General features: G+C 37.3%; 8 protein-coding genes and 1 long non-coding RNA gene across 10 annotated transcripts; 5 read left to right on the top strand and 4 right to left on the bottom strand.

Moving 5' to 3' along the window:
- Nucleotides 1-1435: 1435 nt before the first annotated feature.
- Nucleotides 1436-4058, top strand: LOC117780327. The gene is given in 6 exon segments (XM_034616799.1): nucleotides 1436-1534; nucleotides 1770-2051; nucleotides 2617-3017; nucleotides 3439-3624; nucleotides 3697-3707; nucleotides 3710-4058. Coding segments are annotated over 6 exon segments (1152 nt in total). The 3' UTR covers nucleotides 3883-4058.
- A 119-nt stretch (nucleotides 4059-4177) lies between these two features.
- Nucleotides 4178-5673, bottom strand: LOC117780328 (probable 39S ribosomal protein L24, mitochondrial). Its single transcript, XM_034616800.1, has 3 exons — nucleotides 5516-5673; nucleotides 5250-5403; nucleotides 4178-4760 (listed from the first exon to the last, which is right to left on the bottom strand). Exons 1-3 carry the CDS (start codon nucleotides 5597-5599, stop codon nucleotides 4255-4257), a joined length of 744 nt encoding a protein of 247 aa, XP_034472691.1. The 5' UTR covers nucleotides 5600-5673; the 3' UTR covers nucleotides 4178-4254.
- An 83-nt stretch (nucleotides 5674-5756) lies between these two features.
- On the top strand, nucleotides 5757-8587 carry LOC117780326 (geranylgeranyl transferase type-1 subunit beta). 2 transcript variants are annotated; one of them, XM_034616798.1, is made up of 4 exons: nucleotides 5757-5872; nucleotides 6076-6193; nucleotides 6264-6414; nucleotides 7573-8587. In XM_034616798.1, exons 2-4 carry the CDS (start codon nucleotides 6078-6080, stop codon nucleotides 8479-8481), a joined length of 1176 nt encoding a protein of 391 aa, XP_034472689.1. In that variant the 5' UTR covers nucleotides 5757-5872; nucleotides 6076-6077; the 3' UTR covers nucleotides 8482-8587. The 2 variants fall into 2 exon arrangements, with proteins under 2 accessions (XP_034472689.1, XP_034472688.1); XM_034616797.1 differs by lacking the exon at nucleotides 5757-5872 and having other exon boundaries at nucleotides 5901-6193.
- A 3196-nt stretch (nucleotides 8588-11783) lies between these two features.
- On the bottom strand, nucleotides 11784-13802 carry LOC117782053 (F-box/LRR-repeat protein 15). Its single transcript, XM_034618975.1, is given in 3 exon segments — nucleotides 11784-12054; nucleotides 12902-13193; nucleotides 13196-13802. Coding segments are annotated over 3 exon segments (942 nt in total). The 5' UTR covers nucleotides 13680-13802; the 3' UTR covers nucleotides 11784-11888.
- A 3043-nt stretch (nucleotides 13803-16845) lies between these two features.
- Nucleotides 16846-20646, top strand: LOC117780026 (SWI/SNF-related matrix-associated actin-dependent regulator of chromatin subfamily A-like protein 1). Its single transcript, XM_034616393.1, has 8 exons — nucleotides 16846-17662; nucleotides 17747-18237; nucleotides 18300-18450; nucleotides 19004-19168; nucleotides 19235-19517; nucleotides 19595-19789; nucleotides 19861-20161; nucleotides 20218-20646. Exons 1-7 carry the CDS (start codon nucleotides 16935-16937, stop codon nucleotides 20074-20076), a joined length of 2229 nt encoding a protein of 742 aa, XP_034472284.1. The 5' UTR covers nucleotides 16846-16934; the 3' UTR covers nucleotides 20077-20161; nucleotides 20218-20646.
- A 35-nt stretch (nucleotides 20647-20681) lies between these two features.
- On the top strand, nucleotides 20682-34798 carry LOC117780025 (cilia- and flagella-associated protein 44). The gene is made up of 8 exons (XM_034616392.1): nucleotides 20682-20809; nucleotides 20875-22863; nucleotides 23905-24549; nucleotides 24609-24716; nucleotides 25683-27303; nucleotides 30531-30953; nucleotides 31009-31233; nucleotides 33832-34798. The coding sequence occupies exons 1-8, from the start codon at nucleotides 20700-20702 to the stop codon at nucleotides 34726-34728; spliced, it is 6018 nt and encodes a 2005-aa protein (XP_034472283.1). The 5' UTR covers nucleotides 20682-20699; the 3' UTR covers nucleotides 34729-34798.
- Nucleotides 34730-36670, bottom strand: LOC117780027 (KIF-binding protein-like). The gene has a single exon (XM_034616394.1). The coding sequence runs from the start codon at nucleotides 36593-36595 to the stop codon at nucleotides 34796-34798; it is 1800 nt and encodes a 599-aa protein (XP_034472285.1). The 5' UTR covers nucleotides 36596-36670; the 3' UTR covers nucleotides 34730-34795.
- A 1284-nt stretch (nucleotides 36671-37954) lies between these two features.
- LOC117781524 lies at nucleotides 37955-38608 on the bottom strand. Its single transcript, XR_004617175.1, has 2 exons — nucleotides 38426-38608; nucleotides 37955-38365 (listed from the first exon to the last, which is right to left on the bottom strand). It is a non-coding gene; the product is annotated as an uncharacterized LOC117781524 (long non-coding RNA).
- A 5124-nt stretch (nucleotides 38609-43732) lies between these two features.
- LOC117782245 (protein lethal(2) giant larvae-like) lies at nucleotides 43733-56670 on the top strand. Its single transcript, XM_034619282.1, is given in 15 exon segments — nucleotides 43733-43870; nucleotides 44276-44307; nucleotides 46423-46551; nucleotides 50607-51385; nucleotides 51445-52457; nucleotides 52460-52569; nucleotides 52571-52633; nucleotides 53297-53327; nucleotides 53330-53381; nucleotides 53383-53399; nucleotides 53466-53925; nucleotides 53927-54097; nucleotides 54169-54623; nucleotides 55939-56047; nucleotides 56111-56670. Coding segments are annotated over 13 exon segments (3477 nt in total). The 5' UTR covers nucleotides 43733-43870; nucleotides 44276-44307; nucleotides 46423-46467; the 3' UTR covers nucleotides 56244-56670.
- Nucleotides 56671-71280: the final 14610 nt, after the last annotated feature.

Here is a 71280-nt window from a genome sequence, read left to right as displayed (position 1 = left end):
TGAATGTCTAAATAACAAATGGCTAACTGCTAAATTAACTGTACATAAGCATGCATGCTTTATTGTTACTCTCTCCCTTTCTTTCTTTTACACACACTTGCGCACTCTATCTCACTTTCTGGATGATAGATGTCTATAATTTGTTGGTAATTTATCAAAATCTAGATGCATATCCCGTTGATGGATTATGTTATGGCCAAATTGTGCCAGTTGGTCACTTAGTGGCCAATAGCTAATATCAATAGTTGCGGCTGTTGATTATTCTGTTATTGTTATTACTATTATTTAGAGCTCTACTTGTTTGTTATATTAACTAAATAAATCGCCGAGTCACAATAACAACAAACCAGAATTGACATGAAAGTGAACAAGAGTAAAAAAAAAAAACAAATATAAATTGTTTACACACACTGTGAAATGTGGTGCAGCCATGAGCCACCCACACCACCCCCCCTCCCCAGCTGCACTGCACCCACTCCCTTACCCTGCACACTTAAGAACCACACACACACCACACACCACAGCACACTAATAAGCATTAATGGCATTGGTTTGCTATGAATGGGCAAATGAATGAATGAATGGCAAGGTAAGTGGGTGAGTGGGATACACTGAAAAAAAGACCAAATTCTAAAATCAAGTAAATTCGAGTCCTCTAACATATTTTGTTCTTAAAATAGGACCATTTTAAAACTAAATTACTAATATTTAGAATATTAATCTAAAAAACAAAAAACTTATTCAGAAAATATTGATATGCCATTTTTTCATATAAAACTACATGGAGTCACCGCGGGATCGAATCCTACATTCGCCAAGGAAAAACATGTTAATGACCCTTGCCTTCTAAAAGTACCAAGCGAGAATTAAGTGTATAAATGTCAAAATAAAACAACAATAAAAGTATTATTATCTATTATAAAACCTGTCTAATTTTGTTTAATTATTGTCTTAAGTATTATAGATCATTTATTCTTATACTTAATTTTGTGATCTTATTAAAAAGAACTTGGTCTTATTTGAAATGTTCTGAAAACCAAGATGTGTTTTCTAACTTTTATAAAATTATGTTTTTCAGCTTAAAAATCTAGGCCAATATTCTTATAATAAGACCAAAATCCTGATTTTAGAATTTTTCTATCAGTGTGGGTGATACGGTGGGTTGTGGGTGGTTTTAGTGGGTGGCATTTTTGGCTCGTGCTTGACAAGTAACGCGCAAAATTTTTGTTGTTATTCCATAACTGGACAAAAACGCGGACACACGAGACGGACGGACAATGGCCTCTCATTCGACGTGTGGCAGGCGAGCGTAACGGACGTGAACGGACGTGTTTAAACGTGTACAAACGTGTTTTACTAAATTGGGGTTATATACCTTGCAATTGCAAGGTCTGACGAAAATGCCACTGCTATCCGCATACCAGATTTCTGTATGATGGGCTGCGGCTCGTCCATGGAGACACGGTCGAGTGCTAGGTCGAGCGAGCAGGTGCTAAATGCAGCGCTGCGCTTACAACAAAATGGCGGCGACAACGTAACGGTAATTTTGTCTAAACATCTATCTAATATTGACTAAATTGCCATTTTTAAGAAATTTCCTCAATCATAATGATTAAAATTAAGTTCAAAAAAACTGATAATTTTATTTTGGCAAAAAAAAGAATGTTAAATATTCATATTAATTTCTGACATATAATATTGTTGTGCGTCTTTATAAAAATAAAGAAATTAAAAAAAAATATATTTAATTAATGCTGATCCCTGATTAGAATATTGTGCGACAATATGTGCGTCTGGATGAGCAAATTAGTAAAATGGAGGGCGGATGTCCAGGTCCGAGACTGGCCACCGCCGAGGCATGGATCGAGCATTTGCAGGCCAAACGCGATGCCATGCTGGGCCTGGAAGGGATGCCTAGGACTCCTCTAACGGAAACCGAAACGAACTCTGGCCAGGCACGTGGCGAGTCGGAGGCACTTCCGTTGACCTTGAGGAGCGAACGCACGGGGAGTCAAATTGTCACCAACACGCCCACCAACGACCTGGCCCAGGTGAGTACAATTAACACCTTAACGGCCTCAATTTATGTGCTACTTAATGATTATTATACCCATTGGTCGTTGATAAGAAGGGTATATTGTAATTGTTGTAATGTAAATAACACTAAGAAGGATCAGGTCGGACCCAAAACATTATATATTTTCATGATCAGCATGTGCAGCTGTGTCGATCTTGTTTAGACTAAGGTTCAACATTTAAAAAAAAAACACATGTATTCGTATTTTTTTCAACACAAGAGCTAGAGACTCCATATTCATTGGACAGTCAGGTATTATCTTCACAAAAACTAAAGTGTTTTCAAAATGTACACCCGGGAAATAGGGTCTCGTTCGCAAAAACAGAAAAACTTTCCTATAACCAAATTTTACAAAATAAAACACATTTATTGATGGTGAATAATTCAAATATTTAATTTTTTTATTTTTGATATATATATTAAATATATCATATTATATTGAGTATCGAGTATACTTTATTCGGGGACTCGAATATATTTAACTGTGGTAATATGTGTACGTATGGGATATAATTATTAAATCGATCTGGGACTTATAGCTGGCTCACAATCTGGGCGTAATTGGGGATCCACGAAAGGCTTCCATGCACGAGGACTTCTTTGCCAATTTGAGCGAATCGGCGCTCTACTTACTAAGCATACGTTACTATGGTGAGCTCCTGGATCATACGAGGCAGCGGGTCAAGACCCTTGCCGCCAGCTATGCGGAGTTAAATGAGATGTATGTGAACCAGGATGGCATCATTGCCTACATTAGCGGGGGAACCTATATGACACGCCTCGAGGAGAGCATCGACGAGCAGCTGGAATCGGCGCGCGACACTCGCGACAAGCTGGGCAGCGCCTTGGAGCAGTGGCGCATCTGTGGCACCCTACTCCGTGCCGCCGCCAACTCATCCACGCAGGCACTGAAGCAGTGGCGACACCTGAACAGGATAATGTGAGTATCATGTTTCGTTTCGATCAGGGACACCCGAATCATAGATCATTAACTGATTGAAAAAACACTAAACAAGCAGCAGATTTAAATTGTTACTTTAAAAAAAAACATTATTATTCAAAACATAAACATAACATAAATTCAAACATTAAATTTAGGCACATTTAAAGATTTGCTAATTAATTATGAATTTAATTTTGAATTTGAATTCTGTTCTTATAAAATATAACTTCTATTTGAAATAAAAGAACATTTGTCTATAAATTAACATATTTTCAACATTTTAATAATTAAGTTTTTGTTTTTTGTGAACCAAAATCATACCGGTGTTTCAAATCCGATGTTCGTTTTTGATTCGATAATTAAAATTCTTTTTTTTCTGTTTGCTTACATCTGTCTTTCTTTCCCTTCCGTTCTCAAGCGATCCGAAGCAAAAGCTGCAATCGGCATTGGAGTGCCGCAGTTTGTTGCATGCATCACTGACGTCACTGGAGGCGGCTCAACTGGCGCTGCCGCACGTGGAACTCAGGTATATGAGTCATCGCCAGGTGCTGGCAGTCAATCACTGCAATACCTACTTAATCACAGACATTTCCAACGCAGCGCGGTAAGTAATGCAATTAATTTGAATTTATTTTTCATTTCGAATTCGCTTTTATAATTTCCACTTCTTTCGCAGCTACGAGCATACAGTCGTGTTTTTAACAGCTTCGAGGCCAGCATGTCCAAAACATGCAGTTGGCTCTATGATACATTCAACAAAACGCTACGCAGGGACTTTGATAAGGCCGAGGAGGCGGTACGACGTTTGGCCCAAACACTGAGGGAGCATCGCGAGGAAATTTTCAGTGCGGCACGCAAGTGAAGCATATTTCCTCGACCGTTACGAAGCCGTAAACAAAGATTTTGAGTAACCGAAATCCAAAGTACGAACATAACATAAACTCTTACTTAAACCGATATTCGATTCGGTTTGATACCCCGAATCTAACAATTAGTTTATCAATTACATTTTACAAAAATGAATGTGATCAACATATTTATCATAAAATAAAGTTAAATAAAATCAGTTTGATAAAAATTTTGGTTGCTTGGTTCTGCTTAGCAAAATAAAATAAAAAATTAATAAGTGCCTAGGAATGCTCGAAATAGACATTAACTATTGCTCCAGGTTTGTACAACTCTATTGTTTAATAGTATTTATATTGAATCATAAACAAAGCATTAATGTATGGTCCTAGTACCAATAGCTCTTAACGGGAGTACGTTCCTCCTTGATGCCCATTTCCTCCATAATGTCCATATCAAAGGTGGAAAGCTTTGGTTGGAAGGTAATCTCGCCCACCACAGCAGCGGGTGTATCCTTATCACGCTCAATGTACGCGTTTGGTGTCTTATAGTCGTGAGTTTGATTGTTGGTCTCCGGAATGGGAATGATGCGACCGGAACGCAAAGACACCCGCACCTTTTCACCCTCCTCGGTGAAACGCCACTCGAATTCAGTGCCCTGAAGGTCAGATGGATCTACCAGACGTATATCCTTGGTGACATGCAGCGGGGCTTCGGATTTTATGATAATCCCAGGGAATTCCTTCTCGGCGCCGACGCGCCTGTAATGCCAATTGATGCCCTCCACAATTACCCAATTTCGCTCGGGGATTACCTGTGTGACAATGCCCTGCTTGCCCTTATCCTTGCCGACTAACACTTCAATACGATCGCCGCGGAAGTAGCTCCAATCCTCTGAAAGAATCAGAAAAACAACTCCATATAAAAATATTGACAAATAATAATAAGATTAAGATTTTAATTATAAATTTAAAGCTTACATCTTAATCAGTTTTTTGTTGGAAATTTTAATAATTATTTTATGATTTTCAATAAAAATATAATAAATAAGCACAATTCTTAAATGTCTTTTGAAATTTGTTATTTTGCATAAAAATATAAATTTAATCTTTATTTTATAATTTTTTTTCTTTTCAAAAAAAAAAATTATTTGTAAATATTTTTACTAACATTTTTGATTTTAATAAATATTTTAAAGTAAGAGTTTTATTATGATTTTAAAATAAAATTAAATAAAAATTTATTTTACAACTTTTTTGTACGAAAACAAAAGGTACCAAGGTACCAAGAGGACCGTTAGGAATTTGTGCCCAGCAATAACATCACGATCATCTTCTTCTTCATATTTATCTTTATCTCACTTATCCGACTTGTATAACTTACCAATTGCCTCCACGAATACTTTGCGTCTCATTGTGCCCGGCATGTTCTGTTGCCGGAAGTGTCCGGTCCATGGCCGGTTTGTGGTGTAACGAAAGCGTTTGCGCTCTACGGTGCTGGGTATATAGTTAACTTCACGCGGTGTTTGCCAATAGACCTGTAAACATTTCACACATTAATACACAAATTAAAGCTTGAGCACTCGTTGCGACACTTGTTACGTGAGCGTCAAGAATTCTTATAATTAATTAAAAACACGATTTTCTTGCCTGCTTCTTACTGCGCTCAATGTATTCCTTTGGCAGATTAGAAAAGTTTTTTAATTTACTAGCCAAATACTGTGTTATGCGCATTTTAACTGTCTTTTCTCAATTTACAACGCAAAGCAAAATAAATTGACAAATGCGGTTTGGCAAACAGCTGTTATGCTTTTGTCAATCACAACGAAGCGGCGACAAGTTGACTAAACGTAACATCGATATTTTATTTTGCAATCGGTATTTTTGCTATCGATATTCCGCTTTTGTAAAGTACTCGAAGAAGAAGTATCTTTGACTTTTCTGCTGTTATTCTTGGTCTAAATTACGTGAGAGCGATGCAAAAAACCGGCTTATAATATCAAATAGGTAATGCTCGAGTATTTAACTATATGCACGTGCGAGTGCATGGCCATTAACTTGCGCGACGTTGCGACGACAGCAGTTAGAAGAGAAGAGAGCGCTTAGTCATAGTTGCACACACCCATACATATATACAAGCACTGACAAAAGATAAACAAACGAAAGTGACGGCAACAAAAAAAATTTAAAAATGTCCTACCACATTGTAGATATGACGAATGCCTCCGAGCCAGAGACAGAGCCCGTGCTGCTCTCAAAGCACGCCAAGAACCTGCTGCGCTTCCTGCACTTGTTGCCCGCCCGCATGTCCTCGCATGACAGCACCAGGTTAGGATAACAACGATAATAAATAACAAGGACTGCGACTCATTCTTTTTCTCTCTCTCCTTCTATGCAGGAGCACTATTGTGTTCTTCGCCATCTGTGGCCTAGATGTGCTCCACTCGCTGCATCTGGTATCCCCGCAACTGCGCCAGGACATCATCAACTGGACATACGGCGGATTGGTGGTGCCACGCGAGCAGGAAAAACGTTGCGGCGGTTTTATGGTGAGCATAAATCTACCTGATGGACAAACAAGAACAAAACAAAACAAACACAAAAAACAAACAATACTAACTTTATCTTGTTACGTGTCACTGCGACAGTCGCTCAGCTCGTCAGCTCCTCAGTTTCTCAATCCCATAAATGCCGTGCTATAAATTTGATGTCAACAGAGGTTGACACTCTTGCAGTAATTAAATAAATAATAAAATAATTAATTATCCAAATCAGAGTTACGCGCTTAGAAAAATCAAACCAGTATTGGCATGGAGAATTTTGGAAAGATTTCTTTTTAATTTTTAGGTATTTCTGAAATAAATTAGTTACATCTTTCTATTACTTTTATCTTCATAAAAAAAAAACTGAACATTTTAGATTAAAATCTTTTAATTTATTTGTTTTAGGGATAAGAAAATATTCAAAATACAAATTATTTCATGTTATTTTAAAATTTTCAAATTAGCTTTAATGTTAAATTATTAGTATTTTAAAGAAAAAATATTTTTAAACTTGCCTTTAAATGTCAACAAATTATTGATTTTTTATGTTTTTCCTTAATATGTATACATATGATTCAGTTCTCTTCATAAACGAATACTTAATTTAATATGCAATTAAAATCGTAACTGGTCTGATTAGTTACATCGCTCTCCGCTCCTTTTGTCCCTCACAAAGTGTGTTATGCATAATTACCTTGAGGTGTATTTGTATTTGTTGCCGTTTCTTATCAAGTCGAATTGTTATCAACGCTACATGCATAACCACTTTGAGGGAATACCTTTTACACATATATCTCGATACCGTCTTCATCTTTCCGTCCGTCATACAAAAGTATTATCAGCTAGAATTTTTTTCAACATTTTTCTATTTTCTTCCACCTTTTCTTTGTAACTAACTAAAATGTAAATACTTTTGACAGCTTAGTTTTGACTCTATGTATTAAATAAATAATCATTAACAAGGTAAATTCAAACGTTATTTGTTTGAACACTATCATTAGTTGATTATAAATAAATAAAAGAATCTAATTTAATCTAAAGCTCCAAAATATAAAATTAATGATTAATTAAATTTTTCTCAGATAGCATACTAATAATAGTAATTATAAATAAATAGATATTGCAATTTCTGAAATGAAATTTATTGTGTGTTTTCTGTTTTAGGGTTGCCGTGCGATGTTGCCGCAGACTGAGGATGCTCAGGTGCTGGAATGTATGAGGAAGTATCAGTGGGGTCATGTGGCAATGACGTACACCAGCATCGCAGTGTTGGTCACACTGGGCGACGATCTGTCCCGGCTGGACCGCAAGAGCATCGTCGACGGAGTGGCGGAGGTGCAGCGTCCGGATGGCAGCTTCAGTGCCTGCGTCGATGGCAGCGAGAATGACATGAGATTTGTGTATTGTGCTGCCACCATTTGTCACATGCTCGACTATTGGGGCAATGTAAACAAGGAGAGCATGTTTCAGTTTATAATTCGTAGTCTGCGCTATGATTATGGATTTAGTCAGGAACTGGAGGGCGAATCCCATGGTGGCACCACATTCTGTGCATTGGCTGCCCTCGAGTTGAGCGGTCAACTGGATCGTCTTGATGCAACGACTGTGGAACGCATTAAACGCTGGCTGGTCTTTCGTCAAATGGACGGGTTTCAGGGACGCCCAAATAAGCCAGTGGATACGTGTTATTCCTTTTGGATTGGCGCTGCGCTGCGTATGCTAAACACCTTTGAGCTTACCGACTATGCCCAGAATCGTGAATATATATTGAGTACACAGGATAAGATGATTGGTGGCTTTGCCAAATGGCCACAGTCCTCGCCAGATCCTTTTCACACGTACCTGGGCCTCTGTGGACTCGCCTTCACAGGTGAGCCGGGCCTAAACGCTGTTATGCCCAGTTTAAACATCTCCATGACGGCCTATTCCCATCTCAATGAATTGCATCAACGATGGCGGGCCAACAAAGGTCTTAGCCAAGACCTTGTGCAGTTGAAGTTGAATGGAGATGGAGTTGAAAGTGAAACAGCCAATGGAACTACCTCGAGTTCGCCTCTAGTATCAGCACAATGATGGGAAATGTTAATGCACACACTACTATATTTAATACGCTTATAATTAGCATTTATTGCTAATGAACAGACTTTTCATAAGTTAAAAGTTGGCAATTGTTGTTGAACTTGTGTTGGATTTTTTAATTTCAAATAATGTACGTGTATAAAAGCTGCTTTATATAATATACTATACAGCTTTGCCAGTTACTTATTTACATAAATTGTTTATAATTTTATGGAGTACATACAATTAAAAATAGTTGGACTTTAGCCAGAGTACATAAGTTTCAATAATATTGTAATATTGCCTCTTTATCATCACAAAGTTTATAAATATTTTTTCTTGCTTTACACATTTTTTTGTATTACCAAAATGAAAATGGTTTTAAATTTAGTAAAAACATAAATAATTTTGTATTTATAAATGCAAACAAAAAAAACTATACAAAAAATATATAAATTAAATAATGTCCAACTTTTCATGTACAAATTTAAACAAATGTACATTTTTAAAAAGAAATAAAATGTGTAAATCCGCCGAAAGATTTATATGAACTTTATAATACATGATTCTATTTTTTTTTATTACAAAAAATTAAAATTAAAAATTATTATATTAATTTAAATTACAAAAATAGAAAATAAATATAACATATAAATTTTTATATAAAAATTAAACCATATATCTGATTTTCAATTTTTATTTTAAAATCAATAATAAGTTATTTTTACTATGGTTATTTATGTCTTTTTAAAACATGTGGCTATATCATATGAAATGTATTGAGCCAAACATCGTAAATATTTTTAAATTATAAAAGTACACCACTTGGTCTGTAAATTAAATTTATATTTTTTAAGTAATTTTTAATTTTTATTACAACAATTTAATCATTATCTTTTGTTTTAAATTTTAAGATTAAAAAAATAAAAATTATATTTCGGGTTGCGACAGAAATCAAGAAATTTTCGAGATGTTTCGATTTCTGTGGCACCCCGAATTAAAAAAAAAATTATATTTGGTTTTTGAATTTGAATGTTTTCTAATTTAATCGAAAAAGAGAGTTAAAATTAATTGCAATAATAAAAATAATAACTATTTGCCTATTTCCCTGGTGAAAAGAGTACATAAGATTAGCCTAAATCACTGCGTTTGGCAGTTCGCGCTAGTGACGAAAGCAGCTCGAAGTCCTAACTTACAAAATGGCATACTAAAACTTGTTCTAACTCACCTGGTTCGTACGGGGGTGTAAGTGGGAGGGTCATAATTAAAACGATCGCAGCTAATGGGGCCTTTTGTAAATATTTTTATTTTTTAAAAATTCTTATCAAAATTACGCGTCATTGATACCTCGATCACCCAAGTCAGGCAACTGGTTCAAAAGATAATAGATAGTGGCCTTCTCAAAATTAGATGAAAAGTCAGTTTGTCTGTTTGTCCGTATCAAAGCGCTAAAAAAGCTTAGATTTTATGATGGAAATTTATTCCTTTTTGAAAATTTAGAAATGTTTGTTATGTAATGTTTATATATGAAGTTTACCTTGAATTAAAAGATGTCAGCAGCAAAACGATATTATGTAGCAGATAGCTTTTTCGTTGCACTAACAGCCAGTGTTGCCAGAAAGTTTTTTTGTAGCATTGCGGGCAATTATTTGTTAAAAGAACTTAAATGTTGGGGTCTTCCTACAAGTTTTTTTTTATTAGATTTTGATTTGTATTTAAAATTTGAAAAATGCAGTTTAATAACCTTCTAGCAAAATAATAATGTCACATGCAAATTATTTTCTTTTGCGTTGCAGAAATTAGCAGTGCTGAGAGACCGTTTTTATGACAATGCAAGCTCTAATTTATTCAAATAAATTAAATTGTTGTAAATTGTTAAAAATGCTTTTAATTTAACTTAACAATTAAAGAATGACAATAAATAATACAATTTAATTAATTTAAAAATGTGAAAACATGATATTTTACATATATGATAAAGTTACAATGTCAAAAGCAAAAGCAATTGCAAAAATTTCTGATATCCCACAAAAAAAACATTATCAATTTCTAGCCCCAAAATTTAGTTTAATATAAAAATTTTAAATAGAAAATTGGCATTCGGCATGCGCTAAAAGTAGTTTTTATGTACAAATAAGCTCACACTTTTTGCGAACAGTGCATAATGTCAATTTTCTTTTTTTTCGTCTATCCCTATTCCAAGCTTTACCCAACCTCACCACATACCACCTCACCCGAATAAATAAATTTAATTAATCATTTCCATATAACATTATAAATTTTAATTATAAGTAATATTATAATTATTCCCTAACATTTTAAACATTATTATTATTTAAATTGTATCCGATACTCCGTGCGTTTGACATTTAACATCTAATATAAATGAACGGAATACCCTAAACAGAACTTATAAACAAACTAACAAAACCAACTTTCTGGCAGCCCCGTTTGATCTGAGCGCGGTTAAATATAAACAAACGCCGAACGCAGATAAATATAGTGCTAAATAATATAGTGCAAATAATAATAGTATGTTAATTATATATGTTTATGTGCGTGTAAATTAGTTTAAGAATTAAATAAATATAATAATAAACATGTGTGGATCTATTGTTAAGGGCCTCGCTTCCCTAACCGAGAAGAGAGCAACACAGTAATGAACGCACCTAAGTATGTATATATACAATACAATTATTTGCAGAAATTAACATAACTAAATTCTAGCTATCTAATTAGCACCGGAGGATGGCTTGGAGGCAACACGGAGGCGTCTACTGCTCCTGACTGGGTTTCTTTTTTTTAGATTTTAAACTTGTCGATTTTATGTTTGTCTTTTCCGCGCCTCAAAAATCTCTCTTTCGTCAGCCATCACGCGAACCAGACTTTTCCTATTCTTTCCCTAACCTCATCAACCTCTGTCAAATCCCCGATTCCTTCTTCTCCTAGATTCATCTTTATTCCTCCTATTATAAAGGATAGAGCTTTTATGTTTTGGTCGACGCTGATTGGCTAAATGCCATAGGTGGCGCTAGCAACAGCTGGTTGCCTATCGATAGCTCAGCGCCGACCATAACATAATATAAAAATTTTAAATAACATAAATTAACAAAAAAAAAAAGAAAATTGGCATTCGGCACTGCGTAAAAAGTAGTTTTTATGTACAAAGAAGGTCACTCTTTTTGCCCACAGTGCACAATGCCAATTTTCGTTAAACTTAATTTTGTTCGACACAAAATTGGATATCAGAAATTTTGGGACTAGAAATTGCTTTCGTCACTAGACTTTAACCTCATGTAGAGTATTTTTTTGTGGGATTAGTTAATTAATTGTATTAAGCTATTCCGCTGACTGTACAGTAAGCATATTTATAGATGAATTGCCGCCAGTTGGAGAATTTTATTTGAAGCTGGATCTTCTCTTCACACCTGCAGGTAGAGACGATGCTGGGTGGCAGGGAGGTTATAGCTAGAGATGGGTCGATCAATGTGCAGGCGTCCACGCAGAGGAGCCAGTACGCGTTCCGTGATTAGAGGACAACGTTGGATCATCAGGGACTGCAGTTGTGGGCAGCTTTTGGTCAAGGCGCTGTAGTTGAACCGTCGGTAAGTAGAGATAAAGCGGAAGTGCGAGAGCAAGTGAGCAAGGCAGGAAGACAAAGAGAAAGAGAAAGTAAGGGAATGCGTTGATGGGACTAATAAACAAGAAAATCACTGGGATAGAAATCGTTTATGTTATAGGCGGCATTGTGGGCAATGTCCTGTTCCTGGCGCGGACATGGTCGATCAATCCGCACTCGTGGACGCAGCGGCGCCAAGGAGCGTTCCGTGATCCGATGACAGCGTTGAATGAGCAGCGACTGCAGCCGTTTACACTGTACGCTGAGTGCGCTGTAAGAGATGTGTGCAGTTGAGTCGCAACCCTACGGAACTGAACTTCAAGGAAAACGTTTAGGAAACCTCGGGAAATGTTCTCTATTCTCTATTGAGCAAACTTTGAGGATATTGTATGCAAAAGAACATAGAGGAATTTGGAATTTACCTTTGTGTGTTTCTACGAATATGGAATGAGGAAGCTTCCCTATACATTTCTAAACGTTTTATTTTTAGCCATATTCTCATAAAAGTGAAAAAAAATTATTTCAAAAATATGGTTTTTTTTTTAGATGCATATTCTATCAGTTTGGTTTAAATATCTCAAAAAACAAAAATCTATTGAGTCCAGAATTTCAAACTGAAAAAGTTCTGTTTGTCGAGCATATTTCTGGTCTAACAATAATGTACCAATTGGCGCCAATTTTTAAATTAAAACTAATAACAAATTGACGACAACATGGGAAAGGAAACGGCAGGAAAAGTTAAGGAACAGGAGTTCTGAGAGCTGCAAGGCAGAGACACAAATACACACCCACAAAGACGGACAAAGGGGTACTTACTGAACGCCATAGTCGGTAATGGAGGAGCAGCCAATGAGATTAATATGCTCGAGTTCGCGACAATAGTTGCCAATCTGTATGAGCACCTGATCCGTCACACTGGGCGTATTGGCCAACGACAGAATTGTCAGTTTGTTGAGCTTCCTGAAGAAGATGATGAGACAACGTTCGCCAATGGCACCACAATGAGAAATATCGAATTCCAACAGTTTGCTCTGATGCAGCGTCAGAGCATCGACAGCTCCAGTTGTCAACCATTGGCATTTGGATAGCTTCAGGATACGCAGCTCTTGCACTGCACGATGATCGGCTGCAGGGAGAGAGCGGTGATATTGATGCATTCATTCAAATTGACGGCGCTCAGACTCTGCTTGTTGTTCTCCAACAGTGGCAACAGAAGCTCATCCGTTAGCCACATGCATCTGGCCAAATGCAAATGTTGCAGGCGGCGACAACAACGCGCCAAGACCTTAAAGCCCAGCTGGATATTTCTTGTGTTATTCCCGGATAAGTGCAACTCCTGGCGCTTCTCCAGCGCCGATTCCGCAAAGCGTAATCCAGTGCGCGAGCAGCTGCGCATATTGAACAAGTCCTTGAGCGACAGGTAGATGGACAATTGTGGTATGAGCACATCATCCCAGCTAATGTCAAATAATGTGAGTTCTCCATTTCCATCGCTTTGTGGTCTTCGCATCCACATTGGACTCGGTGTGCGTGCTGGCGTTCTGCTGCCCATGGCAGCCAAATGTGTCTCCTCTTCAATGTGCAGCGTACACATGTTTTCAACGTAATATTACGTAATTTCTCACAGTTCACGATTTAATGTTATTCTACGCAATAAGCAAACCAGCCAATGGCCAAAGAATGTTGTTTACAAATGAACAGCTGATTTACGCAGGCGCTACACGAACCATTGTTATGAACCGACTTATCAATCGCAGCCAAATATCGATTTGCCGGCTAACTATCGGTATACTCAGGGATGAGTACGACCATCGATACTTGGCGAGTCGGGTAACAATTATTTATATTTTTACTAATCGGAATAATACTCAGACTTTGGTCTCATAACACCTTCACGGACAACTGCTGGCAAGGATTAGGTGAACAGATGTTGTTATCCACCTCAACGATCGCCCTCCCAACCTATAGTCGGCTTTTAATAGTTCGTGCCGACTCCCACTCCAAACTTTACCCAACCTCACCACATACCCATCTCACCCGAATAAATAAATTTAATTAAACATTTTTTTAAACGTTATAAAATTTAATTAATGTTATTAATTATAATTATCTTTAACATTTTATTATTTAAATTGTACCCGATATTTCGTGTTAACTATTTAACATTTAACACCTAACAAAATTCACGGAATACCCTTAACAAGAAATGTAAACAAACAACAAAACCCAACTATCTGGCAACCCCCATTCGCTGGTGGCGCGAGCAATATAAATAAGTTAAATGTGGGAAAAATATACAAAGTGCGTAATTGTGGATAAATGTACAAGTAAGTGTTAATATCTAAGTGTTATTAATATACATGTGATCGTGTTTTGTATAAATGTAATAAATATGCATGTAAATTAAGTGTTTGTATAATATTATGGCCTTCCCTAACCAAAAGAGCTCTTGTGGGTCAGAGGCATCGACAACAATTCAAACGTAACTAGTTGTGACAATGTGTGATTCTAATTAAGCTAATGGCATAAATATTTGCAGGCGGAGACTCCTGGACTTCTGTGCGTGTCTGGCGTAAACAGCGGCAAGCCTATAGCCGATGAACAGCTGCTGGACCGCCTGGTTGCAACGAGGATGATGTCTGGACCCAAGGCTTCCAACAAAGGGACGTGGCACTTGACGCTCACAAGGGCATATGCGTCAAGATGCCTTCAGGGACGGACTCACCGCGCTCCGATGTCTGGTGTGCACACTCCGTGTCTCTGTGTGTGCCTGCCTGCGTCGACTCAAAGTGTGTGTTGCTGCGCGGTGAGTGGCTGCGCTTGCGTGTTGTGCGTGTTGTGCTTGTAGCTTGCTGTCCGTGTGAATTACGGCTGTGGCTTCTGCGGCTGAAGTGTATTGCGTGTCGATGTTTGTCACCATTCGTTTCTACTTTTATATTTTATTATTTGTTCAAAATTCCGCACTCAGAAAGAAACTCTGCCTTGCAGCAGCCACCACGCGAACCAGACTAACTTCCTCTCTAATTTTTTCCTAACCTCCAACCTATCTGTCAAATCCCTGATTCCTACTTCTCCTAGATTTATCATTTATTCCTCCTATTAAAAGCATAAAGCTTTTATGTTGTGGTCGACGCTGATTGGCTAGTTCTCGCCACATGCCATAGGTGGCGCTAGCAACAGCTGTTTGTCTATCGATAGCTCAGCGCCGACCATAACATCTCCCCGCCACCGGTAGAGAAGTGGAGATCCTGAGTCCCAGGCGCCAACGCAGGCCACCGCCCACACCCTGAGATTAAGAGTCTCATGCTCTACCGATAGTTAGCCGGCAAATCGATATTTGGCTGCGATTGATAGTCGGTTCATAACATATGCATTTAATTTTACAAGAACATTTGAAACTTTCATTTAATAAATATTGCCAGCTGAAAGCTAACATAAAAAACGTCAGCTTTCTTGACATATTAAAATTATCAGAATTTTTATATTTAAAGCAAGTTCATATCAATCAACATTTGCTGCAACTTTCATCAATTTCTATCAGACAATGCCTATACTCCCACATAGCGTGCATATTCGATTAAATAGTTAGCAACGATTTTAAGCCACTCTTTAATTTATAAAGAACTGCCATTTTTTGTATTTGTAATAATCTCAGCTAAAATGGCAAATATCACTAAAATGCAACTTTCTCAAAACTGTTGATATTGATGAAAGTTGCAGCAAAAATGTTTAAATTAAGGTGCATCCCGATTTAAATAGTTAGCAAATTTTTTGAAGCGGTGCCACTTTTAATATTTATGAGCTGCCATTTTATGTATTTGATTTCAGCTAAAATGGCAAATTTACTAAAATGCAAATTTTCAAAACTGTCTGATAGAAATTGATGAAAGTTGCAGCAAAATGTTAGTAAAATTAATGCCTATACTCCACATACCGTGCATCTGGGGCCGCGACCTTTAAATAGTTAGCAACGATTTTTGAAGCGCATATATATCCGACCCATATCAATCAGCTTTCTGTTGCGTAGTAGTTCGGTTCACGTTGGAGCTACTAGTTCGATAGGACTTGCTCATGAACTTTTGGGTTAATTTACAATTAATTAATTTTCTCAAAACTGTCTGATAACTTTCTTTAAATTAAATTAAAATAGCTTCTCCAAACTTGTAGCTTTAATTTGATATATGCCGCTTTTTGGGCCGTTCCTCCTGAGAAAGGATATTAAGGTTTGAGAACCAGGCATTGATTTTGGCGGTCATTTTGTATGGGGCTTTTTCTGAGGTAGCTTCGTTCTTTCCAAAATATCTCAAAAACGTTCTGATAACTTTTTCTAAATATGGTCCCATTAGAAAGGTGAAACTTTGGGCTTTAATCGTGCATTAGCGGTTTTCGGGGCCGTTCGCCCTGAGCTTAGATATTTAAGAAATGGTGGAAATGTAAACTTTTTCACTTTTTATGTTTACTTGTTTCACCCAAATCAAGGGCTGAAACTGCCAAAATATTGCTTAAGACTATAAATAAAACAATTATCTACAATTCTGCATCATTACTTTATTGTTTTAACGTCGAAAAACATTAAAAAATGAGGAAATTCATAACTGGTTCCGACTCGTGAACCAAGTTCCGTTTTTCGTTGCTGGCGAACCGTTGCTAACTTGACGCGCATATTAGAATCTAGTTCGATCGTTCACTTTAGTGATGCGTTCAACTGAACTAAATGAACGATTTGATACAACTCTAATAAATATCGAGCAAACCGATAACAAGATAATCGTTGACAATGCCGCTCATTGCTATTTAGTGTATTTTATTGTGGTAAATAATTTATAATAACTGACAATTGTCCACAGTAATGTCCGTTTGCACATCCGCTGAAATAGCCGAAAAGCGGCGCATTGCAATGGCCAAGCTGCAGGCGAAAAAGGCGCACGTACAGTCCGCCAACTCAAGTACAACAACAGCAGCAACAAGTGCAATTGAACAATTGAGCGCCAAGACAGCAGCGTCCAAGTTTTACAATTCGCCGCCACAAAACAACAACAGCTCCAACTTTAATAACAACAACAAAAACAGCAATAAGAGCTCCGCCTTTCTGAATGCCCTCAAAGCCATCAAGTCCACAAGTTCCCGGGAACTAAGTCGTGCTGCAGCTCATCCTTATCAGCGTCCCAATGGAGCAAGCAAACCCATATTAACGCTCTGTCCAGTGACACAAAATCCATCTGCTACCTTGGCACCGGTAATTGTCAAATCCATCACCTGCCGAGTATACTTGATAAGTGCCAAGAGATTTGCCGTAGACGCCTCGGGTTACCATGAGAAGCTCATTGAAGTGTTTAAGCGAATGCCAACGAAGTCCTATGATAGTCAAACACGCATCTGGAATTTTGACTTGACGGATTACCATTCGCTGCAGCAGCATGTGGGCGATCTTAAGCCACATGTTGTCATTGGCACGATACCAAAGAAAATCATTGAGATGTGTCAACAGACTCCCAAGCGGATGGATTACAGCGTGTTGGCTTCCATTAACGCCACGTTGGCCGACAAGTTGATGCCCTTTCAGCAGGAGGGCGTATGGTGAGTGCAGACTCTCCCTGTGCCTGTACCTGTTTCTCTGTTCCAACTGTTATGCTATAACTATATCCTTTATTATAATTACAGCTTTGCCATAAGTCAACATGGACGTGTTATGATCTGTGATGAAATGGGCTTGGGCAAGACATATCAAGCTCTGGCTATTGCCGACTTTTTCAAGGAGGATTGGCCACTGCTCATCTGCACCACGGCCAGCACACGCGACTCTTGGGCCCGGCACATTGCCGATCTTTTGCCATCGGTGCCGGTACACTATGTCCAAGTGCTGGCCAACAATCAGACTTATGTGGCGGATGCCAAAGTATTGATTGCCAGCTACAACATGATGGAGCGCAACATGGACAAGCTGCTGCAGCGTGCATTTGGCATTGTCATTTACGATGAATCCCATACACTCAAGAACGGCAAAGCCAAGTGCACCGTGGTGGCGAAGCGTCTCGCCGAGAAAGCCAAGCGTGTAATCCTGCTGTCCGGCACGCCAGCCTTATCACGTCCCCTTGAGCTCTTCACCCAACTGCACTTGGTCGACAGTCGCTTTATGAATTTCATGGAATTCAGTAAGTTTCAATCGATTGAACTTAAGTAATTGCATTGAAATTGGCTTTGTTTTAAAAATTAGCCTCTCGTTATTGTGATGGCAAGCAGACAACTTTCGGTTGGGATGCCAATGGCCAATCAAATCTGGAAGAACTGAAGGTCATTTTGATGCTTAAATATATGCTAAGGCGCACCAAGGTTGAGGTGTTACCGCAGCTAGCCGAAAAGAATCGGTAAGTAGCTAAAATCTGCTAAAACTTAATTAAATAAATCATTGCCATATTTTATTCAAAAGTTACAATTTACGTGTTCACTCCGAAATCCTCAAACAAAAAACAAATATATTAATAATTTCCCCAATATACATTTTTATTTAAGAAAACTAAAGTGGTAGTTTAACTTTAATCTAAATCTTAATAAACAATTTGTAATTTAACTTTAATCTTTTATTTGTTACATAATTTTTGAAAAAATTTTATATAAAAGTAACAAATAATAGATATTCCCTTTCTTTTGTTTTACATATTAAAAATATAAATTATTACAAAAAATTAATAATTCTGAAGCCTGTACTGGATCCGTTAACCAAAACTAAACTAAAGGAATCAATATTAAGAATCTTATCTTTGGTCAAATTATAAAGAATTCTACAAATGTGGCCACATGTAGTGAACATATTAATGAGTATTTTTAGATTTTTGCATTACACTACTTAGTTCAGAGATGTAAAAAATTAAATTGCAATATTTATTTCAAAACTCATTAAACATATGACTTCATTAATAGAGAAACAGTTGTGCTGGATCCAGTGCTGGTGTGGACTAATGATGATGCCAAAACAAGTATAAATGATCTAAATACGGAGCTTCAATCAGCCAAGGGTCGATCTAGAGAGGAGGTCTTACTGCGCTTCTATGCTCGAACTGCAGAGGTCAAAACAAGAGCAGTGTGGTAAGTTAATAAATCAATTCTATATAAGTCTAGGTTTTTGTTAATATGTATTTGCTTTATTTATAGCTCCTATCTCAAGACATTAATTAAGGAGAACATTAAGCTTATTATCTTTGCACATCATCGAGTAATGCTGGATGCCATTAGTGATTGTCTGACTGCACTTAGAGTGAATTACATTCGGATCGATGGACAAACCCGGAGTGATCTCAGAGCTGACTATGTAGACACCTTTCAAAAGAAGAGCAACTGCAAGGTCGCGGTGCTTTCACTAAAAGCCTGCAATTCTGGCATTACGTTGACCGCAGCCGAAATGATTGTATTTGCCGAGTTGGACTGGAATCCCAGTGTATGTTTGAATTTAATAAAATTTTATAAATATAATTAAAATTATTATAATATGTATGATATAATTGAATTTCCTAGACTTTGGCGCAGGCAGAAAGTCGGGCTCATCGTATTGGTCAAACAAAACCAGTGGTGTGTCGTTATTTGATGGCCACTCAAACTGCAGATGATACCATCTGGAATATGCTGAAGAGCAAGCAAGAGGTGCTCAGCAAAGTGGGCATCTTTGCGGAGAATCTTCAGCAGGCAACGCACACAGCAGCACCGACAACGGTGAGAAAGAAACTATAGATTGTTTGAAAGCTATCTTAATACTTATAAGCATACTTATCATTTCTTTTTAGTCCCAAAGAATTGATCAATTTTTCTCACCCGCCAAATCAGCAGATGTACAGGCTAAAACTAGCACAATGCAAAAATACTTTTCCCCACAGCCGGCAACTTCGACGACAAGTGAAGCAAACCATAATGCTAAGAACCATAAGACAGATTCGGGTCAGGATATAGCTTCATTTTTCACTGAAGATGATGATGATACATTTAAGGATTTGATTTTCTAATTAATTATACGAACATAGAAAATTCCATCTGCAAATGTAAAAATGTGGATACGGATCAATGAAGATACACGTATAAAGTCAATCTGTAAGTAAACCTATCAAAACTAAGCTGTATTTTTAAATCAATGTGATGCTTTTCAGGTTTTGATTTTCTGATTGATTTTTGTTAATGATATTAATTGTAAAGATAATGGATACGAATCAGGAAATGCTTTCTAAGATTATATAATAAGTTAAATTCAATCTCTAAATATGAAGAACGTGGGTACGATTCAGGATACAGCAGCATTTTTTGATTTTCTGGTAGTTTAGTTTTCTTAATGTAATTATACAAATGCACAAAATGCAATCTGTAAATGTGAAGAATATGTCTTTCAGTTTGTCTTTCATTTGAACAGATAAGACAAAAGTAATTATTGGATGATCTATGCATCCATTCCATTTGTTAGGCATTGTTTATCTTGTATTCTCGAGTTATTTCCACGCATGCTCTTTAGCGAGTGAGGTAAATATAGCTTGGGAGTCGTCCCTGGCAACAACTCAAATAAATAAATATATAAATTGTCTGGATAACTTTTGGAATTGACTCAAAACGCACAAGCTAAATATAAATAAATAAAGACATGGACTCCTCACAGGGCGACAATGTTGAACTTATAGGCCAGGAGGAGGAGGAGGATTTGGGTGACGATGAGTTTGGCATATCGTTTCTGCAAGACATCATAGAGTTGGAGTAAGTGTATCCAACTTATCCAACTGATGGAGGTTACACGTAATAATCTGTGATATATTCTACAGACACTCCTTTGGCTATGACTGCAAGCGACTCTTCAACCTGGTCATGTTGGATGATGACACACTGATCTTTGTTTCTGGCAATTTCTTGCATTACTTTAGCATATCCCGGCGTGAGGTGACCTTTCGTGAGACGGTGTTCGGCTGTGGCATTGGCTTCATAACGAAAAACGAACGGCCGGAATTTAAGGATTTGTTTACTGTGGGCGAGAATGGACCGCGTCCGACAATCTTCATCTATGAATATCCATCGCATGATGTACGAATCAAGCTGACGGGTGCGGCCAAGACTTGCCTTACGGCGGGTTCCTACAATGCCAGTGGCGAGTTGTTTGCCTCACAGGCGGGCTATCCTGATTTCATCATAACCATCTGGCGTTGGGAGCGTGCTGAAGTTGTGCTCCGTGCCAAATCCTTTCAGAGTAACATTCTCTTTGTTCACTTCTCCGAATACAATCCCATATTGTTGTGCTCCTCTGGCCTGAGTCACATTAAGTTCTGGAAGATGGCCAACACTTTCACGGGCCTGAAACTGAAGGGGGATTTGGGTAGATTTGGCAAGACGGACTTCAGTGACATCCACGCGATGTATATGCTGCCCGATGAGAATGTCATCTCCGGGTGCGACTGGGGAAACATGTTGCTGTGGGAGGCGGGTCTCATCAAGTTCGAGATTTGCCGGAAGGGAAGGAAACCGTGTCATTTGAAGCCCATTACACGGATTACCATGAAGAATGGCGAGGTGACCACGGTGGGCATGGATGGCTATGTTCGTGTCTGGTATTGGGAGACTGTTGATCTTGCTGATCCTCCCGAGGATGATTTGTTTGTCGAAATCGATCCGATTTATGAGTTTAAGATCTCCGATGTCGAGATCCGTGCAATGCAAAAGATTAAACCCTTCGAGGAGATGGACTTTGGCTATTATGCTCAGGATGGCAACGGAGGCATCTGGTTTTGTGACATAAATACCTACGATGTGCCACGCCCACCACGTCAGCTTTATTCCTGCGTGGGTGGGCGTGTCCTTGCCGCCCAAATGTCGCCCATCTCCCCGCACATGCTGACCCTCTCCGAGTCGGGGAAGATCTTTGTGTACGACTTTGAGGCACAGCGTCTGCTCCTCGAGAAACAGTTTGCGGGTAATGGTGTGGATATACTGTGGATCGATACACAAATCTCTAGCCTGGGCACTGAACTGGTTGCCGGCTTTGAGGATGGCATACTGCGTCATATCTTTCTGGATCTCAGCAATCCGGCGAAGGCTTCCATGCATCTGGTGACGGCTTTCAAGGCACACACAGCTTCCATCACTTGGCTGACCATCAATCGGAGCAGCACATTGCTCGTAAGTGGCTCTGCCGACAGGAGCATGTTTATTTACGCCCTGAGCAACGATTCGTCAACTGGCCAGCAACTGGTGCAACTGCGTCCACTGGGATTTGTTGAGTTCAAGGCTGTGCCCAGTTGCTTCTATTGGCATCCGGAGGAACAGTCTGTTGTCTTGATTGGCTGCAGGTCTGGCGAGGTCTATGAGTACAATATACGCACCAATGTTACCCAACAGGAGACCTATCTCTCCTACAACATCACGGATCCCGCCCGGCTGCGCAGCACCCGCTTCGTCTCCGTCAAGAGTCGCATCCGCCGAGAACTGTGGCGTGAGAAGATCAAGAAGCGCAAGGAGAAGAAACGCGACCGTAAAATGCGTGAGATTGAGAAGCTGAAGAAAGCGAATCCTGGCCTGCAAATCGATATGGAGAGCGCCCTGGCTGATTCGGAGCCAGATGAGGAGGAGGAACCGTTGCATATACCCATCATTCCCAACCGCATTATCTGGTTGCGCTACACTGAACGCAACACCATCTGGGTCTCCATGGCGGGCTACGATGCCGGCTACGTCTATGAGCTGGAGTTTGATGCTCCGGAACCCACGATATGTACTTTGATCACGGATGCTGACGACGTTGAAATCCATTCCTACCACATCGTGTAAGTTCGAGAATGAGAATGCAACTCCTTTCACTAAGCCCACTGTAGATACTCTACTGATCTCATTATTTATCCCACGGCCTTTTGTAATGATCTCTCTCTCTCTCTTTGATTGCACTGATTGCAAACTTTAAGATATTTTATATTCGATTCCCTATTAATTCCATCTATCTTCACTTGTTCTAGCTCCGGTCTTAGAGATTTTATATCCGATTCCTTAACGAGTCCATCTATCCATTTTCCCTGTTCGGCTCTAAAAATTCGTTTAGCTTAAGAAAAATTTTATATTCAGGATCTTACCTTATCTCGGTTAATTGAGAGTTTACTGATGGAAGTAAATTCGTCAAATTTGGATCGGAAATACGAGTTGCATTTGAGAAAAAAAGTAATGTATTTTTATTAAAATAAAGCACATTGTTTTCAGTAACATATTGCAACAGATCTTAGAAAAATATAATACGTTTTTTGTAGTAATTGACGTTATCTGTTAGAATTATCTATTATCCCCCTGAATCGCATCAAGATCGGACAAGTTAAAGGGCAGTCAGGGCGATTTAATGTTTTCAAAGTAATACAAGTAATTTCTTTAATGTACTTTTATATATATTGAATTAAGTCACGGGTATCCTATAGTCGGGATCTCGACTACAGCCTCTCCGACCAATGTTAATTCAGTTTTGATTTGCTTAAACTCACAACTTTTATTGGCTGTTTTTTAAGCTTTGTCCCAACGAAGCACTTGAAGTGTCCCTCTTCTGCCTCTTCTTCTTCCTCCTTCATTGTGTCTCACATATAATTATAAACATTCATTAGTTTGGTTTTTTTCTTAACTCAATTTCCTAATTTATAATTCCTTTTTTCTCGTCATTCATCGATCTATCCACTGATCTCTCCATTGTACCATTTTCTTCATGGATATCTCTTGTTTTTACTCTCTTTGATCTCTACCCTTTTTCCCTGATCTCTTTTTCTTTTGTTCTCTACTGATATCTTCATTTATTTTTATTTTTTTTCTAAATTTTCCACTGATATCTTCCTTAGTGACGAGTACATCTTATTTGGGATGATGAATGGCAGTCTGCGAATCAATCGATTTAATGCGGAGAACTTTGCAGACCTCGCTGATTATCGGAATTATCCGATGCACGATGCTCTCAAAGGCATTATTCCTTGCATCATGAGTAGCTATGATGGCCAGCGTCTCGTATCTGTTGGCTACGATGGCAATGTGTTTCTTTACAAATGGAATGGTCCAAAGGTTGCGAGGAATTTTTTGAAGAAACCTTTGCCGTCGATGCCGAGCATAGGCCCAGTTGTAGACATATTTGACCCGGAGACGCCTTCATTGGAGCAGGAGAAGATCAATGCGGAATTAAAGCGTCAACAGGAGGCAGCCGAGGCACACGATCGCGATGTTCTGGTCAAGATTGGACAACTACAAAGTGTTTACTTTGAGATTGTGCGACGAAATGATGAACTTCCGCCTGGTCTACGTTTTCCCGATAAGGATCTCCTTCTCGATCCACGAATCACTCGACAAATCCGTGACGAGCTTCAAGCCGAGCTGGACGATGTGCGCGAGGATCTGGCCTATGATCTGGAGTTTGCCCAAGTCGGCCACGCAAAGCTATACAATCATTTTCTAAAGAAGTTGGATCATGTGCCCTTTACAATTACTCCACTTTGGTGAGTTGAATTTAAATTAAAAGGGAAATTTCTGGCTCACTGTTCCGTACACCTGGTAGTGCCAATGTGGAACCCGTGTCCACGTTTCGCTTGGAGACGCTAGGCGAGGAGTTCAATCAAATTAAGCTTGACATTGAGGAGCGTATCAAAAGGGAGCAGGATATGCGGTAAGTTAGCTCCCTCAATTCCAACACCTGCCAGCTTTTTAAGTGTTACAATCCAATAAACCACAAATACCAAATCTTTTATCATAAACAAGCAGCAGACGCATTGAGGAGCGTGTGCCAGAGCAGCCAGAAGTGTAAGAGTAGAGAAATCGTTTTATTTATGTACATATATATGTAGAGCCTTCACATTTCTTTTTCCAAATGAAAGCATCAAATCTTAGATCAAGCCGAACCCTAACATTATTTTTAAGTACTTTCTGTATTTTCTAATAAAACATTTATCCTTTGGAAAGTTATAATTTCCTTTTTTACATTTGTTTTAAAATATCATAGCTCTTTTACTTTTTTTTTTTTAATACTTTCTGTACTTTTTATCAAAACATTTTTTCTTAAGACAGTTATAATTCCATTTTTTACCCTTGTTTTTAAATATCATACCTTTTTTGCTTTTAGAATTATATATATTAAACGTCCTTTATTTATTGAACTAAAACTGTTTGGTGTACAAAAAAGAGTTTTCGGTTGATCTTTAATTTCATTTTCGTTTTTCGAGATTAATAAGTTTGTTTTTAATAATTAAAAACTAATACTTTTCTAGCTATTTGGTTTGAGGAGTTAATAGATGATTCCTCTCCTAACTTTTCTTTTCAAGAATTATTAGCTGTTTTCGGAAGATAATATCACTTATTATTAAAAATCCTCAGATTTACTTTCATTCATGTAAGCATATTAAATTTTTTCTACTAAATTCTATTTTATTTCTGTTTAAATTCCAAATTTCTAAGCTTTTCGAAATATTTTTCGTTTCCATTCTTTAAGGACATTTAATTTAGATAGATGATTGAATTCCCCTAATTTCGTAAACTTATTTATAAATTTTTGTAAATACTTTTAGGTTTCTATAACTAATTCGTTATGATTAGTAATTTTTATTCTCCATCTTTATTAAATAAATGTTAATCGCAGTTTAACCGAAGTGATTGCCTACGAGGAGAAGGAAGATTCTATAACTGGGCCCTCACCAGAAAGCTTCTTCTTCGGTCGTGATCCGAAGAACATAACGCCTAGATTTAGTAGGAAAATGATGAGACTCCTACATCGTTATCGCAGTCGACAACTTTACGAGGTGCGACGCATCTTCGATTGGGACAAGTTGGAAAGGCAGAAACCTGATCCGAATCGTAATCATCCCGATGATGACGCAAAGATTGCGGAAGCACAACGCAATTTGGGAGATTATAAACTGAAGATCAATTCGGATTACGAGCCCAAATCTACGGAGACATTGACTGCAAAGTATATAGAGATTGTTGAGTGTCGGGCGAGATACTTCGATATGATAGATTCATTTAATCAGCGAGTGATCGCGTTGCGCGATCATAAGAAGGAATTGATGGAGTTTATACAGAAAAGACGCGATCGTTTGGAGCGCATTCATGAATATCTGCCCGAAGTAAATCGCATACAGTTGAAGAAGATCAATGCGATCGACATGGAAATGGAGTATCCAGAGTTGAATCTCATCGAGCACTTTTCGCCCGGCTGTGGAGTGAATGTGGATGATATACTCGAGTTGAGTAACACTGTGGAGGAGATTATCAGATTAAGAAAACCACAGCGCACGCTAGACAATGTTAGTATTTATGAGATGGCCGCATTGGATAATTCAGATCTGCAGGAGGTGACCAAGTTCAAGGCCTTGCAAATCTCCAAATTGAGGAGCACATTGCCAGCGGAAGAGTTAAGGGAATATATACAGAATCTGCCAGCGGCAAGTGATCTCGCTTACTATGAACCGGATGAGGAGGGGAATTCCCCGATGATGCAGGAAATGCAACATCGTTGGTTGCGTCTGTTGACCGTTGAGCAGATCCATATCATTGGCCAGGTCGATGAGCAAATTCGGTTGTTCGACTTACAAATGGAAAAGATTCATGTGGATCGCTTTTACACTAAATTGGACTCGGAATTTCTCACCTCCTTTATGATCAGCCTGAACCAGGAGTTGTATATTTTACGGGATAGCGAAGAGATCGAGACGCAGCTGCTCCAGAATGCCAAGCATGCGATGGGCACTCGCAACGAGCTCCAGGTTGTGATCAATGCCACCAACCGGCAATTGGATGAGCTTCGTAAAACCATTGAGAAAATCAATGAACAAATCTCTGGTCTGCAAGTTCTCTTTATGAACACGATCAAGGGACACAAGTTCTATGACTTTTTGCGTCGCATTTTTAAAAAAAAATGGCGTCCACCAAAGCGTGTCCATGGTGATGACGATGAGTCATCGTCCTCCTCATCATCATCGTCATCCAGCGAAGATGAGGGTGCTGATGCCCAGAGCGTTGACTCCTTGGATATGACCACCATACGGCTCGACGAGAACACTTGTCCCACCGGCCTCGATCGTGTCCTCTACGAATGGTCCTTCACCATGCGCTCCGATCGTCATGCCCTGGAACGCACCCTCCTTGAAAGCCACCGTGATGTGGATCGCAAACGACGAGAAATTGCCGAGATGCAGACCAAGATGAAGTACCACGAGGAGGTCTATCAACGCGAGAAGAACACTCTGCTGGAATTTAGGGTAAGCACTGGGTTAACTTGAACCTAAAAGTCGACTATCATTTACATTCTTTTAATACAACAAAGCGTGGAGACTTTAATGTTAAGTTTATCTAAATCTGGACATTTCCATTTATCTGTTTTTTGGGTATCCGCGAAAAAAAGTGCCAATATCAAAACTTTAATTAACTTCAAGCTTTCGTTTCTTTGCCAAATGTGAACCAATTTTATCAAACGGAATGTCATGATCAAGGTTTGGTCATTAGAATTATTCTGAATTAAAATTTTATTACATTCTAAAAAAAAATTCCCTTTGGATTGTGGTTTTGAGTTTATTGCAAAGGGTCCCCCCCATTGAAATTGTGGAAAATACCAAATATAATTATGAACAAATAAATTGCAATTTCAATCGCCAAAAAAAATATATTGACTTAGTGATTTATAGAAAAATAAAAATACGAAAATACAACTAGAAGTATTCTTAAAAAGCTAAAAACTGAAGACCGTCTGTAGACTGTCTTGTCGGTTTGATCGGAAAAAAATATGGCCGTTCGCTTGCATAACAAGGGAAGAACGTACGCGACTTTTGACGATAAGTATTGTAATTTCTCGCTTCTAAAGTACTTTTTGAGTTGGTTATCACTAATATAACTATAAATATGCAATTTACTTAAATTTAAGTGTCTATTATTTAAAAAAAATTTTCATTGTGCAATGTGAGCAAAAAGGGTAAGCTTCTTTGTACATAAAAATAGGTTTTTACGCAGTGCCTAATGCCAATTTTCGCTTTTTTTTTTTATTAATTTATATTTTTATTTAACATTTTTAGATTAAACTGAATTTTGTTCGTCACAAAATTGGATATCAGAAATTTTGGTGCTAGAAATTGCTTTCGTCACTAGAATTTTACCTCGTGTAACTTTGTCATTAATGCCGGCAAATAGAAAAATATATAAATTTAGTTGTTGAACGTATTTCATATTTCATATTTTCATATTTTTTTCTTTAATTATAAAGAAAAACTAGGGGGCTCCGCCCCCTGCTCGCTTTTCTCGCGTTGCTACTTACTGTGAAAGAAAAAAGTTTTTCATATTAAGACTTGAATTTCGCCCTATCGGTGCTATGACAGCTATATGATATAGTGGTTCGATTAGAACAAACTTTGGTCAGGATATATAAGTCTAACTTAAATGCATATTAAAATATTTTATTAAACAAAAAAGTTTTTCATACTAACACTTAATATTGAACCGATCGGTCCTATGACAGCTATATGATATAGTGGTCCGATTTGAACCAACTTTGGTCAGGATATATAAAATTAATCTAAATGCATATTGTAATATTTGCCACGTTTGCTCACATTTGAATGTGGCTCATATTTGGCTTTCCACGACCAAATGTGAGGCTGTTAAGACATTTGATATTCACCCAAAGAAAAGTATGCCATTTTGTAAGTTAGGACTAAACCTTTCGATCGGTATATAACTCGATCGGATCGGACAGTCGTAGCAAATTTTTCAACTTAGCTGTATATATTGTTAGTCGCCTTTCGCACCCTTCGTGATGCTTTTGTCACTAACGCGAACTGCCGTCCGCAGTGATAAGACTCCGATTATGTTGTCGACAACATTTGATCTAGAAGCACATACTATTCCAATACCATTAGAAAATTGGAAAATTATTGAAAATTATAATTCCAATGCATTTCTTCAAGATTTAAGCCTTTCATTCAATGCTTCCCAAGACACTCAGGCAACAGTTTAATCTGAAGTGTTGGTCGTATACCCATCGATATAGAAGAACTATCCTCATCAACAACTGCATGCTTCAAGCCTTTCTAAAGCATTCCATCTTCATTGCCCATACTTGAACCAACTAGTCCCCAAATTCAGTCTACTTCCCGCCCAGTTCTGCTCCAAGATTCAAGGAGTTATCGTAAATTCGGTATTGTGGGAAGATAACAAGTGCGGTAGGCTGGCATCTATATATTTTGGAATAGCACCACTCCTCAGAGCCAATTCCAATAAGGAAAGAGCTATATATAGAAATCAGTTGCCTGCAAATAAATGAGAAATACAATAATCACATTTGAAGGAGTCCCTTTGATGGACGGCCCTCTGGGCAGTTGCAATCCAAGGACGAAGATTGGAAACATAAAGAAAGTTATTCTACTATATGATGAGTGGCTTTTCTATCATTTCGTGAACATGAATACCACTAATGCAAAACTGCTTATAAATTGATATATCTTATAATAATTATTTAAATTTAAGTAAATTGCATATTATTATAATTATATTAGTGATTACTAACTTAAAAAAAACTTTAGAAGCAATGAAGAGCAAAAGTTATCGCTACCTTCTACAGACGGTCTTCAGTATTTTGCACCTGACGGTCGTTCCAACTAACGGAAAATATGAAGTTTTAAACTTAAGCTTATTTAATATATCTACTTATAAAATGAATATCAACTTGATTGAATGACTATTTCGATTTTTTCTGTTAGAGGGTTAAAGCTTGATTCTGGGACCTTTCATTTTCTTGTCAAAAATCATGCTTAATTCAACAAAAAATTTTGACTTGTAAAGTGGTCAAAACTTTCATAACTTGGTCAAAATTTCTCTAATTTCGAACTGCAATTAAATTTTATTAAATTAACTTGTTAGGTTGCTAGGTCAGAGGCTTGAGCAACTTTGAACTGTCATAACTTAGGAAAAACTTAACCGATTTTCAAAGGGAATGTCATTTTAATCAAGGTATGGCTTCTAAATTAATTCTGCATTTAAATTTTGTTTATTTAGCAAATTTTATATCTTTCGATCATAGTCAATTTTAAAAATTAAAAGTTTTTAATCTCAAGTTTTCACTTTTAATCAACTCCTTATATCATATTTAGTATGAAACAACACTTTAAACTTGATTCTGAGACGTTTTATTTTCCTTTTTAAAAATAATGTTAAAAATTTTGACTTGTAAGGTGGCTATCTCAAAAGTTTGACCAACTTTAATTTCTTTGGCAATACTAAACCGATTTTCAAGCGGAATGTCATTTTAAACATGATTTGGTCTCCAAAGTTATTCTGCAGTAAAATTTTATTAATCTCTTAATAAAATTATATATTTGCTAGAATTTGATTGTGATGGTAAGGGTCCCTTTGAGACTTTGAAAATTAAAAATTTTAAATCTCCAGTTTTCGCAATTTTGTAATCGATGTGACATATTTCTTCAATTTTTCATCCTTACAGCGTAACAGACAACAGGAGATAAACAAGGTGCAGGTGAACACGATTCTGCGCATGGATCAACTGCAGCATTTCTATGAGGGCAACGATTATCGAGATGTCTCCAATGCGATACTTTTTGATGCCGACATGTTGGTCGATCTACGACGTCGAGCCGAGAAGCTGCACGAGGAAACGTTGGCCACACGACGATGGCATCGCATTAATTTCGTGCATTTGCGTCGCATGAATCGGGATATCAAGTTTATGAGATTTGAAATAACACGCCTCGAGGAGGAAATCAAACAGGCGCAGATGAAGCGCTTTGGATTGATTGTCAATCTCGATGAACTGGAGGAGGAAGTGCTGCGACGTTACGTCTTTGAGTTGGAATCAACAGCAGAGGAGGAGATGTCTGCCCTCGAGAAAGAGCTGCAGGAACGAAAGGTAGGCCTTCATAAAGAACTGTAGGGTAACTAACTCCCAAAGTGTCTTTCTTTAGATTGAATTGTCGCGCTGCGAGGAGCAGCTGGTGCAAGAGACACAAACCAACACGGAGAAGCTCAACATACAGACGGTGCTCTTGGAGCAGCAAAATGTCCTGGACTCGCTCCTGGACGTGCAGGAGCGCAATTATGCCAAGTGGTCAAATCCTCAGGTGCTCAATCTAAGCTACGACATTGAGAAGCTGATGGGAATTGAGAGCGCGCTGCTCCAACAGATTGAGGTGCGTTATGAAATCTAATCTATGACCCTTTTAACCCTTTATTTAAATTGTTTGTCTGTCTGTATGTTCATGCTTATGAACATCTAGACCGACTCTAAGAGGTTGACAACGAATTCGTATTCCAGAAATCATTCATTTGCCCGACAAAACATTTAAAAGAAAATACGAAAATTAAAATACATTGTTTTTAACAAATTTTTATTTATTTTTTTTTCGTATTTTTGCATGTGCATTTAGTTTTTAATTATTTTTAAATTATACAAAAACTTATTTTTTTTGTTTTAAAATTTTTTGTAATTTATTTATTCGGATAAAAATGTTTATTCTTAAATTTTTTATATACATTATATAATATGAGTCTTTAAGCGTTTAACTTTCTTAATTTCAAATTTTCATTGAATTGCCATTGAAAATGGGCAGAATGTATGTAACAGGCAGAAGGAGGCGTGGCAGACCGCATAAAGTATATATATTCTTGTCCGTCTGTCTGTCCGTCTGTTTGAACGCGTCTGTTTTAACGCGATCTCAGAGCCTATAAGAGCTAGAAGCTTCAAATTTTTTATGTAAGTTCCTGGATACCATACGCAGGTCAAGTTTGTTTCCAACTTTGGATGCAACGCCCCCTACGCCCACAAATCGCATAAAGTGATTTACAGGCGAAATTTGTAAGATATCACTCCTTAACTGAACAATCAGGTGGGAAGTAAGTCTATTAAGCGACCCTGAAAATTTCAAAGCGATTGACCCATAAATAGAGAAGATATTTCGGAATTACATTTAATTCAATAATCACATTTGCATTGCAAGTTGAACGTGCGAGCGAGACAGCATGATACGTTTATATGCAAGGCGCGAACAAAGACAGTACGAAGTAGTACCCATTTTTTGGGTATCGAGTAAGAATCGAGCGATAAGCAAAAGTATTATCGATATCATGTAATGAAATTGTTGGTGTATAATTTATGTATTTACAAATATACAATTAGATTAATATATAAATAAGTATTTTTGCATGGCAAAATTCCTTATGACGTCACAATTTTCAATATAGTCGGGCAGAAGCTGATTGGTATGCATGAAATTGCATGAGAGGAAAAGCGATCATTTTGCAGCACTACTATTGAGCAACACATCGCGAATGTTATTAGATTTTCAATTCAATTACATTTTTATTTTTTAAGTCATTTTAAATTTAGTCACAAAAATCTAAAAGTAAATTTATATATTTTATTTTTTTTAAATTTTTTTACTCATGATTTTTAAATAAAAACTAGTCGGACGGTGCTACAGTCGAGTATACTCGACTGTCGGAGACGCCGTACTTATTATGGCAAAAACTAACAATGGAAAAAATAAAAAATTTAGTTAACTTAAATTCATTTTGTATCATATTAGTTACAATGTTTCATAAAACATAAAAGACATGACAGCTATATGAGATAGTGCTCCGATTTGAACCAACTTTGGACAGAATATATAAAGCCAAGTTTTATTTATTTTCTATCAGTTTGGTTACCATATCTCATAAAACAAAAAAGTTTTTATACTAAGACTTAATTTTTGCCCGATTGGTCCTATGACAGCTATCTGATATAGTAGTCCGATTTGAACCAACTTTGGACAGGTTATATAAAACTAAGTTTTATATATATTCCATTAGTTTGGTTACCATATCTCATAAAACAAAAAAGTTTTTATACTAAGACTTAATTTTCGCCCAATCGGTCCTATGACAGCTATATGATATAGTAGTCCGATTTGAACCAACTTTGGACAGGTTATATAAAACCATTTTTTATATATGTTCCATTAGTTTGGTTACCATATCTCATAAAAAAAAAAAGTTTTTATACTAAGACTTAATTTTCGCCCGATCGGTCCTATGACAGCTATATGATATAGTGGACCGATTTGAACCAGCTTTGAACAGGATATAAAAAATCAAGTTTTATGTATATCCTATCAGTTTGGTTACGATATCTCAAAAATCAAAAAAGTGGTTCATACTAAGACTTGATTTTCACCCGATCGGTCCTATGACAGCTATTTGATATAGTGGTCCGATTTGAACCAACTTTGGACAGAATATATAAAACCAAGTCATGCTTATTGTATCAGTTTGCTTTAGATATCTCGTAAAACAAAAAAGTTTTTCATACTAAAACTTGATATTCGACCGATTGTTCCTATTGGCGCTTTATGATACAGTGGTCCGAATCAAAAAAGAAACAAACTTGACCTGCCTGCAAGATAGAGGAATCTATATACCAAATTTGGTGTCACTAGCTTTTAAATTGTTCTTATAATTTGGATATGAAAGACGGACGGAAAGACAGACAGACGGACATTGCTATATCAACTCGGCTATTGATGCTGATCAAGAATATATATATTTTATAGGGTCTGCCACGCCTCCTTCTGCCTGTTACGCACATATTCGTTAAAACAAACCCAATAGACCCCTGTACTTTTTATAAGTACGGGGTCTAATAAATTGTTTCATAATTTTATCGAAAAGAAAGTTTGAATTAAATTAAATAACTAAATGTAATATTATTTGCTATGTCTGATTTAAATGCATTTAAATCTATATTGCAGTGCCTGGAGCGAGAGATCTGCACACTTCGGCTGAAGGCAAAGCCGCTCCAGATCAACGAGTTGCTTCCATCTCAACCGCAAGCTGTGCTCAACGAACTCACGCCCATGGAGCCGGAGGTGGAGCTGTGTCCGGCCATACTGAACGTGGAGGCGTACATGCTACCTCCCATGCCGGATGACTTCATCATGGATCGGGTGCATACTATTGTCCAAAAGAGTTTCAATCAGTTCTTTGGTCGTCACACGAGCGCCGATAATGTGCGCAAATTCTCGCAGAGATCATCGTTGTATTTGTGCCAGGCGGCCTACAGTTTCCAAGGCAGATACACGGATCGCATTGCCGAGTGCATCACGGAGCATCTGGAGACGATTGTGCCCAAGAAGTATTTCATTCATATAAGCGCGGAGGAGCTGAGAAAGCTCTTCAATGAGGTCGTTGCTGTCTTCGACTACGAACACTCCGATGTCAATACGGAGGAGCTAATCTCTGGCATATTCGAACATGCGAAGGATTCACTGTGTGCCCGTGGCATCTGTGAGGTGGTCAATCGCACCCAGTTCATTGTGATGCACATGTTCAAGGAGCTGTCCGAGGTGTTGCCCCTGGAGGAGTTTCAATCGGAGGAAACGTTGCGCATTATTGTCGATGTGCTGGAACGTGAACCGATGGCAGATCCTCGTGCCATCAATGTGGAGGAGCTGGTCGCCAGCACCCTAAAGCACGCCCAGGACAATTTGCTGGACAACATAACGGCTCTGCCACTGCGCCAGGTGGGCAACAACATACAGAAGGCACTGATAAAGCGACGTCAGTACAAATCCCCCAACTGCCAGTCGCCATTGTCCGTGCGGATTGCCAGCAGGAAGCCCACATCCAGCACAGGATTACCCTTCTGAATTTACATGTTTCCATTTGTTTTTATTGATTTTTGGGATTAGTATAACATAAATAAAGCTTGGAAATTCACTCCAATCTGCGTTTAACTGTGACAATCTTCAGTGGCAGCAGCTCTAGCATCTCACGGACTACGCTAATCTCGCCGTGCATCGGCTTGGAGGCATCCATGTGCTCGCCACATGCCTCAGTGAAGCGCTTATAATAGCGCAGACATTGCTGCAGTTGCTCCAGCTGTTGCTGTGGCTGTCCACTGATCAGTTTGTAGTAGAGTCTTCCAATATGAAAGTGTGCATAGAGCATGAGACGCACTTCCTCCATGTCCATGTTGCTCTTCCATTGCTCGCCGTCGTTGACGGTCGGTGACGCCAGATACGATTTTACAAAACTCTCGAAGTGCTTGATGGCCTTCAGTGCTGCCTGATTGATCCGCTTGACTTGCTCCGGCGTTGGCGACTGTTGCGCCTTCATGGAGTCCAGACGTACGTCCAGGACAGCAGCGTGTGCCGTGCCAGCCACATACCAGCATTCGCGACAGATCTTTAAATAGAACATGGGATCGAGTAAGTCAAGCAGATCCTCTAGAAATTTGGCCCGACGTTTCTGCATCTTGGCCTGATTCTCGGGCTGTTCCTCAAAGAAAGCAATATGCTCGTATGCCTCGGCATAGTCCTGTATAATCTTGGCATACTCAGTGGCCTCTGTTTCTGCTTTGTAGTAGTCCTTGGCCACGTCTAGCCACTCGTTGACAAAGTGGAACACCAGCTTGGCATCGTCAAAGGTCAGACAATAATCACAGCTGACTCGACTCTCGCAGGCCGTCAAATCCAGATCCGCAAAGCGATAATCCTCGTGAGCAGCCAAAGTGAGCTGCTTGGTCGCATGTGTGGCCTGAGTTACCTGCTCCTGCTGCTCCTCGTCGTCATCCTGCAGCAAACGCTCTTTAGAGGATTGCAACAGATGCAGCCCGTATTTGGCCCAACATCTGGCAACATCTGCATAACGATGCCGAAATGTCTCCGTATAATCTGACCGCTGTTGTTCGTTCATCTCCGGCTGTAACATGTTCAACTCGTGCTCGGACATAATGATGGTGGCAGCGGCCAAATGATGACGTGCCTCCTTAAAGCGCTCCTTGCCCAGATAATACTGCGACAATGTTGCCGTATTCAGGGCAAAATCAATGGCATCATAGGATTTAAACTGCAGCTGTCGATGCAGGGTGCGATGACAGCATTGTGCCGACTTTTCCGGCTCGCCAATGTGTCCATACATCTGGGCCAGATAGAAGCAGCATAGCGTGTAGAGATTCTCCAGCTCCTTGGCGCCTGCAGCCGTTGCCAGCTCATCTGGCGGACTATACAGATCGACAACAGCCAGAGCAACATTTCCACTCTCCTTAAACTCAATATAACTAATCTCTGCCTTTAGCAGCAGCTCCGCAGCGGCTTTGTATTCCTGCCTGGAGCCGAGCACAATGCTCAGCTCGTTGACAGCACCGATGTAAGGTATAATACCCTCGACTAGCTTCTTGTGCGGCTCCATTAATTCCAGGCATCGATTGAGAAACTTTTCGCCCTCAGACGACTCCTCGGTGTAAATGTATATGCGACCCAGGTCACGGCAAACGAAGCCCAGCATGGACTTGAACACCAGTTCCTCGTCACAGCCCTCAACCTCCTCACTGGCTCGCATCGAGATCAGCTGATCATCGAGCTGCTTCTTCAGGTCCAACAACACATCGCGCGCCTTGTAATGGGATCGATACGGATCCGTTGGTGGATCAGAGCTGCTCTCCTCCTCGACCAGTTTGTTGGCTTTCTCGAAGAGCTCCTTGTAGTCACTCAGCACTTCCTTGGGAATGACCATAGTTTTTTCAATTGCTTAAGGCTACTTAATTTGGAAATATATTATAAATAACTATTGCCTTTAATTTGTCGTTTTTCGTAGCTTAATAAAAATGTGGAGGTCGGTCGATAATTTACTGCACCTTGTATCGAATCGCTTAGAATAAGTTCAACTGAACTACTCACGAGATGGAGTACCGTGCTGCCATAATTCGATAAGAAAAACTTGATAGACGGATCGCAAAAAAAGGACAAAACCAGGACAAAAATGTTTAAAAAGGGACGGAAAAACCGAACAAATCATAAAATTGAAATTTTCTTTAAGTTTTTATGTGCAGAACAGAACAAATACATAGTTATGTATTATTTAGACAATAATTTTAAGGCCAATAAGACAATAAACAAGGCCAATGCGGCCTCATGTTCAGTAACTTCAACATTTTGTTCCGTTGGAAAATTAATTTTATTTTTTTGGGCAAGCAGTGCGGCATTTTGCATATGTTTTTTGGTCTCCGCATGAGAAAAATTATGATCTATTTTCGTATTAGTGCTGGTTTTGCAGTATTAGCAATAAGCCAATTGCAATTACGTCAGTATTCAAGCCTATTGAAACTTTCCTATACTGGCGCCAAATGAATTAAAACAACGCCGATTGCTCTAACCGATATATTTAATTTAACACGTTTACAAGTGAATTTCCATTACGCAATCGAAATTGTTCCTAGACCAAAGAGCTGCAAAATATGGTTTTAATTTTGTATGTAACAGGCAGAAGGGGGCGTGGTAGACCCCCCAAAGTATATATATTCTTGATCAAAATCAATAGCCGAGTCGCTTGAGCCATGTCCGTCGGTTTGAACGCGTCGATTTCAGAGACCATAAGAGCTAGAGATTTCAAACTTGGCATGTAGGTTCCTGGATACCATAGGCAGATCAAGTTTGTTTTTATTTTTTGATCGGACCACTATATCATATAGCTGCCATAAAAACGAAACATCGAAAATGAAGCTTTAGTATGAAAAAGTTTTTTGTTTGTTGAGATTTCAGAACCAACTGATAGAATATGCATCTGGGCTGGTATTATACATCCTGACCAAATTTGATTAAAATCGGTCCGCTATATCATATAGCTGCAATAGAGACGCTCAATCAAAAAATAAGTCTTAGTATGAAAAAGTTTTTTGTTTTTTGAAATATCTTAACCAAACTGATAGAATATGCAATTAACTTGGTTCTGTCCCTCATGGCCGAAGTTCGTTCAAATCTGGCGACTATATCGTATAGCTGTCATAGAACCGATCGGTCAAAAATCAACTTTTAGTATGAAAAAGTTTTTTTTTTTTGAGATATCTTATCCAAACTGTTAGAATATGCATTTAAGTTTGTTTTTTACATTCTGACCAAATTTGGTATAATTTGGTTCCATTTATCATGTAATTGCCATAGAAACAGTTGGTCGAAAACCAACTTTTATAAAAGAGTACATGGGATCCTACTGTCGAGCGTCCTCGACTGTAGGCGGACCTCTCCGCAAGCGAAGCGAGCAGGGGGCGGAGCGCTCTTGTTTTTTTTTTTACAATATACACAATAGCGTCTTGCCACACCATCGATTGGCAAGTTATTTAAAATCCGTTGCCGAATTTTTGTTTACAATGCTAAGGAACCTGTTAAAAGAATATAAGAATTATTACAATGTTGTTATAGATTTAGAAATGTAACATTTAAAATGAATATTATGTCCAGCTAAGTTTTTTGTAGAGGGGAAGGGGAAACGTCATGTCCAACTCAGGCCCTATTTGGACATATAGTTGGATTAGTATGTTTTTTTTGTTGTTTCGTAAGTTTTACTTACCTGCCAATTTTATTGTTGCAGTTTTTCTTCGTTGTAGTGTTGGGTTGCTTATGAGTTGCTCACTGAAGTGAGCAAGTGAACATGTTCCTTTTAAGTTATTCTTTATGGCTCACTTGCTCTTTCTTGCTCAGTTGTTCTATGTTGCTCAGTTGTTGCTAAGAGCAGTGAACAACTGAGCAACTGAGCAATCTGAGTGAGTTGACTCCGCCAAAGAGAAAAGAACAAGTGAACATGTTCACCTAAATGAGCAGAGTTTACCCAACACTACTTCGTTGTCGTCATGTTTGCGCTGTTTGTTTTTTTCTTTTCCGATAGCGAAGGTAGTTCCAGGAGAGCTGCAGCTGTTTGCAGTAAGCGATGATTTATCGATTGTATGAACTGCGGGCCAGGAATGGAAACACACCCATGAGGAGTTCCGATGAGCTAGTCGGCGAGGCTCCCCTGATAGGTTTTATTGTTTTTATTATTATTTTAGTAATGAGGCATTTGTAGATCTCAGCATAGCCATAAACCCCCATAACCACACCTGTAAAGGTGTAGCAGCTATAGCTGAAATTCTTAATTGAGGCATCCAGGACTCTCACGGTTTTTGTGAAAAAAATTGTCAAAAAATGTGAAACCCTTTGCCAGTGATGGAAAAGTGTTGTAAAAATAGTAACGTAGTTTGCAAAGATAGTTAGTAGTTTACTGGTATTATTGCAACAACTATCGATTAAAAGTGATACCGTGCTTAGATATTTCGATATGTTGACAGAAGTTTTGTATATCCAAAAAAATTGCAACTTTCAATGAAGCTAGAATTCCCGTCACCCGCTAGATCACAATTTTTCCCGCTTTTGGCATTCAAAAAAAGTAAGATCTGACGGGAAAAAGCTGACTTGGCAGCACTGCCACAGAGTCACATGCAGTGCGTTACACACCCAGAAACAGCTATAGTTTCCTAAAATCTTGGCATCACTGGTGTAGAAAGTTTGTTTGGTCCAATCGTTGCCACCCTGTTACATTTTACGATCTGGCAATATGTACAATTTTGGGTCAAGTATCAAAATTGGTGGTAAACGTCCATTTGTCCGGTGCCACCTTAAGGTAGGTACTCTTATCGGAAAAATTCCGTTCGCTAAGCCATTGTCCAAATAAAAAAAAAACAGTGGCGGAACGTAAGATTAATTATCTCGCTTCAGTTCCGCTGGTGCGGTACTCACAAAATATATGAAAAAAGATTTGCCAGATAAGATGCGGCTATAGGCAACAGCTGATATTTCTCAGTCGACTGACCATATATATGTGTTGCTCAATATAAGGACAGTCATTAGAGAAATGTCAGCTATTTGTTGTGCACACAAGAGATAATACATTGAATTAAAAATGGCAAAATTTAAAGTAAAAAGAAGAGGCTTGCACTTCTTTAAATCAGACGATAGGATAAAGTGGATAAAAGAAGTGGAGAAATACACCATCCTATATGACTTGAATAAAAAAAAGTATTTCGATGCAATTTTTATATATTGAACCAATATGCGCGTAGATTGCGTTCCTCCTTCTCTTTTACCTTCAGCTAAGGGCAATAGGCCAACAATCCCTTCTCTATATCTTAAAAACTATTCTTTTTATTTATTTTTCAAGCTTGCGACGCTAGGCGTCCAAGTATATCACTTTTTTTTGCTCCTCACAAATTTAAGTGAGTTCCTAATTAAAAAAAAAAAAAATTTTCAAAAACTCCAAATAGGGGGTGATTTATTATGAATTTAGCCGTAAAAATTAGTTTGGGGACTCATCTAGTTTTTTTAAACAAATTTTCGAAGTTTCCTTACAAAATTTCCTTTGGTGTTGTTGTTTTGTGCAACTGGTAACTTGTATGGCCCGTTTACCAACACTACTTTTCTTTGACTTGTCCATTTTTTGGCCTATTTGCCAAGTACATCATGGGCACTAGACTTTTACGTGTAGGGGTTTTTTTGTGGGATATCAGAAATTTTTGCAATTGCTTTTGATTTTCACATTGCAACTTTATCATTAATGCAGGCAGATAGTAAAATTTATAAATTTAGTTGTTGAGATTCTTTCATATTTAAAAAAATTATGTTTTTTTATTATAAAGAAAAATAGGGGGCTCTGCCCCCTGCTCGCGTTGCTACAGCGATCATACTTATCTGTCGGAGACCCCGTATTTACTATGAAAAAAAAAATTTTTTCATACTAAGACTTGAACTTCGCCCGATCGGATCTATGACAGCTATATGATATAGTGGTCCGATTTGAACCAACTTTGGTCAGGATATATAAAACTAACTTAAATATATATTCTATCAATTTGGTTAAAATATTTCATTATTTCATTTTCATACTAAAACCTATTTTTGCCCGGATCGGTCCTATGACAGCTATAAGATTCAGTGGTCCGATTTGAAACAATTTTGGTCAGAATATATATAACACTAAATTGTATGCATATTGTATCAGTTTGGTTAAGATATCCCATAAAACCAAAAAGTTTTTCGTATTAAAACGTGATTTTCGACCGATAGAAAAATGTATATATTCACTTAACAGGTAATATCTTCCAAACCACTCAACCTAAATTTACGTTTCAAATACTAAAAATTTACGTTTTACAACATACTAAAATTTAATAAAAATCGTTAGAGCCGTTTAGTCACAAATCGCCAAAATGTAAGCTAAAAAAACCTTATTTCACCTGTAAAATATAAAATGATATACAAGACATATCTGTAGCTTCTATGGCTTGGAAACTGTTGAGGTTTTTAATTTTAGAGGGACTTAGCGTTTTCCCGCTAAACAAGCGGTTTTTTCAAAAAGTCGTAGAACAGACATTTCTAGATTTTCGAAATGAAATAGAGTCCCATCATTACATCTAAGATTTTTTAACGCTTTGATACAAACAAACAAACTGACTTTTTATTTCATTTTGAGAAGTCCACTAAAAATTTCAAAATTATTTATCTTTTGAACCATTTATCGGATTTGGGAGATCGAGGTATCAATCGCGTATTTTTCATTAAAATTTAAAAAAAATAAAAAATTTTACCAAAAGGTTCCAACAGCCCCATTAGCTGCAATCAATGAAATTTTTCCTCTCCCACTTACACCCCCGTATCTCATGACCCAGGTGCGTTAGAAAAAGTTTTTGTATGGCATTTTGTAAGTTAGGGCTAAACCTTTGATCGGTATATAACTCGATCTGATCGGACAGTCACAGCATATTTTCCAAATTGGCTGTATTTATTGCTAGTCGCCTTTCGCACCCTTCGTGCTGCTTTCGTCACTAGCGCGAACTGCCGTCCGCAGTGATATTGGATCCAAAGTCTAGTGACGAAAGCAATTTCTAGCCCCAAAATTTCTGATATCCAATTTTGTGACGAACAAAATTCAGTTTAATCTAAAAATTTTAAATAAAAATATAAATTAATAAAAAAAAAAGCGAAAATAGGCATTGTGCACTGTGAGCAAAAAGGGTGAGCTTCTTTGTACATAAAAATTACGTTTTGCGCAGTGCCGAATGCCTATTTTCGCTTTTTTTTTTAAGGTACGCATAAAAGCTCTCAAACATACCTTTCCAATGATATATAGAACATATCTGTAGCTTTTATGGTTTGGAAACTGTTGGAGCTTCAATTTTAGCGGGATTTAGCGTTTTCCCGCTAAACTAGCGGGAAATTGAAAAAAGTCGTAAAACAAACATTTCTAGATTTTCAAAGAGGAATAAATCCCCATCATTACATCTTAGCTTTTCTAGCGCTTTGATACAAACAGACAAACAAAGAAACTAACTTTTCATTTCATTTTGAAAAGCCCACTAAAAATTTCAAATTAATTTATCTTTTGAACCAGTTAACGGATTTGGGTCATCGAGGTATCAATCGACGCGTATTTTTGATAAGAATTTTTAAAAAATAAATAATTTTACCAAAAAGACCTTTCGATCAATATATAACTTGATCTAATCGGACAGTCGTAGCAAATTTTCCAACTTAGCTGTATATATTGTTAGTCGCCTTTCGCACCCTTCGTGCTGCTTTCGTCACTAACGCGAACTGCCGTCCGCAGTGATAAAATAGTAATTAAATTTAAAAAAAACGTTTTTTCTTATATTTAAAGATTTAATTATATATTTTTTTAAATTAAAAAATGTGAATTTTTTCTACTAGATGGATAAATAGTTAATGCAAAGGTATCTCAATTTTTACTTATTTTTTAACAAGCTCTAAGAACCATTGTTACCATAATAAAATAAAATGTAAAAAACTTTTTTTGTATTAATTTTAAATATATATTAATATATTTTTATTTGTTTGGTTTCTACTAGATGGAGCTGTCGGTCCTGTCAATGTTAACGAGAACCCGGCAGTATCGGATCTTATGGAGCCTAGGCAGGCCACAATGGTTGATCCGTGGTCCGAGTGCCTCGATTGGTTCAATGCTGCTGTGAGCTTGGACAATGAAACAATAATAGAAATTACGAAGGGAGGCAAATACAATTCTGATAAATCATTGGATTATTTAAATTAAGGAAATTTTTCCTTTTTTTTTAAATTAAAGTATGGAAATTTTATTCTTTGTGACAACAATTACTTGACGTAGTTCTAGATGGAGATGTCGGTTCTGTGAATGAGGACCCTGCAGATGGAGCTGTCGGCCGTGACGATGCCAATGAGAACCCTTCAATTGGGGCTGTCGGTCCTTGCGATACTTATGAGGATATTGAAGTTATAAAGATCAATGATTCCGATGAGGAGATGTAGAGGAAAGACAGGCTGAATACATATCATTTTTTCAAATAAATTCAATTGAAGCAAAAGTATATATTTTATTTAAGTCTCAAAACTTATTTTAAAAAACTTTTTAGCAAATTAAATTTAATATACCAACTCTAGACACCGACAGTTTCGAAACATGTGGCAGCCTTAGTTCCCATGTAGCTATTTTCATGACAAATTGTGGCGGTCGGTCGATAGACAAGTATTATTAGTATGTTGGGACTGAATAAAACATGAAAACAGCATTGAACAGTATGGCCGATTCGTTCGTTTATCAACAATATACCGACGATATTAAATTATCAAAAATCAAAATTTAAAATTAGTTTTCGATTATACATATCGTTATCTTCTTGTGTCCGTAGCTATCGATCACATCAATTGATCAACGATGATTCACGCTACTCGATACTTCTTCCAAAATTAGAATTGCGATAAAGTATCGTCAACTTGCTGCTCACGCGTCTATCGCTTAAATATATTTCTTTGCAGCCCTGCATACAGTGAAATATTTGGATTTGTATGATATCGATACAGTTGAAAAAACAATTCGGCATGAACGCGTCGTGTATTTTTCTAAGCGCCGGAATTAAAACATTTTCCCTACGCGAAAAATAAGTACAGAAGAAAACGCTGTACACATAATTAACTGTGTATTATTTCTAAAAGGGTAACTTAGTGATTATATGTTAGCTAACAGTTGCATATCAGTTCGCAAGTAAAGAAACTCCAACAAGTGTGAAAATATACAAGAGCGCTTTTCTGGTTCTCACAGCGCAACTGCAAATGTGTCATTGTTGTTTGTGTTGCTAGACATTATCAATATAATTAATAAATAACCTTTACATCTTCGAAGCAATATATTTATGAAAAATTGCATGTTTTTAAAATATTTAAAAATATGTTTTTGCATACGTATGACTCAGAGAGGGCAGGGAACCATTAACATACACACATACAAACGCAACCATTTGCATGAGCATGTGTGTGAGTTATCTTCTTCTTCTTTTAATTAATATTTAGTTTGTCTTTGTTTTCTATTAACAAAATAGTGTTGTGTGACCATTTCTTACAGCTCAGATCACTTTCAACATTCTTTCAAGTTTTGTAAGTATATGCATAAAAAATAAGTAAAGTTAATATATCTACAAATAGTTGCATGAGAAACCATAAATGTGTTAAAGTTTACTGGCGAATAAATATTCGGGCGTCGCCTCTAAAATAGCAACAAAATCCAGTGTTTATTTGTGCGCGTATGTGTATGATTGAATGCATTATGTGTTCCTGTCACGCATTCTGTACGCACCAAGTTTATACGGCAGCTAAACCGGAATTATTTAAGGTATTGACCTACAAAACAATTCTAATACTGCAAAGTAGTAAAAAACATGGTAAATGTATATATTGCGGTTCTTATCTCAAAAAAAAAAACCCCAATAGGTGGTGATTTATGATGAATTTACCAGTAAAAATTAGATAGGGTCTAAGTTTATTTAAAAAATCTTTGAAATTTCCATATAAAAACAACTTTGTCTGATGTCTGGCAACTTGGAAAAGGAGCACCGCATACAAAAATTAAAAAAAAAAGCGCGATTCTTAAAAAAAAAATTGTTGTTTACGGCCCGCTATTTACATTTCAAAACCACAATGATGTAGATTATCAGGCCTGTTCGGTTTTCACTTCCTATTTTACCAGATTTCAACAAATTTAATTTTTTTCGTTGCATTTGGGCTTAACATTTTAAAATTATATTTTATCACTTTATTGGACTTAAATTCACCAACTCAAAGTGAATTCAATACGCAAAATATTTCCAGATTGATATAAGAAGAGGCTAAAGATTTTCACTTCCGACAAATCGCCCAAAGGGAAAACCGGAACAGGCCTTTATGTAGATGTTAAAGAAGCTACTTGTGACTGTGTGACCAAATCAGTGTTGTTAAACGGAAAAAAGTATGGACAAATTACACAAAACAACCATGCAAAATTTCATTTTGTATGACATTTTCAAATATTTTCTTAAAATAAACTAAGTTAGACCCCAATCTAATTTTTAATGGTAAATTCATCATAGATCACCCCCTATTTGAGTTTTTTTTTTTTTTTGTGATAACCGCATTTTAGATAATTAAAAAAATTCTTTAACAATTGCAGTGTAACCAAACCTGATTTAATTTAAAGCTAGTTTAGCTGACGTATAAACGTGTTAAAGGCTGGTCAGTATACTGACTATAATAAACTAAACCATACAGGTATACATAGTAAGGTGTGTGTGTGTGTGTGTGTGTGTGCGTGTGTGTGTGTGCGTGTGTGTGTAAACACAGTTGTTCTTCATGACGTATTCATTCAACTAATTTTGTCGAAACGAAGATAAATCATTCACAATAAATATCTTTGTATTTTTTTATATGCATACATACATACGTTACACATGATTTATAAATGTTAATTATAATTTTCGATTTGGTTTTTGTTTGTATCTTTTAACCATAACTTTAGCATCATTAAAATATTTTTGCAAACTATTTATGTATGCACAGAAATAGATTCGAGTAGCTCTTTTTTTCTTTTAACGCCTACAAACAAGTCTGATCACAACTTGTCTAACACGTTTGGTAAGTTTATGTTTAGGTCATGTTGATGTCGATCTCTAGTGCCATTTCATTTTTCTATATTCACTGGACCTGTACCTATGTACATATGTACCTAGAAACATTGTTTGTGTGTCTATGTAAATTGTGTCTATGTAAATTACAGTGCAAATCGCATAATTATTTCACCACTTTTTCAGCCTTAGTGGTGGTTTGTATTGTCAATGCTTTAAGCTAGGGATCGTAAGCAATGATTATTTTTATTTTTCTTAAACAAAAAGTCAATGGCAAGGAATACGCTTACAAGATAATAAAACAATGCACAATGCCAATTTTGGTTTTTTTTTTTATTAATTTATATTTTTATTTAATATTTTTATATTAAACTCAATTTTGTTCGTCACAAAATTGGATATCAGAAATTTTGTGTGTAGAGGTTTTTTTGTGGGATAAATAATTACGTGTGATATTGTTAATTTCGCTGAATATAATGATTAAAGTCAAATGTTTTTACTCAAAAACACTCTGAATAATTGATGAAAATTCTTAAAAATTATCATGTAATCATTATTATGTAAGTAAAAATGTTGTTATAGCATTGAATTAATTTGTATTCTCATTAAATTTCAGATTCGTAAAAAAAGAAGTCCAAGTCCTTAAATTTCAGATAGAATCATGTTGAAATTTATTCGCGGAAAAGGACAGCAACCAACAGCGGAACGTCAACGACTTCAAAAGGAGCTATTTGCTTATCGGAAGGTTGGTACATTACTCCTACTCGCATTAAACAAATAAAAGTCACCAGATTTAAATTTTAACATCATTATTTTATTTTATTTTAACATCTGTTAAACTCGGACTTGAAAGTAATGGAAACCCACAAACACTTGCAAAAGACTCTATCATTTAGAACAAACTTGCTTCAAAGAATATAGAAACCTAATCAAATAAATATATGACAAGTATTTTCATACATCGCATTTTGTATGTTAATATATGTATTTAATGTGAAATAATTTCACGTGAATTTAATTGAAAGAAAATGCTGAGGAATGCACGTGCTGTTCATTTCCCATTGCCCATTACCCAGTAGAAAATGTAGTTAGCGATGTCGTTTAATTCAATGACATCACCCACTGTGCGTCATCTTCAGACTTGGATGTTTTGTAACTGTAAAGGTATATGTATGTATGTACATACATAAGTTGTATCAAAGACATTGACAGCGTACATTATAAATTAAAAGAATTTGAATCGTTATAGATATAGGCATTTACTGACTATCTAACTATAACTATTTCTATCAAAATTACTTTCTTAGTTTCTATATATAAATAAAAGAAAGTTTGTTCTGTTACTTTCTTTTGCTCAATCCAATAAACTCATATTCTAGAACTGTCATTACTCATATACAGTGTCTCACAGCTTATTTGAATTTTAAATGAAATTATTCTTTAATGGGAAGAAGACTTTTATTGAATTTAAACGCAGTTTTATTCATTAATGCTTATGATTTAGACATATATATTCATTTAATTTCATGAATATTTATCTTATATTTTCATTAACTAAAAAACAAACCATAATTTAAAATTTATTGGGTCAAATATGCTGTGACCCAGTGTAGTTGAACAATTGTAGTTGTCAATACTGAACTTTATCTGATAGTAGAGAATATATTTTTTAATCACCACCTTGAAAGAATTATTTTAATTTATTGGGGTTTTTCGATCACTACTCAATTTTATTTGTGAATTTCACTATCAATTATTATTGACAAAATAAATGAATGAATTTATTTTTTAACACAAAAGAGAAATATGTAAATAAGCTGAGAGGCTCTGTACATCGCACGAGTAAAATGCATCTGCTTATAAACATTTGTAAAACTTATAAAATAATAACTCAGCTGTATAATTATTGAAATAGGCAAATAAAAGTCACCAGATTTAAATTTTAACATCATTATTTTATTTTATTTTAACATCTGTTAAACTCGGACTTGAAAGTAATGGAAACCCACAAACACTTGCAAAAGACTCTATCATTTAGAACAAACTTGCTTCAAAGAATATAGAAACCTAATCAAATAAATATATGACAAGTATTTTCATACATCGCATTTTGTATGTTAATATATGTATTTAATGTGAAATAATTTCACGTGAATTTAATTGAAAGAAAATGCTGAGGAATGCACGTGCTGTTCATTTCCCATTGCCCATTACCCAGTAGAAAATGTAGTTAGCGATGTCGTTTAATTCAATGACATCACCCACTGTGCGTCATCTTCAGACTTGGATGTTTTGTAACTGTAAAGGTATATGTATGTATGTACATACATAAGTTGTATCAAAGACATTGACAGCGTACATTATAAATTAATAAGGAATTTGAATCGTTATAGATATAGGCATTTACTGACTATCTAACTATAACTATTTCTATCAAAATTACTTTCTTAGTTTCTATATATAAATAAAAGAAAGTTTGTTCTGTTACTTTCTTTTGCTCAATCCAGTAAACTCATATTCTAGAACTGTCATTACTCATATACAGTGTCTCACAGCTTATTTGAATTTTAAATGAAATTATTCTTTAATGGGAAGAAGACTTTTATTGAATTTAAACGCAGTTTTATTCATTAATGCTTATGATTTAGACATATATATTCATTTAATTTCATGAATATTTATCTTATATTTTCATTAACTAAAAAACAAACCATAATTTAAAATTTATTGGGTCAAATATGCTGTGACCCAGTGTAGTTGAACAATTGTAGTTGTCAATACTGAACTTTATCTGATAGTAGAGAATATATTTTTTAATCACCACCTTGAAAGAATTATTTTAATTTATTGGGGTTTTTCGATCACTACTCAATTTTATTTGTGAATTTCACTATCAATTATTATTGACAAAATAAATGAATGAATTTATTTTTTAACACAAAAGAGAAATATGTAAATAAGCTGAGAGGCTCTGTACATCGCACGAGTAAAATGCATCTGCTTATAAACATTTGTAAAACTTATAAAATAATAACTCAGCTGTATAATTATTGAAATAGGCAAATAATACTTCAGCAGAGTCATCAACAGACTCAGCCTTGACATGTCTTCTTATATATAGTATACATTAGAGTGGGTCAATTTGTATGGAGTAAAAAACATGCACAAAGCGGTTATGAAATTCATAATCTGCGAAGAATTCTAAGAAGAATTGCCCAAGAAACCATGGGTCTAAAATCAATATCAACCTTCCACTTTTTACAGAGAACATGTAACTATTTAATATATTGGTAATTGCCTGTAAGGTGTAACTTACCTCTCAAAAAAAAAAAAAATTAAAATCTCAAATAGAGGGCGATTTATGAGGAAATTAGAGATAAGAATAAGTAAGCGGTCTCTTTTCAATTGAACTTTAAAATTAATGCAAAGCTTACTTTCTTATTGAAACTTGACAAAAGTGCTTAGGTTTAAAATTCAGTTAAAAAAAAAACAAGTTAAGACCGCCAACCAAATCAAATCTCTAAATTCATTATTATTCTGACTCTATGTGCTTTTTTTTTTTTTTGAGGTTAGTTTTACCGAATAGACAGTTTCGCCATACAAAGCACATGAAAACCTTCCTCGCGAAAAGCGGAAGCTCGATATTGATTTTAGGCATCTGGTTTCTTGGACAATTCTTCTTAGAATTTCTCGTAGATTACAAATTTCGTCACCGCTTTGTCGCGAAAAAAAACTAACCCACTATAGTATACATATATACTATACTACAAAATAAAAAGATCATATCATACTTTTTATCGCCGGAACAAATTCAAAGCATTTATTCTCATCAACCTAAAATATTATTATGTACATTGCGCAGTCAGACGCAGAGTCAGAAGTGATACTAGGAGTACAAAAAACAGTATAGTCGATTAGATTACACAAGTTTGTTTTATGTACGAACTGAACAAATGGGTGGGTCGGTTGGTTTATATAGCCGGGAATGAATGTGCCGAGACTAGTTCGTGGTTACTGATAAGGGCAGAATTTCCAAACTGATAAGATTTCATAAAAGAACCATCGGGACTGTGTAAACTGCTGCACCTGTAATGGGGTCGATATCATGTTGGTGGACTGCCTTTTGTTATTGAGTATTTGGAACTCTGTAACCATTTGTATGACTAATGTGGGGCTATAAAATTTTCAATACTTACGTTCAAGGCTGCAAGTTACCAAAACATTGGTAAGGTTCGCTTCCGTGGTTTGAACCATAGAGCAAGACTGGTTTGAATTCCTCCTGAGCCCAACCTTGGTTCAATTTATTTAAAAAAAAAGGGTTTGCCTAAAATGTTTCTTGATTTTTTAAGCAAAGTAAATTTCTTTTAATAAAATTTAATTTTGTAAAAAATCTGAATTAGCTCTTAGATTTAAATATGACTAAATACTATATGATTTTAAGTTGCGTAGTTTCAAACCGCACCTCTTAGTTAAAAATGTGTTTCGGCTTGCGGTAAATAATATCAAAAGTTCGGCTTATGATCCGGTTCGGGTTGGCTTAAAATCAGAACCGAACCGGTTTCGCAAGGCTCTGTTTTAAAACCGGAATGTAGTCTTGTTTATGTTACATATAGTTTTGGGCAAAAAATATCTCTTTCGCCAATTAAAAACATTATCACCTAAGAATTTTTCTCAGAGATTGTTTACTTTAATTCATAATTATATTTTTATAGAACTTCTCGAATATTCAGATTTGCAGTCATCGAATACAGTTTATATCGATGTTGTTATGCATTTAATAATTAGGAAACACTTTTACAGACCGCTCAACACGGATTTCCGCACAAGCCGTCGGCTCTGGCGTACGATCCAGTCGCCAAGCTCATGGCAATTGGGACACAAACTGGAGCCATAAAAGTGTTCGGTCAACCAGGCGTCGAGCTTTATGCCCAGCATACTTTAGTCAATAATTTGGCATCTGAACTAAATGTGCAATTACTTGAATGGGTTTATGGCACTGGTCGCATTCTCTCACTCACCGCTGCCAATCAACTGATATTGTGGGAGCCAGTGGGAACAACGCTTGTGCCTCTTAAAACACTCCCATTCGATGGCAAACTAAAAAAAGTATCTTCTTTATGCTGTTCGCTTAATAAAGATCTTGTATGGATAGGAACCGAAGGAGGCAATATATATCAATTTGATTTAAAGTCATTCTCGATCCGTGAACCTGTAATTTATCATGATGTGGTACTGGAGCAAGTGCCACCAACCTACAAGCTTAATCCAGGCGCTATTGAGTCCATACGCCAGCTGCCAAACGCATTAAATAAGCTGCTTATCGCTTACAATCGTGGTCTCTGTGTATTATGGGACTTGGACAAATCGGCTGTTGAGCGTGCCTACATCGCACCCGGGCACGGTCAAAGTGTGGGTCTCTATGTAAATGCCAAAGGTACGGAATTCAACTGGTACCACGCGGACGGGTCTTATGCCACCTGGAGTATTGCAAGCGGAGAGCCGCCTCAAAACGTTAATTACGTTCCCTATGGCCCGGATCCGTGCAAAAGTATCAATCGGCTGTACAAAGGAAAACGGGGGTAAGTTTTAAATTCTATTTCAAAATCCGATCCTTTTCTAACATTTTTTGTAATTGCAGAGCAAATGACATAATCATTTTTTCGGGCGGAATGCCGCGATCGGCCTATGGAGATCACAACTGCGTCTCTGTGCATGCGAGTGACGGACAAAAAGTCTGTCTGGATTTTACGTCCAAAGTGATTGATTTCTTTGTGACCTACAAAGATGATGGCGAAGCTTTACAGATGCTGATTGTACTGCTAGAAGAAGAGCTTTGTGCCTACGATCTCACAGATGCGAAAGTTTCGGCCGTTAAGGCGCCATATCTGCACTCGGTGCACGCCTCGGCAGTGACATGTAACTACCTGGCATCCCAAGTTACCCAAGTGGTATACGAGCGAATTTTGAGTGCTGGTGATGAACAGGATTTGGACTACAGCAGCATAAACTGGCCTATTACCGGTGGTGTGCTTCCGGAGCAGCCTATAGAAGGTGATGCTAATGATATAGAGATTTTATTAACTGGACACGAAGATGGATCCGTCAAGTTTTGGGATTGCTCTGGAGTGCTGCTTAAGCCCATTTTTAATTTTAAGACGGCCATTATATTTGGACATGAAGAAACTGAGGATGATGATCCAGCTGCAATTGCATCGGATGAGCAACTGGATGAAGGAGAGCCACCATTCCGTAAAGCTGGTCTATTTGATCCGTATTCTGACGATCCTCGTTTAGCTGTTAAGAAAATAGCATTATGCCCAAAAACCGGACAGCTGATTGTTGGGGGTACCGCTGGACAAATTGTTATCGCCGATTTTCTGGTTGACACTAAAGACAATGCTAATGGTACGCTAAAAGTTAGATCAATGAATTTGGTCAGTGATCGCGATGGATTTGTGTGGAAGGGCCATGATCAGTTAAACGTGCGTGCCAATCTATTGGAGGAACATGCCGCACCAATTTCTGTAAATGGTGTCAATATCACTGGCGTACTACAAGTGCTGCCTCCTGCAAGCATCACGTGCTTATCACTGGAAGCCAACTGGGGTCTTGTCTCCGGCGGTACTGCACACGGACTGGTTTTGTTTGATTTTAAAATTTCGTTCCTGTCTTTCATCGATGCACTCTCAATCCTAATGATATGACCGGTGCTGGTGAACAGCTGTCACGTCGCAAATCCTTTAAGAAATCACTTCGGGAGTCTTTTTCGCAAGTTGCGCAAGGGAAGATCGACTCGAAACAATCACAGCAATGTGGTGCCGACTACGGTATGTGCCAAATAAATATTTATATTTTTTTATTTTTATTCTATTAAAACCAAATAAAAATATTTATTTAAAATAATTTTAACAAAATAAGTTTATTCAATATATAAATTTCAATTTTTATTAAAAAATCATTATTTAAATCTTACTTTCAATTTTGAAAATAAAAATAAGACTTAAAAATTCTTTTTAAATTTTTTTAATAAAACTTTAAAATATCTTTAAAAATAATAATAATACCTTTTGAAATTTGAAAAATTGAGAAATAACTTATATATTTGATTTTAAAATAAATATTGAAAATATTATTTATCGTTCAATTTTTATATAAAAATTTAATAAAAGAATTTTTTTTTTATTACAATTATTTTAATAATACTAAATCATGTTATAAATAAAATTTTATAATTATTTTTAGTAAGAGGTATGGTAAAATTGTTATATAGAATTTTAAATATAACAATTAAGTGTTATCTGTATTATATTTAACAATTAATAAAATAAGACATTTATTTTTATTTCTTAATTTATATTTAAAATAAAAATTCAATAGATGGTTACAGTTGAATTATATATAAGAATATTTATATATAAGATAATTTAAATCATTTTATTAATATAATAATAATTTTATTTTCTTCTGATTAAAACCAATCTTTTCTGCAGTTAGAGGCTCGACCTGTTGAGCGGCAAATTGAGCGCGTTGCACAGACGATGGCATGGGATCCATGGTGCGTTGTTTGCTTTTGCTAAACCTACATAACGAATGGTGCGTATAAATCAAACTCCTCTTATAATTTGATTTTAAACAAGTTCTTTTTTATGTCTATTTTAGTAAACATTACTTCACCCACTTTGTGGTCTGCCACAAATGCCAGCACTGTGTCCGTATTTCTGTTGCATTTACCACCGGCACAGACAGCAGCCACTGCTTTACCACCTGCAAGTGGAAATGCAACGCCGCAGACGCCACGTCGCATCTCTGCACAATTGGCCAAAGAGATTCAGCTAAAGCATCGCGCTCCAGTCGTTGCAATTTCCATATTTGACCAAACTGGCTGTCCTGTCGATCAGTTCAACTACGGTGAGAATGGCACTCCGCCCCATCGTGTGCTTATTGCCTCTGAGGAGCAGTTCAAGGTCTTCTCTCTGCCGCAATTGAAGCCAATCAACAAGTACAAACTGACCGCAAATGAAGGCGCGCGTATACGTCGTGTGCATTTTGGCTCCTTCAGTTGTCGCGTTCCGCACGAGCTTTTGCAAGGTCTCAATGGCAGCAGCCCCACGAAATCGACGTTCAAATGAAGCTGGCGACGGAGGAGGGGCTAATTCAAGTATTTCACCAGCTGAGCTGTACCATGAGATGGCATTGACTTGTTTGACCAACATGGGCGACATTATGGTGCTATCAGTGCCAGAGCTTAAGCGCCAATTAAATGCAGCTGCAGTTAGGCGAGAAGATATCAAGTCTGTCTTTAATATTTGTACTTATGTAAAACAAAACTTAACATTATTGTCTGTATCATTATCTCTTACAGCGGCATTTCATCATTATGTTTTACTAACGGCGGCGAGGCCCTGTACATGATGTCGTCATCCGAATTACAACGCATATCTTTAGGTACCTCCAAAGTTATACAGCCAACGGGTTGCGTTGAAATCGAGCCACTCATGAGCGAGGACGTCGAATCTACAGCACCGAGCAATGACGAGGATGACAATGACAGCGATAAGGAAATCGATACAAATGATAATGATGTTATGAACAGTGCTGGAATGCTGGAACCACCAGTTGCCAAGCAGCGTGACAAGCCACTCAACATTGAAAACAATAGTGTATTGCTTTCAAACGGCCTAAGTAGCGGCAGTTCACCCAATCGGGCCAACGAGACTATTACCAGTTCCATAGGTGACATCACAGTCGACTCTGTTCGCGATCACCTAAATACTACAACAACAACCCTATGCTCCACAACAACTGAGGAAACTGTCGGTAAGCATCTATATCTATATACATATATCACTTATCACTAACAAGCATATTCGTCTCCAATAAATGCGTAGCATATATGTATGGGCATTTCCACCAGAAACCGTAACGATTATAATTTTTTTAAATTTAAATTAGGAAATACTTTTTTTTTATTTTATTACATAAATCATTTTTATTTATGAAAATTAATTTAAATAACAAAAATAAAAAATAAATTTTATTTTTATATTTTTATTTAAAATGTTTATTTACAAAAAATAAAAATAAGAATTTGTTTATTTTAAACATTATAAATAAGAATTACATCTTCGATCTGAGTTAAATACCGATCGAAAGGTATTGTCTTAATAAACAAAATTGCATTCTAAGACCCTTGGCAACTCACATCGATCAGGTGATAAGGTGGTGTAAGTTTAAAATTTTACTGACTGCAGTTGGTGGGGCTGTTGAATTTACAGTGTTGATGCATTTTGGTTAAATTCTTTCTTTCAGATACTTTAAATTTATTAATTGAAGTATTTTGTTTTATAAAGGCTACTTAATTTTTGTAACTTTAATTTTTTGTAAGATAATAGAACTAAAAATTTTAATTTATTTAAAATATTAGTGGCCTTCCCAAAATGAAACTAAAAATTTGTATAATTTGTCAATTATATTATTTAATTAAATTGTGGGCTTCAATTATGTTACTAAATGAATTAAGTGTTCTTTAATTTATTTATTTCAACATATTGCATTTATTCTTTGTTAAGGTTTAACATATGCTTAACATACCCAAATATGCATGTACGCATGTTTATATATATGAATGTTTAGCTTAAAACTTCTTTTGTTTTGGCGCGTGCTTACATTTGTATGTATGTGTGGCTGCTTTTGGATAGTAAGTACAGGGTCTTCGACAGTCCAGTATGTTCGACTGTAGCACCGGCCGACTAGTTTTTATTAAAATTATTAATTCTTTTTTGCAATTAACTTTATTATTTTACTGTGCACATTAGCCATATTGGAAATGCCTATATGTATATATACTTCATTTTTTATTATTATTTTTCTGTGTTTCTATGTCATACGTGTCATGACTTTTATGTCTTCTTCTATAACACATACTTTTTGCTCAATTTTACTTTCTCTTTTACTGTTTGTTTTTAGATTTACGGCAGTAAAATTCACTATTATAGTAAAACTTTATTTAAATTAATTACTTGTAAAGCTGCACAATTGGTGTGATTTTTGCATACCGCTAATGTAATATGATTGAAAAAGCCGAGTCGCGTATTAGTCATTATTATATCCATGTATTTATATTCCATGACAGGTCGTCTGTCGGTGCTCAGCACGCAAACAAATCAAAGCACTACCACCGTCAATCTGAAGGACACACCCAACATTAATATACCCAATCTACATGATTTAGCTACAAATAGGTTTGTATTGATGTCTGTATGATTGTTAAACAATATTTTTAATTATGATTTTTTACTTATTAGCAATACAACGGAAACAAGCACCAGCTCTGTCGTCATAAAATCCGTAATAACGAGTATATCACATGAAAAGACCAATGGCGAAAGCGATATCTTAAAGACTAACATTACAACGCATGAGGAGAGTCAGTTTTAGATGCATATTATGATGTATATGAACGCAAAACACACATTTTATTAATATAAGTAAACTTTAATATTTTACTTTTGCATATTTACATTAAGCTTTAAGTTAATATTTCACATATACACATATTTTGTTCATATAATGTAAGACACAGAGGCCAAATAAATTGGCTCTTAAATATTTGACGTATTTTACGAAACTTCCATTTTAATTAAAGCAATGTGAGTTTCATAACAAAGGCATTTTTAAATATTTTTTATGTTTCAGTTTGACAATATAAGCAGTAGCTGAAACGCTATAGTATATAATCTGAACACATTTCCATATACAAATATCAACAAAAGTACAACATAAAATCTTTGCTTTATATTAGATAACACTTTGTTACAGACTTTTATACAAGTATTAAAACAATGTAATGTATATATAAAATATACATATTTATTTGGACTCTTTGAGCAATTAACCAATTTTTACAACACAAATTATATAATTCGCTATTAAGGTTTTATAATAATGTTGATTCAATAATTGTTAAATATTTAAGTGACTATAAAAAATTAAACTAACATAATTCAAGCGTTTTAAATTTTTTTAGGAACTTTTTCTATTCCAACTGGGTCATCATCACTGCGGACGGCAGTTCGCGCTAGTGATGAAAGCAGCGCGAAGGGTGCGAAAGGCGACTAGCAATATATACAGCTAATTTGGAAAATTTGCTATGATTGTCCGATCAGATCGAATTATTTTTTTTTTTTCTCCATATATCTAAACCATCGCACTGTGTGTGCGTGTTGTTCTTTTTATTCAATTTCCATAATTATCAATAGCTAATAGTTTACAATTTGTGTGTGTACACGTGTGTGTGTGTGTGTGTCATTTCTTATTTGTATTTAGGATTAACAATATTATTAATTAAATTATTCTTATTTATGTAATTTTTTTTTTTTTTTTTTTTTTTAACAATATGTGATAGCCTGTTGCAATATCATATATAATCGAGGCGAAACAATAACATACCAAATGGCGTACCATAAGAGCGGTATGTTTTGAATCAGAATCATCGCTTGCGCCCACGGTGGTCCACGCAATGCTTAAGGCGTCGAGGAGTTTACATTGTCTTAGGATATGTAAGGCATTGCCTTCCATTTGATCAGTTCAAATAAATTTATTTGTCTATCGTAGGTGGCAGTAAGTCAGTTAACTCATTGGTGAAGGGCCATGTTGCCCAGGCTTTGTAAGTAGCATTATTGCATGGTATCTTAGGTATGCGTGCCATTACTTTTTCAATTCGTATCAGTTACCTAGCGTAGGTTTGGACGGTAAGTCAAAGACCCTTGCGATAAACTAATTTACCTAGACTGCACATGAGAATAAGACAGGGCTCCCAGTAATAAAATTAGTTATTGTACTTCGGTTAGTTTATAAATCTATAAACTCTATGATGATAGACCTATTTGCTTAGGCTGCACATGCTAACAAGACAGAGCTCCTAAAAACCAAACAAGCCAATTACCTAAAGTAAGCTTGGACGATAAGTCGGTAGACTCTTTGATCACGGGCTAAATTGCCTTGCTGCAGATGTTGATAAGACAGTGCTCCTGGATGAAAAGTCAATAGACTCTATGATGATGGACCTATTCGCTTAGGCTGCACATGCTAACGAGACAGAGCCCTAATAACCAAAGAAGCCAATTACCTAGAGTAAGTTTGGACGATAAGTCGGTAGACTCTTTGATCACGGGCCTATTCGCCTTTTTTTTTTTTTTTTTTTAACAATATGTGATAGCCTGTTGCAATATCATATAATCGAGGCGAAACAATAACATACCAAATGGCGTACCATAAGAGCGGTATGTTTTGAATCAGAATCATCGCTTGCGCCCACGGTGGGGTCCACGCAATGCTTAAGGCGTCGAGGAGATTACATTGTCTTAGGATATGTAAGGCATTGCCTTCCATTTGATCAGTTCAAATAAATTTATTTGTCTATCGTAGGTGGCAGTAAGTCAGTTAACTCATTGGTGAAGGGCCATGTTGCCCAGGCTTTGTAAGTAGCATTATTGCATGGTATCTTAGGTATGCGCGCCATTACTTTTTCAATTCGTATCAGTTACCTAGCGTAGGCTTGGACGGTAAGTCAAAAGACCCCTTGGCGATAAACTAATTTACGTAGACTGCACATGAGAATAAGACAGGGCTCCCAGTAATAAAATTAGTTATTGTACTTCGGTTAGTTTATAAATCTATAAACTCTATGATGATAGACCTATTTGCTTAGGCTGCACATGCTAACAAGACAGAGCTCTAAAACCAAACAAGCCAATTACCTAAAGTAAGCTTAGACGATAAGTCGGTAGACTCTTTGATCACGGGCTAAATTGCCTTTGCTGCAGATGTTGATAAGACAGTGCTCCTGGATGAAAAGTCAATAGACTCTATGATGATGGACCTATTCGCTTAGGCTGCACATGCTAACGAGACAGAGCTCCTAATAACCAAAGAAGCCAATTACCTAGAGTAAGTTTGGACGATAAGTCGGTAGACTCTTTGATCACGGGCCTATTCGCCTTTTTTTTTTTTTTTTTTTTTTAACAATATGTGATAGCCTGTTGCAATATCATATATAATCGAGGCGAAACAATAACATACCAAATGGCGTACCATAAGAGCGGTATGTTTTGAATCAGAATCATCGCTTGCGCCCACGGTGGGGTCCACGCAATGCTTAAGGCGTCGAGGAGATTACATTGTCTTAGGATATGTAAGCATTGCCTTCCATTTGATCAGTTCAAATAAATTTATTTGTCTATCGTAGGTGGCAGTAAGTCAGTTAACTCATTGGTGAAGGCCATGTTGCCCAGGCTTTGTAAGTAGCATTATTGCATGGTATCTTAGGTATGCGCGCCATTACTTTTTTCAATTCGTATCAGTTACCTAGCGTAGGCTTGGACGGTAGTCAAAAGACCCTTGGCGATAAACTAATTTACGTAGACTGCACATGAGAATAAGACAGGGCTCCCAGTAATAAAATTAGTTATTGTACTTCGGTTAGTTTATAAATCTATAAACTCTATGATGATAGACCTATTTGCTAGGCTGCACATGCTAACAAGACAGAGCTCTAAAACCAAACAAGCCAATTACCTAAAGTAAGCTTAGACGATAAGTCGGTAGACTCTTTGATCACGGGCTAAATTGCCTTTGCTGCAGATGTTGATAAGACAGTGCTCCTGGATGAAAAGTCAATAGACTCTATGATGATGGACCTATTCGCTTAGGCTGCACATGCTAACGAGACAGATATAACCAAAAAATACCTAGAGTAAGTTTGGACGATAAGTCGGTAGACTCTTTGATCACGGGCCTATTCGCCTTTTTTTTTTTTTTTTTTTTAACAATATGATAGCCTGTTGCAATATCACATATAATCGAGACGAAACAATAACATACCAAATGGCGTACCATAAGGGTATGTTTTGAATCAGAATCATCGCTTGCGCCCACGGTGGGTCCACGCAATGCTTAAGGCGTCGAGGAGATTACATTGTCTTAGGATATTTTTTTTTTTTTTTTTTTTTAACTATATGTGATAGCCTGTTGCAATATCACATATAATCGAGGCGAAACAATAACATACCAAATGGCGTACCATAAGAGCGGTATGTTTTGAATCAGAATCATCGCTTGCGCCCACGGTGGGGTCCACGCAATGCTTAAGGCGTCGAGAGATTACATTGTCTTAGGATATGTAAGGCATTGCCTTCCATTTGATCAGTTCAAATAAATTTATTTGTCTATCGTAGGTGGCAGTAAGTCAGTTAACTCATTGGTGAAGGGCCATGTTGCCCAGGCTTTGTAAGTAGCATTATTGCATGGTATCTTAGGTATGCGCGCCATTACTTTTCAATTCGTATCAGTTACCTAGCGTAGGCTTGGACGGTAAGTCAAAGACCCTGGCGATAAACTAATTTACGTAGACTGCACATGAGAATAAGACAGGGTCCCAGTAATAAAATTAGTTATTGTACTTCGGTTAGTTTATAAATCTATAAACTCTATGATGATAGACCTATTTGCTTAGGCTGCACATGCTAACAAGACAGAGCTCTAAAACCAAACAAGCCAATTACCTAAAGTAAGCTTAGACGATAAGTCGGTAGACTCTTTGATCACGGGCTAAATTGCCTTTGCTGCAGATGTTGATAAGACAGTGCTCCTGGATGAAAAGTCAATAGACTCTATGATGATGGACCTATTCTTAGGCTGCACATGCTAACGAGACAGAGCTCCTAATAACCAAAGAAGCCAATTACCTAGAGTAAGTTTGGACGATAAGTCGGTAGACTCTTTGATCACGGGCCTATTCGCCTTTGCTGCAGATGTTGATAAGACAGTGCTCCTGGATGAAAAGTCAATAGACTCTCTGATGATGGACCTATTTGCCTAGGGCAGCACATGCTAACGAGACAGAGCTCTAGTAACCAAACAAGCCAATTACCTAAGTAAGCTTGGACGGTAAGTCAGTAGACTCTTTGATGACGGGCCTATTTGCCTTTGTTGCATATGTTGATAAGACAGTGCTCTGGATGAAAAGTCAATAGACTCTCTGATGATGGACCTATTTGCCTAGGCAGCACATGCTAACGAGACAGAGCTCCTAGTAACCAAACAAGCCAATTACCTAGAGTAAGTTTGGACGATAAGTCGGTAGACTCTTTGATCACGGGCCTATTCGCCTTTGCTGCAGATGTTGATAAGACAGTGCTCCTCTGATGATGGACCTATTTGCCTAGGCAGCACATGCTAACGAGACAGAGCTCCTAGTAACCAAACAAGCCAATTACCTAAAGTTTTTCTCGTTTTAATGGCTGGGCCTGGGAGGGCGGCCTCAACCCAAGATTTATTTTATGATTACAAAGGATATAGAACTTATAAACTTAAGTCTAGAGATTTTACATAATAATAATAATAATAAATACTAATTACTAATTATGTTGGGCATTATATCGTCTAGATATTATATCCTTTGCATGCTTGTGTGTGCAGCTTCAGCGCTATGATGCAAATTAAAATTAGCGCGCCTTAAGCCAGCATATGTGATATATGAAAGAGTTTATTATGAGAGTTTGTTATTGAAAAAGTTAATTGCATTTTAAACTAAAATTAAGCCCAATAAATATAGTTGCAAATTAATTATTGACATTAGTCCAGCACTCTCATAAGCTGGGAACAATTTAGATAAAAAGTATAGTAATATAACTAGTATGATGAATGTTGTATTGTTGTGTGTGGTGATGTGGTGATGAGGCGGTGAGGCGGTGATGTTTTTTTTTTTTTTTTTTTTTAACAATATGCGATAGCCTGTTGCAATATCACATATAATCGAGGCGAAACAATAACATACCAAATGGCGTACCATAAGAGCGGTATGTTTTGAATCAGAATCATCGCTTGCGCCCACGGTGGGGTCCACGCAATGCTTAAGGCGTCGAGGAGATTACATTGTCTTAGGATATGTAAGGCATTGCCTTCCATTTGATCAGTTCAAATAAATATATTTGTCTATCGTAGGTGGCAGTAAGTCAGTTAACTCATTGGTGAAGGGCCATGTTGCCCAGGCTTTATAAGTAGCATTATTGCATGGTATCTTAGGTATGCGTGCCATTACTTTTTCACTTCGTATCAGTTACCTAGCGTAGGTTTGGACGGTAAGTCAAAGACCCTTTGGCGATAAACTAATTTACCTAGACTGCACATGAGAATAAGACAGGGCTCCCAGTAATAAAATTAGTTCTTGTACTTCGGTTAGTTTATAAATCTATAAACTCTATGATGATGGACCTATTTGCTTAGGCTGCACATGCTAACAAGACAGAGCTCCTAACCAAACAAGCCAATTACCTAAAGTAAGTTTGGACGATAAGTCGGTAGACTCTTTGATCACGGGCTTAATTGCCTTTGCTGCAGATGTTGATAAGACAGTGCTCCTGGATGAAAAGTCAATAGACTCTATGATGATGGACCTATTCGCTTAGGCTGCACATGCTAACGAGACAGAGCTCCTAATAACCAAACAAGCCAGTAACCTAAAGTAAGCTTGGACGGTAAGTCAGTAGACTCTTTGATGACGGGCCTTTTCGCCTTTGTTGCATATGTTGATAAGACAGTGCTACTGGATGAAAAGTCAATAGACTCTCTGATGATGGACCTATTTGCCTAGGCAGCACATGCTAACGAGACAGAGCTCCTAGTAACCAAACAAGCCAATTACCTAAAGTAAGCTTGGACGATAAGTCGGTAGACTCTTTGATCAATTACCTAAAGTAAGCTTGGACGATAAGTCGGTAGACTCTTTGATCACGCCTATTCGCCTTTGCTGCAGATGTTGATAAGACAGTGCTCCAGGATGAAAAGTCAATAGACTCTCTGATGATGGACCTATTTGCCTAGGCAGCACATGCTAACGAGACAGAGCTCCTAGTAACCAAACAAGCCAATTACCTAAAGTAAGCTTGGACGGTAAGTCAGTAGACTCTTTGATGACGGGCCTATTCGCCTTTGTTGCATATGTTGATAAGACAGTGCTCCTGGATGAAAAGTCAATAGACTCTCTGATGATGGACCTATTTGCCTAGGCTGCACATGCTAACGAGACAGAGCTCTAGTAACCAAACAAGCCAATTACCTAAAGTAAGCTTGGACGATAAGTCGGTAGACTCTTTGATCACGCCTATTCGCCTTTGCTGCAGATGTTGATAAGACAGTGCTCCAGGATGAAAAGTCAATAGACTCTCTGATGATGGACCTATTTGCCTAGGCAGCACATGCTAACGAGACAGAGCTCCTAGTAACCAAACAAGCCAATTACCTAAAGTAAGCTTGGACGGTAAGTCAGTAGACTCTTTGATGACGGGCCTATTCGCCTTTGCTGCATATGTTGATAAGACAGTGCTCCTGGATGAAAAGTCAATAGACTCTCTGAAGATAGACCTATTTGCCTAGGCTGCACATGCTAACAAGACAGAGCTCCTAGTAGCCAAACAAGCCAATTACCTAAATTAAGCTTGAACGATAAGTCAGTAGACTCTTTGATGATGGGCATATTAGCCTTTGCAAAGTATGTTTTAAGACAGAGCTCCTGGGTGAAAGGTCAATAGTTTCTCTGATGATGGACCTATTTGCCTATGCTGCGCATGCTAACAAGACAGAGCTCCCAGAAAACCAATCAAGCCAATTACCTAAAGTAGGCTTAGACAGAAAGTCAATAGACACACTGATGATGGGCCCATTTGCCAAGGCTAACAAGGCAGAGCTCCCAGAAGCCAGTTACCTAATGTTAGTTAGAACAGAAAGTCAAAAGACTCTTTGAAGATGGACCTGTTGCAAGATAAGGGTACTTACACATGTACTACCCTACAAATCATACTTAACGAAGAAAGTCAGAAATCACTAATGACTACCAATGTAATTAGGCATTGCGCTGTCCTAGATAAAGAAAGCAGGTGTTAGTAATCTACAGGCACGCATTGCTACAAAGTATTGAATAGACTGCATTAACAGGATACAGCAATAGTGTAACCACAAGCAGGCCGATCAAACCAAAGCATCAAATCATTAAATAGTATTTAAGCTCAAGCAGAAAGAAGTACAATTTAAAAGCGATCAAGTAAAATGAAATGCAATGTCAACAGAAGTCTCAGCTCAGCTCAGCCCAAGCCCCAGCACAAAACAATTACAGCCATTGAAGGTCTGTCAAAATCAAGAAGCTTGGAAGTGCCACTGCCAGGCCCGGCACAATAAGACCTTTTCGCCACTTAATATTAACGATTAAAATAAACACAGTATTTTGTATGTTAATTTATTAACTTAGAGCCAAATTTATTCAATTAAAGAATAGTTAGTAGTATAATTTTAGAATGTTGTGAACATTGAAAAGTAACTAATGTGGATGAGGATTAACTATTGATCCAACATTTATTGCAAGGATCAGGAAAACCCAGAAAACCCAATCAGATCAAGAAATGAAGATTTAGATGATTAGAAGCTGAAAGAGAATAAGGGATAGCAAGACTGTGTATGACTGATAACAGACGTAACCAAAGCAAATATTAACTTAAGATACATGAGGATAGGGTTCTCAATATGCCAGCCTATTGCATTGATACATATAAACATTGCGAAACAAAGCATACAAGTAGGAGGACCAAGGAAAAGGTCGGGTATGCTTTGGATCAGATATCTTGCGCCCTACATGGAGACCACGCGTTGCTTAGGTTGTTTTGCCAAGGCGAGCACTTGCTTTAGTTTAAACAATCATTCAAAAGAAACAAGCCATCAATGACAGAGCAAGCACGAATTAAGCCAACAATTGCAGCCAACTCATAGTTGGTCAACGCTAAGGATTGGTTGATCAGCCTAAGGAATGCCTGTGGTACACTAGCAAAATGGAATACATCATAAACAACCTTGACTAGCATATGTGCATGAGGTCAGCAGAGAATAAGCTATTTAATTAATAGATGTATTGGCAAGATAACTAGCTGCAAACCAATTAAAGATCAATCACTTACGAATTAATATCAAACTATAACTTACAGAAAAGCTGAAAATATAATATTAGGAATCAAGACTAACCAGAAAGCGCAGAAAACCCTAAAGTAGTATCTATTAGTGGTAGGAGTATTCTAAAAATGCAGAAAGAGCAGACTATACAGGTAGAAATGTGTTAATAGTGGCTAGAAATTTAGTTGTAAGCTAGCTAAAAATCATTCATTCGCATATAAAAGATAAGTATTGTGATTAATAGCAGTAATTGAAGACAAACTATAACTTAGAGAAAAGCTGAACTAAAAATATTAATATTAGCTAATCAGACTAACCAAAAGAGCGCAGAAGACACTAAAAGAAAGGTCTATTAGAGTTTAAAAATATTCTAATATTGGAAATGCAGAAAGAGCAGACTATACTAATAGGAGTGTGTTAAAAGTGGCTGGAAATTTAGTTGTAAGCTAGCTAAAAATCGTTCATTCGCAAATAAGATAAGTATTGTGGTTAATAGCAATAAATATAGACAAACTATAACTTAGAGAAAAGCTGAACTAAAAACAAGTCGGAAGGCTACAGTCGAGATCCCAACAGTAGGATACCCGTTACTTAATATAAATATATATAAAAGTATTGTAAACAAATTTTTTTATTAGAAAAAATGTACTGTCGATATGAAGTAGACATCTGCATGAATGCATTCATTTCCTACACCATAGTACGGTACAGTAGTATAGTGTTGTTAAAATACTGCACTCATTTTTTGCTGTGCAGTATTTTCCAGTGTGCAGAAGAATCGAGTACAACATTATACTGTTCTCACTCCAGGTGAGAGCAGTAGAAATGTAGTACACTTCGTGAGTGAGTGCAATATTTGTCTCGTTTCTACACGTTGTACATCATATACAAATATGAGTGTAGTGTCTTACAACGGTACAGTTGACTTTAAGATTTTGCAAGACGTAGACATGGATGGTAAAGAGAACGACCCAAGCGCAATAAATGCTAATGAAGTGTAAGTTTTGTCAAAATAAAATTATATATTACTTATTCATGTTGATTTATTAAAAAATGTGTTATTTTACTAGAAATTTGTGTTCGTTTCTGCCTTGTAATTGTCTTTTGCAAGGTAATGTATATATGTATGTTTTGTCTTTGTAAGTGTCTTTTGCAAAAGGTAGTGTATGTATGTTATAGTATATAAGTTAACAAGCGGCCCTCGCCAGAACTTCCTAGTAACCGCGCGCCCGAAATGCTGACGCATCAAGTTCACGTTGCAACATTCTTAGCGTTAACGATTGGGTGCAATAGCCGGCGACTGTTTGTGTCGCAATTCCTTTGCTTATATTATGTTTATGCTGAGTCGGCTTGCCGACCATGAGACCATGGCATGTTCTGTAGATTTCCATTCAATGTACTTAGCTTTAGTTTTCATATTCTTTTATTTTGAAGTTCAGTCTTGTATCTAGCTTTAAACAAAGCACTTGAAATATAAATGCACTACTCCGGCTCTAGCCGTATTGAAGCTTATTGTGTTTTACTGCGAAGCCCCAAGGCTCGCATCAGGAGAACTTAACAGTGATCCCACCACAACCTTCATCATCAAACCCATTGGACTCAAGCTGCAACCGGCGGAGTCACTGGATCTTCATACCCGAGTGGAGCCACTACCTATACCGCAACCGGCAGGTGTCACTGGACTCGACGAGGGATACTTATTAATTGGCGCCCAACAGGATAGAGATTACTTTAAGTAGAATCCACGTCCCCTACAACATGTAAGTGACTGTTCAAGTAAATAGTGATTTCAAAATATAAGTATAAAAAATAAATTAAAAAAGTGTTATTAAACGGCAGCGCTAAAGTGAGCGTTGAGATACTGTATAAATATTTTCATTTTATGCGTGATTTAATTGACTTGTGTTTGGGCTTCTGATATTTCAATATATTTGATATTTTGACATATTTGATATTTTTTTACTTTGCGTGGTTTGATGAATGTTTTCATTGAATTAAATCAAGTGAACTTTTCTGCGTTTGTAATCAGATAAAATTAAGTAAACCTTTGTTTGATCATTTGTTCCACAATTATCGAATCTCTCAGTGTCTGACTGCCCATGAGTTGGCAATATAGAAGTGAAATCAGAATACAACAGCGAAAACGAAGATAGCGACCAAGATAGTGTTGATAGTGATCAGGTAGAATTTTGTCCCCAGAACGACGATCAGTTAGAAATGGAAGCGGCAAATTTGAAGGCCTTAATTGACGCCTCGGTTAACACCGCCCTCATCCAACAAGAGCAGCGGTTAAAAAATGAGTTTCGCGCAGAAATTGCTGCGGTAGAAACGAGGTTGACAACCTCAGAGTTGAGGCCCCCAAGTCGAAAGATATGAAAGGGTAACTTGTGACCCTAACATAAAATGCGAAGTGAAGTTAGACATCGTAAAGTCGGTCCGACTTTCAATGGAACCACGAGGAATATGTCTCTTGGAGACAGGCAGCCGTGGATGCCTATGAAATTTTTAAAAGATACATAGGTAGTGAAGCCCATTATGAAGCAGTTGCCATTCTGAAAAACAAAGTCTGTGGTGCAGCACGAGCGGTGCTGACGTCACACAACACAGTGCTCAATTTCGATGCAATTATAGCTAGACTTGATTGCACATACGCAGACAAAACGTCCCTGCGAGTACTCCGGCAACAACTAGAAATGGTTAGACAGGGTGACTTGGACTTGATGGACTACTATGACGAAGTCGAGAAAAAACTAACTCTCGTCACAAACAAAATTGTCATGACACACAACGAACAAGCAGCGACTATACTCAACACTGAGATTAGGAGCGATGCCCTACATGCATTCATGGCAGGCCTTAAGAGGTCCCTGAAATCGTATGTCATCCCAGCGCAGCCCAAAGATTTGCCATCCGCTTTAGCGTTGGCTCATGAGGCTGAAAGTAGTATTGAAAGGAGCGCTTTCGCTGCTTCATATGCCAGGGCAATTGAAGACAAAAGCCATGTAGGAGAAAGCAATAGGCAGGGTAAAAATACCCAACCTAGACAGGAAAAGGCTTTGAGAAAATCCACACTTCGTTGTAAAACAGGGTCAAAACAGGCCACATGCTGAGCCTGGTACAAAGCCTAGCGACAAAGGAAGTCCAGTACTAGACCAAGTACAGCCTATGGAGGTCGACCCGTCGGTCTCTAAATTCAGGCAGCCCACCAATTGGGGAAGACAGCCGAGTAACGCCACACATGGCGAAACTCAAAAGAGGCAGAACACGTCAGAACGTATCTCGGGTCAGAGACGACAACGAGTAAACAATGTCTCTCAGCAAGTTGGTAGCAGAGAAGAACAGGAGTATGCAAGCACAGCCGAAGCAGCGGCTAATGACATTGATGAGGAAAGCGATTCAACAGGAATCGACGATTCGTTGAATTTTTTAGGGAACGTTCCCAGTTGCCGTTCGTCGAGCGACAATTGGATGGTAGAACTCTAAAATTCTAGTCGACACTGGGGCGGCAAAAAATTACGTGAGACCCGTAAAGGAGTTAAAAACGTAACGACTGTCGATGCCCCATTTACTGTGAATTCTATACATGGATCCAGTAAAATCAAACAAAATGTACAATGAAAATTTTGGGATGATTGCCCCGTTCTTTATTCTAGATACTCTCGACACATTCGACGCTATAATAGGTTTCGATCTGCTAACGCAGGCTGGGGTAACCTTGAATTTACAGGGCAACAGCATTACCTACGGCAATAAGTCGGAAATGTTAAAGCACCACCTTTGCGACAACGTGAACTTCACGTGTCGATGACATTATGTCCCTGATATTGTAAGGGGCGAATTCAAAAAATGATTTTGAAGCGGATTAAGGCTTTTCGACCTCTAACGAGGCACTGCCCTTCAACACTTCTGTCATTGCCACAATTCAGACCGAAGACAATGAACCGGTTTACTCAAAACTCTACCCATACCCTACAGGTGTAGCAGATTTCGTTAACAAAGAGATCGCACAGTTGTTGAAGGATGGCATCATAAGACCATCAAGATCTGCTTACAACAGCCCGGCCTGGGTTGTTGATAAGAAAGGACTAGATGCCAGTGGTAATAAAAACCATCGGCTGGTCATTGACTTCAGGAAGCTAAATGAGCGAACTGTTGCGGACCGTTACCCAATGCCAAGCATTCCAATGATTCTAGAATCTTGGAAAGGCAAAATTTTCACCACGTTAGATTTGAAGTCTGGGTATCACCAGATTTATCTAGCTGAAAAAGATCGTGAGAAAACCTCTTTCTCAGTAAACGGTGGAAAATATGAGTTTTGTCGATTGCCTTTTGGTTTGAAGAATGCTGGTAGCATCTTCCAAAGAGCAATTGACGATGTTCTTCGAGAACAAATTGGTAAAATATGTTACGTCTATGTCGATGACGTAATAATATTTTCGAAAATGAAACCGATCACGTCCGACACATTGATATAGTACTTCAGCGTCTTTGTGATGCTAACATGAGAGTCTCTAAGGAGAAGACAAAGTTTTTTAAAGAAAGCGTCGAATACTTAGGTTTCGTGGTTACCAGCGAAGGAGCAAAGACAGACCCAGATAAAGTTAAGGCGATTCAAGAATACCCTGAACCCAAAACTTATTTGCTCTAAGGTCCTTTCTAGGCCTTGCCAGCTATTACAGGGTATTCGTCAAAGATTTTGCTTCCATAGCAAGACCTTTGACAAATATACTGAAAGGCGAAAATGGCTCAGTTAGTAAACACATGTCAAAAAAATGCCGATAGAATTCGATGACTCGCAACGCGATGCTTTCGACCGGTTAAGAAACATATTGGCATCAGAAGATGTCATGCTCATGTACCCAGATTTTAAAAAACCCTTCGATTTGACCACTGACGCTTCCAAGTGGTATCAGACAGTGCTATCTCAAGGGAAGACCCATTACAATGATTTCACGTACGTTGAAACAACGTGAGTCCCATTATGCTACCAATGAAAGGAGCTATTGGCTATTGTATGGGCCCTTGAAACTTCAGAATTACCTATACGGTACCAGAGAGGTACACATTTTCACGGACCATCAACCGCTCACGTTTGCAGTATCTGAAAAGAATACTAACGCAAAAATTAAAGGTGGAAGGCTTTTATTGAAGAGCATAATGCAAAAATTCATTACAAGCCAGGCAAAGAAAACTTCGTGGCTGACGCCCTATCCGGCAAAGTGTTAATGCTTTACAAGACGAGCCGCAATCAGATGCAGCCACCATTCATAGTGAGCTTTCCTGACATACACAGTCGAAACGACTGACAAGCCCTGAACTGCTTTAGAAATCAAGTAGTTTTAGAAGAGGCATGTTATTCGTTACATCGAAGACTAATCATGTTCGGCAACAAGACCCGCCACGTAATACATTTCACAGACAAAAGCAGTCTCTTGGAGACACTAAAACTTGTAGTGAATCCTGATGTTGTAAACGCGTTCCATTGCACTTTCCCAACTTTGGCCGTATTTCAACATGAGTTAGTGTCACTTTTCCCGACAACCAAATTCTGGCATTGTAAGAATATGGTGTCGGACATCATAACAAAGACGAGCAAGTCGAAATTATTAATACCGAACATAATCGTGCACATAGGGCAGCACAGGAAAATGTAAAACAAATCCTTCGTGATTACTATTTTCCAAAATGACTAAGTTGGCTAACGAAGTTGTTTTAAATTACAAAGTGTGTACTACGGCTAAATATGACCGGCACCCAAAAAAAGCAAGAGCTCGAGGAAACGCCAATACCGTCATATGCCGGAGAGACTACATATTGACATTTTTCTACTGATCAGAAACTCTTTTGACCTGTATTGATAAATTCTCTAAATTTGCAGTCGTTCAACCATTAGCCTCTCGTGCCATTGCAGATGTTACAATCCCCATATTGCAATTAGTAAACATTTTCCAAAAACTAAAACTATTTATTGCGACAACGAAGCGTCGTTCAATTCGGAAACGATCACTTCACTATTAAAAATCAATTCAACATAGACATTGTTAACGCCCTCCACTCCATAGCTGCTCAAATGGTCAAGTGGAACGATTCCACAGCACATTAATTGAAATAGCCAGATGCCTAAAATTGATAAGAAGATTAATGAAACAGTCCAGGCAATAATACGAGCAACAATAGAATATAATAAATCCATCCATTCAGTTACAGGGCACAGGCCACTAGACGTAGTACATACAGCATCTAGTGAACTGCAAAAAAATCAAAGACAAGATAACAAAAGCCCAGCAAGATCAACTTACCAGACTTAACCCAAATAGGCAGAACAGGGTGTTCGAGGTAGGGAGAAAGTATTTCTTAAAAACAACAAAAGGTTAGGCAACAAGTTGTCCCCATTATGTTCTGAAGGGATCATACAAGCAGACCTGGGAACGTCTGTACTTATTAAGGGAGGGTGGTCCATAAAGACAACCTAAGGTAACTT

Source organism: Drosophila innubila (assembly GCF_004354385.1).
Source record: "Drosophila innubila isolate TH190305 chromosome 2L unlocalized genomic scaffold, UK_Dinn_1.0 4_B_2L, whole genome shotgun sequence".
Taxonomy (NCBI): Eukaryota; Metazoa; Arthropoda; class Insecta; order Diptera; family Drosophilidae; genus Drosophila; species Drosophila innubila.
The sequence above is the reverse complement of the archived record's forward strand: the minus strand, read 5'-3'. Positions and strand labels throughout refer to the sequence as shown.

Excerpts from the sequence above, each read along its gene's own strand:
- LOC117780025 (XM_034616392.1), top strand. The coding sequence starts at position 20,700 with ATGGACTCCTCACAGGGCGACAATGTTGAACTTATAGGCCAGGAGGAG. Across the intron at positions 24,550-24,608 it reads TTTACAATTACTCCACTTTG|TGCCAATGTGGAACCCGTGT; the intron begins GTGAGTTGAATT and ends TACACCTGGTAG. Across the intron at positions 31,234-33,831 it reads CGCTGCTCCAACAGATTGAG|TGCCTGGAGCGAGAGATCTG; the intron begins GTGCGTTATGAA and ends TCTATATTGCAG.
- LOC117780027 (XM_034616394.1), bottom strand. The coding sequence starts at position 36,595 with ATGGTCATTCCCAAGGAAGTGCTGAGTGACTACAAGGAGCTCTTCGAG.
- LOC117780328 (XM_034616800.1), bottom strand. The coding sequence starts at position 5,599 with ATGCGCATAACACAGTATTTGGCTAGTAAATTAAAAAACTTTTCTAAT. Across the intron at positions 5,404-5,515 it reads TTGAGCGCAGTAAGAAGCAG|GTCTATTGGCAAACACCGCG; the intron begins GCAAGAAAATCG and ends AAATGTTTACAG. Across the intron at positions 4,761-5,249 it reads AGTATTCGTGGAGGCAATTG|AGGATTGGAGCTACTTCCGC; the intron begins GTAAGTTATACA and ends TGATTCTTTCAG.
- LOC117780026 (XM_034616393.1), top strand. The coding sequence starts at position 16,935 with ATGTCCGTTTGCACATCCGCTGAAATAGCCGAAAAGCGGCGCATTGCA. Across the intron at positions 17,663-17,746 it reads TTTCAGCAGGAGGGCGTATG|CTTTGCCATAAGTCAACATG; the intron begins GTGAGTGCAGAC and ends TTATAATTACAG. Across the intron at positions 19,790-19,860 it reads ACACAGCAGCACCGACAACG|TCCCAAAGAATTGATCAATT; the intron begins GTGAGAAAGAAA and ends ATTTCTTTTTAG.
- LOC117780326 (XM_034616797.1), top strand. The coding sequence starts at position 6,057 with ATGTCCTACCACATTGTAGATATGACGAATGCCTCCGAGCCAGAGACA. Across the intron at positions 6,194-6,263 it reads TCCTCGCATGACAGCACCAG|GAGCACTATTGTGTTCTTCG; the intron begins GTTAGGATAACA and ends CCTTCTATGCAG. Across the intron at positions 6,415-7,572 it reads AACGTTGCGGCGGTTTTATG|GGTTGCCGTGCGATGTTGCC; the intron begins GTGAGCATAAAT and ends TTTCTGTTTTAG.